The sequence below is a fragment of the Microtus oregoni genome, unplaced genomic scaffold, assembly GCF_018167655.1.
Source record: "Microtus oregoni isolate MIOR12 unplaced genomic scaffold, Mior012 000069F_ref0000032, whole genome shotgun sequence".
NCBI classification, from domain to species: Eukaryota; Metazoa; Chordata; class Mammalia; order Rodentia; family Cricetidae; genus Microtus; species Microtus oregoni.
The window spans coordinates 4,650,369-4,701,555 of NW_024543976.1; the positions used below are offsets into that span (position 1 = coordinate 4,650,369).

A 51,187-nucleotide genomic window follows, 5' to 3' on the forward strand; every position below is an offset into this window, starting at 1 on the left:
CCACAATACTTGAGAAACTTAACTCTTAAGTCTATTCCAGTGAAAAGTGCTACCGAGACACTGAGGTTGTTTTCCCCCGTTGACGACTATTTAGTATATAGCATTGATCTTCAGGATAGTAGGGGAAGCGACTAAAAGCCATCTGGTTTGACCAAACTAAAAGTTCAACAGTTTATGTCAAGAGAGAACTATATTAGACTAGAAGAGTATGACATTCTCTATTGGGTTGTAGAATTTGACAGTGTTTGCTCAAGGACAAGAACATACTACAGAGTTGATAATGATAACTTCAAAGAGTAACACAGGGGGCCAGGATATGTAGCTTACTAATAGAGTACTTGCCTAGCGTGTGTGAGGTCCTGTGGGCTCATTCAGTCTCTACTAATACACATACACAAAAGTAACATAGGGAGAGCAAATTTACTTCTTTAGTTGGATGGCTTGTACAATCTCATGTGATTAATACATAATGTCGTTCTGGGATTATTAAGCTAATAAACGAATATTAATATATATCAAACATACATGATAAATTCCAGCATTGCTCCTGCTTGTGAGTTATATAGCATATGGTAGAAATAACAACAAGCACTTAGTTGTAGGTTTTTTTTTTTTTTTTAATTCTTTTGGCTCTTTGCTCTTTGAAGGGCCCACCACCCAGCTCCCAAATAAATATATACATGTAGACTTATTCTTACTTATGAATTCCTGGCCTTAGCTTGGCTTGTTTCTAGCCAGTTTTTCTTAACTTAAATTATCTCGTTTATCTTTTGCCTCTGAGCTTTTATCTTTCTCTTTTTCTGCATACCTTTCTTTACTTCTTACTCAATGGCTTACTATGTAGCTGGGTGGCTGGCCCCTGGAGTTCTCCTCTCCTTTTCTTGTTCCTTGATCTTTCTCTTCCCAGATTTCTCCTTCTATTTATTTTCTCTGCCTGCCAGCTCTGCCTGTCCTTTCTCATGTCTCTCTATTGGCTTTTCAGCTCTTTATTAGCCCAACCAGGCGTTTTCAACAGGCAAAGTAACACAGCTTCACAGAGTTAAACAAATGCAATATAAAAGAATGCAACACATCTTTGTATTATTAAACAAATGTTCCACAGCATAAATAAATGTAACACATCTTAAATTAATATTCTACAACACTTAGTAATTTATTCATCCAGGAAGAAAGCCCCAAAGATAGCTGGCATATAAAAACACATTCACAATTATGTCTTTCTAAATTCTGCAACTGATCTTGGGCATTGAGGGTTTTTTATTTTTTGTAGTATTTGGATAGAATCCAGGGCAACATGCATGCTAGACACTGAGCAACACCTCTAACCAGGAGCTGATCTTGGGAAAGCAACAAAAATAGTTTTCAGAAGAGAACAGTCACTACTATGAGACAGAAGCATGGATGCCTGGGAACAAAGAATGGCTGCAACTACAGAAACTGTTAATAAGACTAATGACATCCTATTGTTAGGTAAATGTGACTGAAGTGGTAATTATAAGAGCATCAATTATTTCTGAAATGAGGGACCTGGGCTGCTGTTTTCTGTTGTTTGTTTTAAATAATCAAAGGTGTGACAAAGTCAGCAGAAAGAGCACAGACTTACTCCTATTTGATCAGATTATGTGGAATGTAAAGAACAGTTGTTACAGTCTCTTGTTAATAGCAAGGTGAACAGCACAGGGTCACTTTCTCTCTCTTTCTTTATTCCTGTAAGTTTTCATTTTGGGGGGATGAAGTCCCTCTCTGTAGTCCAGACTGCCTGGAACTCAATAGACCAGGCTGGTACCCAGCTCTTGGCACTCCTTCTGCTTCAACCACCTGAGCACTATGGTATAGGACATGCATTACCATATCAAGTTTTGTCATTTATAACAGAGAAAAAAAATCCCACTCTTACATTAATATAGCAATTGACAATAAAGAATTCACTTCCTTTAAAGTTAGTTTTTTTTTTTTTTTTGAGACAGGGTCTTTGTGGTTCTGACTGTGTAGACCAGACTGGCCTTGAACTCACAGAAATCTTCCTAACTCTTGGCATTAAAGGTGTGCACCTCTGGACCCAACTAAAAACCTTAAAAGCTAATTAGTAGAAACAGAATTTTCTTTTTCTCAAGCTTCTACAAGTCACTCATTCAGTTTTTGTCTTTTACTTATCATTCACATTATGACATATTCACAGACAAAATTGCTGATGGTTTAATTGATAAATCAAACTATATGTATCACATATACAAATATAATATCCATGTTTCCATTTTTAGTTTGGTTCACTAATCCATATAAAGCACAAAACCAGTGAGTGTCTCTAGCTCTTGTTTCCTCACAGAGCAAACTCTGGGCAAGCAATGAGTATGGAATATGGAAACATTTAGTTGGCCAGCAAAAGTTAAAAAACAACTGTACAACTGTAATATAACTTCCTATGGTAACGTGTTCCTCCTGCATTTTATAAGGTGCTAAATAGAACAGATACATAGAAAAAAACGTAAAGATTTGTCAAGCATCAAAAACCAGTCTACAAAGGTGTGTGTGTGTGTGTGTGTGTGTATGTGTGTGTGTGTATGTGTGTGTGCGCATGCATGTGCTTTGCTTGTTGAACAATGTTTTTGTATTTTAGTTTCCTAAGAAATAAATGAACGGGATGGTATCAGTTTGTGAAACCACAAAGACCATAAACAAGATGTGACAGCAGCGTTCTGTTGTGGAGATCGCATTTGATCTGTTTCTCAGCAAGATGTGTGTAAAGAGTTCATCTTCTTTATGTCTAGAGTGTTGAGATAGTCAAGTTTTAAGTAAAGAGATACATGAATAGATTCTTTATTCATATCTGTATCAGACAGGATGGGTGAGTAGTTCTTATTTTACTACTTTACAAGTGGAGAAAGCAAGCAAGACATGTTTGATCCTTTAGCTAAAGAGTGACATACTCAGAAATCGAATTTTCTAATTTCCAAACAAATATCCCTTGTTATCCCCACGATGGAGTATTCATGTGTATATGTGAAAGGACGCAGTGTTATTTAGATCAGTTATTTAAGTGTTACTCAAGAGCAGTTCAGATGGGCAAGAGACATGCCATATGCCTCTGCTACAGAATTCAGGACTTTTTCTTTTTTAGCCCCCTGTTTGGGTCTCAGGACAAGTAAATATTAAAGATTCTGATACCCTGCTAAATGGAAAAGATACCACCTGATTGTTGGCTCCAGCCCTGGGTCTTGCATTGTCTCAAAGAGTGAAGCCAACAGTCATGGCAGGACACATTCAGTTACTAGTTGCCCACCTGAAGGATCACCCCATCCTGTTCATTCTATATGACATGCCTCCCTTTAACACTTAGAATTGGACTGCACTCTTAGAATGTCCTCCAGTTATTTTCTGTGCTTATCCCCTTCATCCTCATGGCGCTGGCTCTAAAGCTTCTGGTAATGACTTGTCATTTCTGCTGACCTCATCTCTGAGTGGGAGGAAACAGTGTGTATGTGTGGGGAGATAAAAGGCAAGGCTTACACCAGATCAAATGTCAGCCTGGGCGAGTCAGCATGGCTGCTGTATGCCTTAGAAAAGGGGAGAAACACAACTTTTTAAGGTGCTGGTAGCCTCTGCCTGTGAGCCCCACCCTCCATACGAGTAAGATGGATGGAAATGCTATGCAATTAGACGATGAATGGAAATCCGATGTCTTTAATTCCGGGCAGAGGCAGTCAGATCTGTGAGTTCAAGGCCAGCTGGTATATACGGGAACAGAGGACAGTCAATGTAGAGGAAGCCTGTCTCAAAAACAAATAAATTTAAAAAAAAGATGAGTGGAAGTTCCGGTTCATCCCATTGTAGAGTGGGGCAGGAGACTGCAGAGTTGGCACTGCCCTGGTGGAAAGTGGATCACTAACAAAGAGGGAGTGGCGGCCTCTCAGATCTGAATTCTAATGGGGTGTTGATCACCTTGGACTTTTATGTTATCACAAAATAAACAATACATGGAGGTGTGTTATGGCAGGTCACCAACTAGCTTCACACTGGTCCTTTTAAGTCTGCCTTCACAAAGAGGGTTAGTGCTGCTATCCCAGTTTAACAGAGAGGCAAGCAAAGTCCTACTTAAGATCTTATGTCCAGGACATGGTACGGCCTGAATCCAAACATTGTTGGAAAGGATCTTGGGGACATGCTGTAGGCTCGCCCCTCTGTTTATCGCAGAGGGCGGAAGTCCCCCCCCCCCCCCCCCCTTCCCGGAATGAAGAGACTTGTTTAAGGCTACAGAGGAGTACAGAGTACAGAGTACACAGAGTATTGAGCCAGAGTATTGAGCCGGGGGAGCCACACAGTTCTTGAGTCTGTCCGGGTTCATTTCTTCACAGCAGTCCTGGGGAGGCTGGGAGGAGGAGCAGAGCACGCTTTGCGCTGAGGCTGGGGGCTCAGTCTTTCCGGGGCGGTCCCTAGCGGCTGTGCATTCCAGAGTCATCCGTGTGCGGCGCGCGGAGCTCTCAGAGCTCAGCACGCATCCCTGCCACTCCTGCGCGCTCCTGGACTCGGAGCCGTAGCACGTTCCCGGCTAGCAGGGCTGAGGTTCCAGAGTTGGGGTAGCTTGAAGCTGCTCGGGACCCGGAGAAGCACCGGTAGCTGCTATAAAGCCTAAACGCGGATCGGGATCGGATTGAGGGTGAGTGAGACCGAAAGATGTCTTTTGTTGTGGGGCTCCAGCTGAGCGGGGCTCTCCAGATTGGAGACTACCCTACGTAGCCCTTACCCCTTGCCGTCTCCTGCCTTGCTACATTGGAGTTTCTTTTTCCCCATCCTTGTCCTTTACCTCCGCTGTCAGCCACTTAGGTTCCAGCCACCTTCTGCCCATAGTCTTGGGCCTCTCAGCAGGCCGTGGTGAACCGCCGCTCACTCGCAGATGGACTTCTCTACGATTTCTCTACTTTTGCCTTTCCGTTCTCCCTCAGACTTCGCAGCTCCTGCCCTCCGGGCTGGGTGTCCCAGCTCAGCTCCGGTGTGCCTGAGCACAGCGCAGGGGTTGGGCATCCACAGAAACAACAGGTCATCAGAGTCCGGGATATCTGGAGCCGGCAGTTTGTCCTGAGGACTGCTGGCTTCTAACCTAGGTGCTGCCTCTCGTTACTTCATCATTGTCTCAATGAACTGTTCAGTCACAGTGGAATGGGGCAAATATCCTTTCAGACTAGAAATGAAAACACGGTGAAAGTATCTTGGAAAGGGACCCTTCTTCCACTTCTCCAGGTTATCTGTTGTTAGTTAGAACTTAGTTTCTGCCTTACTAGTTCCTTTGTACCCCTCAGCCCCTCTTCAGTTCTTTGTAGGGACAGCCCATCTGTCCTCGTTTCTGAGGCGTGCTCAGGACCTGGCACAGGGTCTGTTAGATAGTAAGTGCTCCGGGTAGTTCACCTAGTAAAGGATGGAAGGTGTGAACCATCAGAATCTGTGCAAATGTCAGGGAGTTTTCTGATCGAGCAGTCTGGATGGGCTTTTATGCAGCCGGTTTTTTTTTTTTTTCCTTTTTTTTTCTTCCGTGACTAGCAGAATCCTGTGGCTGGCAGTTCTCTGGTCTGTGGGCAGACAGTGAATACCAAATTACTCAAAGCCCAGGGCTGTTAGGGTAGAGCTGCTGTCATTCACCAATGAAAGATCACCAGAGCATCCGCTGTGATCTGCTGTGCCATTCAGGAGAGAAGTCGTCTGGGGGAGAACAAGGCCTCCCACAGTGGAATGGGAAGAGCATTTCTGGGGAGTAGGAGATCTCAGAGTTGCCATGACTGGGGCATTTCCCTTCTCTGTACCCAGTCTTCCTCATATGTAAAATAAGGAAGTAGAGTGGGACAGACGCCTATTTGTCTGTGCTAACCATAGCATGTGTTCTTTGGATTGTGTAAGACACTCACCACTGTCTGAATGCACGTAAGAAAGCCCAGCTGAGTTTTAGGCTATTACAGAATTCTGTGGTGAGAACTGAAAAAGCCACAGTGTTTCTCTGTTGCAGCCACCCTGGGGTTGTGAGTCACCCATAGGGTGACAAGTCAAGCTATCGGGAGTTCCTGAAGCTGACCCCTCAGAACCTCAGAATCGTAGGCTCTGTTGTACAAAAAGTCTGGGGATTCCCCCTCCTTCCTGTGGTGTAGCTAGACAACTCCGTGCAAAGCTGTGGCAAGGTGTCAGAGACACGAACTGAAGTGTAAACTCTGTGGCTGGGTCAGTTGCCGGTCCCCAGTGGGTGACATGACAAGGTGGTGAGGGGCCAAGCCAACTTCAGCTGCTTTCCCAACTGTGCTCTGATCTCGTCTTAAAACATGCTTCTGTTTCTTCCGTATGGATTAAAACATACAAATGAACTGGATGTCTCCAAAGAAACAGGATCTTTGCTTTGCTTGGCCTTACACTGGTTTTACTTCTATCACATTATAAAGATAGACACCAGTAAACTCCCCATTCCCATGGTTTATAGGAGTGTGGTGGTTTGAAGAGAATGACCTTCATAGGCTCATATATTTGAATACTTAGTCACCAGGGAGTTGAACTGTTTGCAAAGGATTAGAAGGATTAAGAGGATTGGAGTAGGTGTGGCCTTGTTGGAGGAAGTAGTGTGTCACTGGGAGTGGGCTTTGAGGTTGCAAACCCCCCCCCCCCAACCTGTGGATTACAATGTAAAGGCCTGCCTGCTTCCCACCATGGTGACTATGGACTAATCCTCTGAAACTGTAAGCCAGCCCCCAATTAAAAGCTTTCTTTCTTTCTTCTTCTGATACCCTAGCCCACCAGCCTGGCCACATATTCTGAATGATAATAGTACTTGATGTTGATTGGTGCCTCCTGTGATACAGGCATAATTCTGAGCGTTTACACGAACTGTTTCATCTAGTCTCTACTATAATCCTATTAGGGAAGGACTGCCATTTCTTCCACTTAATAAATGAGCGAACTAAGCTCTGGAGAAAATAACTCATCCATGGTCACACAGGAAGTCAGTGGCAGGGCACAGTGCGATGCTGATACAGTGGCTTCAGTATATAGCCTTCAAATTTCTCCAAACCCTGCAGAAACAGGGATCAAATCTTGTATAAGCTGCAGGATGACATGGGAGAGATTAAGTGAGAATTCATCAGCCATTATGCTTGTGGATCACCAGGGACCCCTAGATCCCTTAAAGTTCTTTTTAAAGGTAGAAGGTGAACCTCAAGAAGGACCAGGATGTTAAAGGCTAAGTGCAGGGTAGCCAGGAGACTGGGGGGGGGGGGCAGATGATACTTGCCTGCACATTAGATACTGGCAAGCCTGATTCAAACTGTATGCTTACAATTTTTGTTGTATATCGATATAGCTTCATTATCCATTGATTTGGATTCTGATTGCCTGACTGGATATGACTTGCTGGTGACCCGTTATAAATGGACTAGCAGAGGGAGGAGGAGAAAGGAGAAAAGCAAACTCCATACTTCCTGAATTAGTTTGAATCAATAATGACAAGTGCCTGGTAGGTGTTGCTACCTGTGACACCTGCTGCAGGCAGACATTGCTAATCAGCATGTTGTACTTCTCCTTCTCAGGTCCCCAAAACCTTAACTCAGTGGTGGGATTTCCTTTTTGTCCCAGACTTCATTTAATTGCTCTGAGGTGCTGCTAGCGATGTTGGAAGTGACAAAAGCCCTCTCTGTCCATCACCTTTGGAGATAGCCCGGGGCTTCTGAAATGATTACCCTTTGTTTCTCTAATTTTATTTTTTATTTATTTATTTTTATTTTTTATTTTTTATTTTTTTTTGATTTTTTGAGACAGGGTTTCTCTGTGGTTTTGGAGCCTGTCCTGGAACTAGCTCTTGTAGACCAGGCTGGTCTCGAACTCACAGAGATCCGCCTGCCTCTGCCTCCCGAGTGCTGGGATTAAAGGCGTGCGCCACCACCGCCCGGCTTTTAATTTTATTTTTAACATTTAAAAATTGCTGAAAGTTTCACATTGGGTTAAATAAAACTATTTTCATGCAAGTGTGCATTCTTTCCCACACTCACTATCCTGTCCTTACACCCCCCCCCCCCCCCCGTTTCCTTTGCTGTCTTAGGTAGCTTCGCTTCTGCTTTCATAGCCTCTGTGCACGTGTAATGTATAGAGTCTAGTATCCACACATGAGAGAAAACATGCAATTTTGTCTTTAAAATACTTAACTTTTTTATTTATATATGTGTCTTTGTGCGCTTATATGTGGGTACCTTGGAGCTGGAGTTATAGGTGGTTTTGAGCAGCCTGATGTGGGTGCTGGGAACTGAACTCAGGTCCTCTGCAAGAACAGTATAACAACAACAAAACCCCAACAGAACCCAAATCCTCCAAACCCAATTTATCAGACTTCAATTTGGCAGCTTTGAACACTTTTATTTTGGGAGCTCCACAGATTAGCATCTGTCTGGGTGGCATGAGAGTATGTATAATCAGACATCATAGAGTTGCCGTTCTCGAGACCGGAGGGTAGAAATGTTTCCTTCTTGGAGTTGTTGGCAGAATTCATTCCCTTTGGTTGTGGGCCCAAGGTTACCATTTTCTTTTGGGCTGTAAACAGAGGACCACCTTCTGCTCCTGATAGGTGTTGCAGTCTTTGGCTATCGGCTGCCTTCCTCATTCAGATCAGCAATGAATTAATCCTTCCCACAGCCTTTTAACCTGGTAGTTTCCAACCTGTGGGTTGCGAACCCAGGATGACTGACCCTTTCACAGGGGTCATGGAAATAACAAATATTTACATTACAGTTCATAACAGTAGCAAAAATACAGTTATGAAGTAACAATGAAAATAATTTTATGGTTAGGGGTCACCACAGCATGAACTGTATTGAAGGGTCACAGCATTAGGGAGGCTGAGTACCACCCCTTCTCTAACCTTCCACTTGAGTTTTAGAGGTTCCTGTGGTGGGCTGGATCTATCTGGATATTCCAGGGTGCTCTCCCTGTAGAAGCACCCTTAACATGAACCACATCTGAAAACTTTTACCTGTGTTCTCTTGGTCTTACCCTGCAAGTCACGATTCCTTTCCAAAGGGACCAAGACATGGATATCTTTTGGGGCCATTTTTTTCTGCAGGCCACACATGTGAAGCAATCTTTGGGAGAGTGGCTGGTTTACTATTATGGGAAGGCAGAGGCTTAGCACCTTCATTCTGTGCTCTGTGGCTGTGCGAGAGTCTCTGCATCTGTGGGAAGTCTCCTTTGTCAGCTAGCACACAGTATTGAAACCACTGGTGAGCAATGATGGATGGTACTGCCTTAAACAGGATGCTGTGGATTTGGCCTGTGTTTTCTCTTCTGCTGGCTTGCTGCTGGTTTCTGAAACTGTGTGCCTGGCCAGTCAAACGCCGTCTACAGGCAGTCTCAAAGGGCTCTGGCTGCTTTTCTGGTGTCTGAAATAAATAGCCTGTGTTTTTCCATTTTCTAGCCACAGAGGAGCAGAAACTCAAGCAATGAACAAGTCTGTATCCATTAGGAATTTCAGAGAAGTAAAATCAGTCAGGGTGAGATGAGAACAGAGTGTCCCTTCAGTATCTTGGGACATTAGAGAAAGGTTTCTGATTTGATTCATATCCCATTTTTGATATCTTGTCTGCCGTGTTCCTTTCTTCTTTTGGCCCATTTATTTGGAATACATTTCCCTTGTGAAATGATTATGCCAGGCTGGCAAAGGTTTGAGGCTGTTATACAATGGGAAGGGAGCTGCCATTTCCAAGACTTAATGGGTGGCCAGAATGTCCTCATGCTGTACATGGCATCAGGAGCTCCTCTTTGCCCAGCCTCCCTGTTCTTTTCTGAGAGCGGAGAACAGCTCACACTGTGGGTACTCTCCAGCTGCACCTACCCACTGTTATAAATGGAATTAAACTGGAATTTATGCTCATCAGTCCAAGCATATCAACAAGAGGAAATCCTAGAGGACTTGATTCTAAAAGACCAATCCTGTGTTGGGTATAGTGTGAACTAGGAGAGAAAGGAGCCCCCTGTAATCCTTGAATTCACAGAGCCCAGAAAGTGGTGAAATCAGAGGCTGAATTTTATTCTGGAGACAGTTCAACGTTGATGGTTATTGAGACTTCTGCAGGAGTCAGGGTTATTTCTCGACCCCTCTGCTAATTCCACGGATTGAGGCCAAATGTGATATGTCCAGCATTCTCATTCTAGTCTCTCTTCTGTCTTCCATTATTGGTACTGTGATGTGCTGGGTCCTGTGGTGGACACTGAAGATGAGGCAATAGACAAAACACAGGGCTTCCATTCTCACAGGCTTTCATTTGAGGGGATCAAAGGAATTAGGCTATAGAAGCCCTGATTAAGATACCCTTGTAATACATAAACTAGGTTTAGTGGCACTTGCCTGCAATCCTAGCACTAAGTAGGCAGAAGGATGACCTTGAAAAAGGCCAGTGAGTTTAAGACCAGTGAGTTTAAGTCTTAAGACCAGGCTATGTGAGACCCTGTCTCACAAAAACAACACAAGGCTTCTGGGATGGTTCATTGGTTAAATGAGCTTGTTGGGCATGCCTTGCAGTCTGAGTTCAGTGCCTGGAACCAGCATAAGGTGGAAGGAGAGAACAGAGTCCACCAAGTTTTTCTGTGATCTCCATGTGATCACCAAGGCACAATACCCCATATGTGTGCGCACACACAAAACTACCAGCCAACCAAACAGCCTCTCCAGAAGTTGTGTGAAGAAAATAAAACATAACGAGGTACAAGAGTGGCCGGTGGATGTAAGTGGTATTTTAATAAAGTAAGTCTAGAAAAAAACTCCAGGGCATTTCCATAGAAACCAGTATTGAGCATTCTAAGAAGAGAGGAATGAGACCGCAAGTGGGTTAAGTTGGTGGGTCTCAGGCATTTGGTGCTTTAGGCTGAAGGCAGTGGTGGTAAACCTCCTGGTAGCTGGGTTGCTTTCTCCATTTTAGACACTGCATTCTTCCATTACAATCTCAACTTTGATAGAGGATAGAGCCATAGAGGTCTTGTAAGAGGCATGATCTGTTGCCTCAGAATAAATGGTTGGGAAAAAAATTTCCAATCAAATGGACCTAAGAAACAAGCTGGTGTAAGGTATCCTAATATCTAACAAAATAGACTTTAAACTAAAATCAATCAAAAGAGACAAAGAAGGACATTTCATATTAGTCACAGGAAGAATCCATAAAGAGGAAATCTTAATACTGATCATCTATGCCCCAAATACAAGGGCACCCTTATATGTAAAAGAAACATTTCTAAAGCTAAATACATTAAAGCCCACACACTAATAATGGGAGACTTCAACACTCTTACCACTGGACAGGTCAGTCAGACAAAAAAATGAACAGAGAAGTAAGGGAACTAATAGATGTTATGACTCAAATGGACTCAACGGACATCTATAGACTATTCCATCCAAATAGAAAATAATATACCTTCTTCTCAGCACCTCATGGAATCTTCTCAAAAATTGACCACATACTCAGTAACAAAACAAACCTCAGCAGATACAAAAAAAAATTGAAATAACCCCATGTACCTTATCAGATCACTGTGGCTTAAAACTAGAATTCAACAGCAATACAAATCCAGAGACCCCACAAATACATGGAAATTAAACAATGCTCAGCTGAATCATCAATGGGTCAAGGAAAAAATAAAGGGAGAAATTAAAGACTTCCTAAAATTCAATGAAAATGACCACACCACATACCCAAATTTATGGGACACAATAAAAGCTGTATTAAGAGGAAAGTTCAAGCAATAAATGCCTACATAAAGAAGCTGGAAAAATCCCACACTAGTAAATTAACAGAACATTTGAAAACTTTAGAACAAAAAGAAGCAAACTCACCCAAAAGAACTAGATAGCAGGAAATCAACAAAATAGAAACAAAGAAAACAACACAAGAATCAATGAGACAAAGAGTTGGTTCTTCGAGAAAATCAACAAAATAGACAAACCTTTATCCAAACTAACCAAAAGGCAGAGAGAGAATATCCAAATTAACAAAATCAGAAATGAAAAGGGACATAACAACAGACAAGGAGGAAATACAGAGAATCATTAGGTCATATTTCAAAAACCTGTACTCCACAAAATTGGAAAACTTAAAGGAAATGGTCAACTTTCTGGATAAATATCACTTACCATAATTAAATCAAGACCAGATAAGCAAGTTAAACAGACATATAACTGCTGAAGAAATAGAAACAGTCATCAAAAGTCTCCCCAACCAAAAAAAGCCCAGGACCAGATCGTTTCAGCTCAGAATTATACAAGATTTTCAAAGAAAAACTAATATCAATACTCCTCAAATTGTTCCACACAATAGAAACAAGGAACATTGCCAAACTCTTTTTATGAGGCTACAATTATCCTGATACCCAAACCACATAAAGACATTACTAAGAAAGAGAATTACAGACCAATCTCACCCAAGAACATTGATGCAAAAGTACTAAATAAAATACTGGCAAATTGAATCCAAGAATACCTCATAGAAGAGAAAGTGGGAAGTACACTTGAACGCATTGGTACAGGAGACCACTTCCTAAATATAACCCCAGTAGCACAGACTCTGAGAGAAACAATAAATAAATGGGACCTCCTGAAATGAGAAGCTTCTGTAAAGCAAAGGACAGGTCAACAAGACAAAACGACAGCTTACAGGATGGGAATAGATCTTCACTAACGACACACCAGACAGAGGTCTGATCCTCAAAATATACAAAGAACTCAAGAAACTGGTCATCAAAAGAACAAATAATCCAATAAAAATATGGAGTACGGACCTAAACAGAGAAATTACATTGCTGATGGGAATGCAATCTGGTACATCCCCTTTGGATATCAGTGTGGAGCTATTTCAGAAAATTAGAAAACAATCTTCCTCAAGACCCAGCAATACCACTTTTGGGTATATATCCAAAGGATGCTCAATTGTGCCACACGGACATGTACTCATCTATGTTCATAGCAGCATTGTTTGTCATAGCCAGAACCTGGAAACAACCTAAATGCCCTTTGATCAAAGAATGGATAAGGAAAATGTGGTATATTTACACAATGGAGTACTACACAGCAGAAAAGCATAATGGCATCTTGAAATTTGCAGACAAGTGGATGGAGCTAGAAAACAATTTTTAGGGAGGTAACCCAGACCCAGAAAGACAATTATCACATGTACTCACTCATAGTTGGTTTTTAAACATAAAGCAAAGAAAACCAGCCTACAAATCACAATCCCAGAGAACCTAGACAACAATGAGGACACTAAGAGAGACATACATGGATCTAATCTACATGGAAGTAGAAAAAGACAAGATCTCCTGAGTAAATTGGGAGCATGGGGACCTTGGGAGAGGGTTTAAGTGGAGGGGAGAGGCAGGGAGGGGAACAGAGAAAAATGTAGAGCTCAATAAAAATTAATAAGAGGCATGATACTGGCAAATCATTGTAGTGGTTTTCTGGTTCCCTGCCTTTATGGTTTCCTTTCTGTTTTGTTGTGTGTTTTTTTTTTTTTCTTTTGAGACAGGGTCTCTCTATATAGCCCTTTCTGTCCTGGGACTCACTGTTATAGACCACGTTAACCACAGACTCACATAGATCCACCTGCGTCTGCCTTCCAAGTGCTGGGGTTTAAGGCATGTGCTACCATGCCTGGCCGTGATTCACTTTCTGGAAGATATTTGGAGTCACACATCTTCAGACACCCATAGTGCCCATGACTCAGAGCTGCTCCTCTCTGCCCTGTGTCTGGTGTAGAAGCAGCCGCCCCACTATCTGCTCAGACTGCTGGCAGAGCTGGATAAGGGCCACATCTGCAGGATGCCACCTGCCCCTATCTGCCTTTTCTCCTGCTGTGGGGTAATTAGGCTTGCCTGCTAACAGGAAGTCATTTCTTTTATTGCCTCCTTCCTCAGTAGGGCCTTGTGGTAAAACCAGTTGGATGACCACTGGCAACCTCTTAAACCCTAATTCTTCCCTTCAGTTCTGGTATGGAGGGTGAGCTGCTTCAGAGGAAGGTCAAAGCTTGGGATAGACCATGAAAGGCTACCGAAGTTATCACTGTGGTTGCCTCCACTGGATTCAGGTCAGTTTAGACTACCAATGCCTCCTAGTTGTTAGGGCTGCTGACCTCGTTTTAAAGAGTGTCGACCCTCCCCTCATGTTCATTTAATCGATTAAATTCTATGGTACTGTGCACTGCTCTACTAATGACACAGAGACTAATTAATTATGAAACCTTGGCCTTTAGCTTAGGTTTGTTCTCGACTAGTCTTATAACTCAAACCAACCTGTTTCTATAATCTCTATTAATCCAAGTTCTGCCATAATATTAGTATTTTAAAAACCTTTATTTTATTCTGCATGTCCGACTTGCTCTGTGTCTCTCTGGTACTTACATCTTCCTGACTAATTGCTCCTGCCTAACTATTTGACATTCAGCTCTTTATTAAACCGACCAGAAGGTGCCTTTCACACAGTGTGATCAAATATCCCACAACAAACTGCAGTGCTATTTTAGGCCCACTAGTTCATTTGACTCCCACAGGTGTTATGCCTCGCCCCCTTCTGCAAGTGGTACTCATACTGAGAGAGGCTAAGCCTTTGCTGAAGCTGCCAGGACTCCGCGTGTCCCAGCACAGCCTACAGCTCAGCACTTTGGAGCTTTGTAATCTGCTCTGCTCAGCCCACTTCCCTTCTTTCCTTTCTCTTGACTCTCCACCTGTCCTTCCAACCCATATAAAAATCCCTTGCCTGTAGTCCTCTTTTTCTTAGGCCGAGTGGAAGGATGAGGGTCACTGCCTTTTTGTTCTTGGAGTCTCTCTGTGGCTTCCCTGTATTCTCGTGTGAAGATGACATGAAGTAGTGCATCCCAGGCACCATCACCTTGTTATAAGTGTGTGTGTGTGTGTGTGTGTGCATGCGCAATTGTGTGTTTGCTATGGGGTGTGCATGTGCGGAGATCAGAGAACAACTTTGTCATTTCTTTTCTTTCACCTTTATGTGGGTTCCATGGATTGAACTCAGGTTACCAGGTTTGTGTGGCAAATGACTTTACCTGATGAGCCATCTTGCCACCCTCATCTTGTTTTGTTGAGACAGCATCTCTCGATGGCCTGGAACTTGCTCAATAGGCTACGCTGACTGGAACCAGCCCCAGGCATCTTCTTGCCAACATCTCCAAAGCAATGGGAGTGCAAGCAAGTGCCACCATGCTTGGTTTTTTTTCTGAGTACTGGGGATTGAACTTGGGTCTTCATGCTTATGAAACAAGTACTTTACTTATTAAACTATTTCTCAGTCTGCTTTATTTCTTAGTTGCAGTACTAGAATTGAATCCAGGGTCTAATATGCTAAGCAGGTCCTCTACCACTGACCTACACCCCCAGTCTGATAATGAACTTTTTTTTTTGAGATTGGGTCTTACTGTGTTTTCCTGGCTGGCCTGAGACTCACAGAGATTCACCCACCTTTTCCATTTAACTGGGGGTTAAAGGTGTGTCTCAAATATGCCCAACTTGTCGGCTTGCCTCCTTAAGGGCCAAACCTTTTATTTGTTGATATATCTAGCCATACTCCCTTGTCTCTAGTGGTAGTCAGAGTGCCATCTCTATTTATCTAGTCAGATTGAATGACTACCAACTTCATCGTTGGACCAGAGAAGTAGGTCAGCTTATTAACTCTGTCAGTTGATTTAAAAAATTTTTGGTTTGGATAATCATCTGTCTTAGAAGGCTTTATATTGGTAAAATATTCAAGGCTGTATTGGTTGTAAAAGAGGTTTATTGGGATCACTGCCCTAGAGGTTTGAGAGCATGACACTGGCTTCTGATGAGGGCTTTATGGTGACACATGACTCATGGTAAAGGAGAAACAGAGATGTATGTACCAAGAGGCTAATAAAGAAGCATGTGACATGACCTTGCTATGTAATAACCTGGTTTCATGGCAAGAACTCACTCTGTAACACTGGCCTTATCACTCAAAGGTGGTCTCCCGTGACCTTATTTATTATATGCCCCCAGGCAGTACCACCCCTCAGTGCTGTTCCACTGAGAAACCTTGGGAGGCAGACTACATCTGAACCACAGCACCATTTGTGGTCTTTGTTAATAAAGTAGAATTTCTTTCCAAGTCTAGGATGCTAACAGACTTTAGCTGAAGGAGGGGAAGATGTTTGCTTAGGTTAATGTTACAGACAGGAATTTCCAATCATGATAAGAGTTATTATTTGTAGAGTTCTTACTTTGTGAGAGCAGTATTATGTGCTGTGTGTGATTATCTCAGATAATTCTCTTAATCCTGAGGCAGATACTTTCCCCCCATATTTGGTTTTGTTTTCAGCTAAGTAAATAGAAGCATGAGGAAGTTCAATTAGTGTACTTTAAGGTTGCTTAGCCAGAAGGTAGTGGGCCTGCATTTCAAACACAAGCTTCCTGGCCTCAGAGTCTGGGTTTTTAACATTCATCTGTAGTGTAAAAATAAAGAAAAGGGTCTTTCTATATTCCCTTTGGTTGTTAAAGTATTCCCTCACTTGGAAGAGTTCCCATAGCTTCATCTAAATAGAAAATCTTGTGACTTTGTTCAGTTCGAATGTTTATTCAATATCTACTGAGTAGCGGGAATTTTATTTATTTTTTTTGAGAATGTTTTGCTATGTAGCTTTGACTATCCTGGAACTGGAACTTGCTAAATACACAAGACTGACTTGAACTTTCTATAATCTTCCTGCTTTTGCCACTGAGTGCTGAAATTACAAGCATGAATAACCAGGCTGGGCCCATTTAATTTCTTCAGCTATTATTTTGCCCTGTGTGCAATGGATGATAGGTTATATGTTTCATACGGTGTGGTTTCTAAAGTCTATGCACATGTCTAGAACCCAGTCATTTCGTTTCTAGAGAACAATCTGGTGGATGTAGTATTACCATATTGTTTATATGGTATATTGGATATATAACAGATTATTGCAAACTTGGTGTTGATAAGCAGCAAATTTATTATCTTAGCTTCAATAGGTTAGTAATCCAAGCTGTCTTTGGTGACCTTCTGCTGTAGAAATAGTGCTTTGCTTCAGAGAAATCCTGAATCTTCTTACAATCTTTCCACTTGCTCTGTGCTCTTCTTTGACCTTAGGAGTAGGGGTGGCACTGTAGATGTATCAGTGGAGGCTGGGAACTCTATGGTTACTTATTCTCTTCATTTTTACCAATTGTAGCTCTCTGTAATAGTTCCCCCCCCCCCTTTTTCTTTCAAAAAACAGCTTCTTTGATGAGGGTAAGAGTTCAACTTATCTGTGAGTATAAGGATTAATATTTAGAATATAGTTAGAGATTTCATTGGTTAGGAAAATGGCAGAGTTGTTGGTCAGGGGAATCCAGTAGATTCCCCAAACAATATAGGCTATGGCCATTGCCCAGAACTTGAAAATAAGAACCTGTTACTAAATACACCACATGCTTTGGACACAGGATTTTGAGGAATTGAACTGGAACCGACCTGGAAGCCTTTTTCCTGAGGGTTAGTTCTCATAGGATCTGAAAGTGCTATGCAAACTGCCAAGAGAGAAAAACAGTCGATAATTCTACCCAGCTATAAAGTTCATGAACCACAACAGTGACCATCATGACACAATATCCCCAAGGGGAGGTATATGCTAGAGAGATGGCTCAGCAGTTAAAAGTTCTTACTGTTCCTCTAGTGGACCTGATCTTTGTTCCCAGCACTTCCATGGTAGCTTATAATTTCAATTCCAGGAGATATGATGCCCTCTTCTGGTCTCTGTGTGCACCTGGCATGCACTTGGTACTCATACATACACATAAAATTAAATCTATCTATCTATCTATCTATCTATCTATCTATCTACCTATCTATCTCCCCAGTGGTGTAATATGTAATAGTGGCACTTTTATCTTGGGGGTAACCAACAGTATCTAATTAGATTTAAGAATCATTCATTAGGAAGGAATCTGTGCCTTGTAACTTAGCCAACTATCCATGGCTGGAGAGGTCATAGGCTCTAGAGGAGAGCCTCCTCTTGGTGGTTGTCCTAAACCCTCTTTTTAAAGGGCTTCTTATTGACTGTATTAAGCTCACTGTGATAATTTTATTAGCCCCAAGTTCTCTAGAGCCTTACTTAAATGAAAATGAATAACCTTCAAGGTTTACCTATTTATTGTCTTCATTAACTTTATTTGCATCTGGGACTAAAGCCAAAGGACTGAAATAGCAAGGACAGGATTGCATTCATCAGTGATGTGATGGAACCTTAGGTCACATTGCTGCGTCATTGGGATGCTCTTAGGAGATAGAATTTGTGGAGATCAATTTAGAATTCTCTTTGGGATGACTACCTTGTAGCAACATCCTATTTATATATATTGTATTTTCTTGTTTTCTAATGCAATTATTCAGTTATTTTCCCTCTCCTTCCTGCCTTCCCCCTTTTCTTTTTCCTTTTTCCTTCTGATCCTCCTTCCCCTCTTGTTTCTGTGCTAGGGATAGAACCTAGGCTCCATGTAGACCAGCCACTCCACAGCTGAGCAGTGCCCTAGCCTCATTTTCCTCTTTGAAATGATATATTATAGAAAGCTAATAACTTAAGACATCTGTCCCGTAGCTATTTAAAAAATATCTTGGGGAGCTGGAGAGATGGCTCAGAGTTTAAGAGCATTGCCTGCTCTTCCAAAGGTCCTGAGTTCAATTCCCAGCAACCACATGGTGGCTCACAACCATCTGTAATGGGGTCTGGTGCCCTCTTCTGGCGTGCAGGCAGACACACAGACAGAATATTGTATACATAATAAATAAATAAATAAATATTTAAAAAATACCTTGGTTTTATCATTGATTGAGAAAGCTGTGTTATAACCTCCCACTCTATGAATTTGGCTATTTCTCCTTAAAATTCTGAGATTATGTACATAGAAATTAAAAATCATTTTATCTTTATGGATTTGCCATCCTGCTTTTTGCCTGGAAGTCTACTTTGTCTGATAATACATATGAACTTTGATTTTTCTGACACTGTTTGGGGAAGAGAAAAATGAAGTAGTGTCTCCCAATATACTTAAATTTCCTTAATGGCTGCTCCAAGGATGGCATTTATTCTTGAGTAAAGCCAAGTCTACTATTGTTTTTCTTTTTTTCTTTCCCAGACAGTGTCAGAAAATCAAAGTACATTACTTTGGTTTCTTTTGCTGTTCATTATTGCTGTTGAATATTTTATTTCTGTATTTTTGTCTGGAAATATCTTGCTTCACCATAAGTCATGGGAGTCATGTCTTTTCACCTGTTTAAACACCCACTATTTCTAAGTGTTGTTTCTATTACAAAGCTGGCAACCAGTCAACTGTTTCTCATTTGACGGTAACTTCTTATTTTTCTTTATTTTTGAATTTCAGCAGATTCTCTGTAACACACTTTATTTTACTTGTCTTCATAGGGTCTCAGGAGCTTTAGTTCGTGAACTGATGTCTTTCCTCAGCCTTATTGTTTATTCCAGCCTTGTTTCTGTACATCTCCCCCCACCCCCATCTCCAGTTATTTGTGCTTTGTAGTCTTTGTATCTTATCACAGTGACCCGAGTGTGTCCTGAGTCACTTACTGGCTTGGTGTTTGTGGTCCATCCTTTGTTTTTTCTCTGCTCCATTTTAAGTAATTTTCCCTGATGATGAATCTTCAGTCACCTCTTTAACTGTGTGTGTGTTGCTGCCTTTTCGTTCCTAACAGTGTATTAGGTCCAGTATTCCGATATGGAAATCTAGTAAGTTCTTTCTCTTTCATATTCTCCGGCAAACTTACAATCTTGAATTTTTTTAAAGAACATAGTAATGAGTAGTGTTAGTGTGTCTCATGGAGCCCAGGCTGGCCTGAACATACACGATAAAACTACTCTTGAACACTTGCCCCTCCTGCCTTGTCTCTCAAGTGCTGGGTTATAGGCACGCCACCACACCTGACCTGGCTCTCTGTTTTCTCTTGTTTTGATAGTTTTGTGTGTGCTATACTGTCTCTTTTGCATTCCTGGTCATTTTGGTTTTATACTGTACATGGTATGTTAATGACAACCTGAAACTCAGCATGTTTGATGCTCTTGCCTCCAAGAAGACACATTTTCTTGGGTCAGGTACCTGGAGATGCTTGAAATCCAGATTTGCAGGAATTTGATTTTAGGGACTTGGCTAACTCAAAGAGGCCATGGTGTACTGGGAGACCTGGTGTACTTCCAACGCATAAGTAGCACTGAGTGCTCTAGTTCCAATTCCAAGGCCCATTCCCCCTGTCCATCTCGGCAGTCTTGGCTCCCTTACCCTCTTGCATCTGCCAGAAGCACTGCTCGGTCTCCATTTTCCATGAGGGAAAACGCTGCCCCTAATTGCCAAGCTTGCCCTCTTTGCTTTCTGACCTTTCCCAGATGGTCTCCTTGTAATGCTTCATTATTTGTTTGTTTTTGCTCCCCTGCCTTTCTAGTTGTGTCTAGATAAAGGATTGGTTCATTGTTTGCTTTACCATCATCAGAACTGGAACTCTGGATAGTTTGAGGTTGCACGTATCTTCACTCTCTACATCTGAATAGACCTTTGGTCAGAAACAGGAAGAATCTGCCCTGCACTGGGAAGAGAGCGGTGGGGCTGACATGGGCCAGCTTGTAAGCTGGGCAGTGCTGGCTTATACCACTGGGCCATGCCAGCTTGTGTGCTAGGCTGTGTGGATTCTGAAAGGAGCTTTAGTGCAATGGTGACTACAGGAGTGGGGACCAATGTGGGGATTCTGCTGTCTTCTAAGTGTGTTGATCCTAATTGCACATTTTGGAACTACAGAAATAATCCCAGGATGAGTGTGGGGACCTACTGGACCTACTGTGAGTCGGATGTCAGCCAGAACTCCATTAATCACCCGACCTCCATAAGCCAAGCCCCAACTTTCAAAGGAAGGCCATTTGCTTCTTGGGGTCTCCTGGAATCAGTGTTAATTCTGAAACAGTATCCAGCAGACCCCGGAAAGTCTGTTTCCTTCCCCCCTGTGTACAGTTACCCTTGTAAGAGGCTGTAGATCCCTCTGTAGAAGGACTGGAGAAAGGCTAGCTGTAAAACTTCTAGGTATTTTAGCAAAATCCTTCATACTTCAGAGCTTCGAGACCCCTTCTGGTTAACTTCTGCTTTCCACAGCAGGAACCAGATACATCCTGTACAGGATTGTTGGGGAGGTTTTGTGAACATATGGGGCCAGGTTAGATAAAACTCAATATTTGCATTCACTAAGCAAATACAAACACTATATAAACTTGCTACAGTATTTTTTTAAACAAATACAATTTGTTACACAAGTATAAGGTTTATGATTATATGTTTGAGAAGTCTGAAGGGAAACCTCACCTCTATGCTTCTTGGGGGCAAAAGAATCACAGAGTAATTAATTAATTAATTATTTCAAAGGCAGCATTTAAAAATAAATTTTATTTTTTGTGTTTTACCCGTACATATGTCTGTGCCCCACATTAGTACTTGGTGCCTGTGGAGGCCAGAAGAGGGCGTCAGATCCCCTAGAACTGGAGTTACAGATGATTGTAAGATGCCATGCTGGGTGCTGGGAATTGAACCTGAGTCCTCCGCAGGAATAGCCAAAGCTGTTTTTTAAAAAAAATGTTTTTATCTTGTCCATTTTAAACTAAAGGAAAAAAGCCATATGACAGTCAACATCTGAGAAATTTTAATTTATGAAAATTAGGTCACTTAAATATGTTATGTGATGATATTAGTTGAGCACATTGATCTTGTCTTTTGTCAAAGAACTTGGCTGCTTAAGAAAATAGTTCTGCTGGGCTCTTGTAGACCAGGCTGGCCTTGAACTCACAGAGATCCACCTGTCTTTGCCTCCCGAGTGCTGGGATTAAAGGTGTGCGCCATCACCGCCTGGCTAAGAAAATGTTTTTTTCATACAATATACTTTGACCACTATTTCCCTTCTTTCATCTCCTCCCACCCAATCAGCTCCATGCCTTCTTTCTCTCTGTACAAAATAAACAAGAGAAACTACATTTTTTTTTAAAAAGCTGTAAGTTACTCTTGTTAATGAACACAAAATTCAGTAGTTATTTTGAGATTATTGACTTTCAGTAAATTGGCTAAATCAATTCAGTCCTCCTACCATCCCCCACCTAGGAGCTGCAGGCCTGGGGAGGAGTTAGGCCATTTCCTCCTCCTTCTCCTCTTCTTCCTTCCCTCCCCGCTCCTTCTCTCTGTCTGTCAGTTTGTGTTAGTGTGTCTGTGTGATGTTGTATGTATTGCATGCATGTGATGTGCACACATGTGCATGTGAGGCTGGAGAAGGATGCCAAATCATCTGCTCTGTTCCTCTGCACCTTATTCCCTGAGACAGGATCATTAATTGAATTTAGAGCTAGGACGGCAGCTGGCAAGTTCCAGTAATTGCCCTCTGTCTGCTTCCCACAGCGCTGTGATTGTAGTTGTGTGCATTGCCTTGCTTGACTTTTTATTCTTAAATATAACCTGTTGAGTTCATATAATGCTAATGTTACCACACGTGTGTTTTCAGAGCTGACTTTTTGGTACTGGACAACTAATTGGTGTTCTCTTCCCTTCCCAACTTTCCTCAGTTGCCTGTAGTCCTCTGTGTAGTGTTAAGGCTCTGTGGGCCTTCCCTGTCCAGTTTGGCATATCCATTGATTGATGTCATCCTTGTTCAGCTCACTTCTGGGCTGGTATGTTGGTTAGACTCAATGAATATAGCTTCTGATGTTACTAGGAGGCACATCTCACAGCAAACTCTCTGATCTCCTGGCTCTTAGTTTTCCTGCCCCCTTCCACATATTGAGCCTTGGATATGGGAATGTGTTGTAGATGTCTTCATAAATCTTAAATCCATTTCTTTGTTCTACATGTTCTTCCCACAGTGCATTTAATTTTAACTACTTATACATTGGCAAAAGATGGTAAATGGGAAATTCCCTTTAAATATTCTCTTAGAGGACACAGTTTACTTTATTGCACATGCACCCAAATCAGTTCAGGCTGGATCACCCCTCCTGCTTTCTTACCTAGATGTATTGGGAATACGTTTGACTGCATATTGTCCAAGGGGGAAACTTATCCCATTGTCCAGTGTGTGTATAGCTCGATGCAGGTAGAGTCCTAGGCTGAAAACAGGTTGTCAGGTGCATTTTTGCAGAAGGGTGCACATAGTAAGTGCAGGCAAGGGTCTCAGACTACCAAATACGTTATTAGAAGAGCGCTATGTGCAGTCAGCTCCAGTCTCTGTGCTTGTCCATTTCACCCCCTTCTGAGTTTCTGAGACAGGCTTTCGTGTTTCCTAGGCTGACTTTGAACTTCTAATCCTCCAGCCTCTGCCTTCAGTGCAGGCATTGTAGTTGTGTGCCACTGTGCCTGGCTGGTAATACAGCTCTGGAATGCATGTTGAAGTTTATTGTTCAATCATGAGGTAAATCAAGTGTGCTAGTTCAAAATGACAGAGGTTCAGACTGACTGCTGTTTACTGCCTGTAGTCATAGAAACTTCATATTTTTATCAATGGTAGGATTAAAATTATGACGTAAATGGTTGGGGCCAAATTCCAACATGAACAGTTAATCAGAAATTACAAGCAGTTTGTCTGTGAAGTCAGTGATAAGGAGGTTGATTTATTACTATTCATTAGATGTGCCAAGATACACGTTTTTATGTAGTGATAAGGGACCGATGCACCCGGTTGTTAAAATGAGGCCAAACAGAAGCCAGCCGCAGAGGCTGAGGGCCCTGCTTTTCTTCAAGTTTTTAAACCATGAAATCAAAGATGCTGATGTTTAGTTCCTATTCAGGGGACAAATTTTTCCTTGCATTGTATTTGGAGCTTGTTACCTGGGAAGAAACAGCCTGCTGAAGGACAGAGAAGAGTGAAATGTAGACAGAGCTGACCCTGAGGTTCAGGGAGAACATGGCAGAGTTTTTATTAGAAGGAGAAAAGCCTTTAATTTTAGAACATGTAAATTTTGTGTTTTTTTTTAGTATCGCTTTTTTTGTTTTTTATTTATTTATTTTGTTGTTGTTTTTTTTGAGAGAGGTTTTTTTTTTTTTTCTTCTGTGTAGCCCTGGCTATCCTGGAACTTGCTCTGTAGATCAGGCTGGCCTCGAACTCACAGAGATCTGTCTGCCTCTACCTTCCGAGTGCTGGAGTTAAAGTCCTGTGCCAATACTGCTTGGCTAGAATCCCCTTTAATTTATATTGTGTTTATGTGCTTAGGGTCTCAAGGATATTTATTCAACCTTTCAGAGTGGACAGAAACTCAAGTTGCTCATCCTCTGTCTTCTATTGAAGCGTTTTCTCTGTTCTGTTTCCACCCTTCAGTTTTCTTTTTGTTTGTTTTGAGACAGTGTTTCATGTGACCCAGGCTTCTAATTCACTTGCCTGGTAAGACAAGGGACTTCTGACCCTCCTGTCTTCCCCTCCGAGACTGCAGGTATCTCCTCGGTACCCAGTTTATGCTGGGGTCAAACAGGGCTTTACTCTCACAAGGCAGGGACTCCCGCAGAGCCACATCTCCCACCCACACTCTGAGTTTTAAAAATACTTTCATTTGTGTTGGGGAGAAGGTTCATTGGCTAAATAAAGTGCTTGCCATAGAAGTGTGAGGATCTGAGTTCAGATCCCTAGCGCCTAGGCAAAATTGTTGGTGTGGTATTACATGTGTGTAATCCCAGAGCCAAGAGGTGGAGCCAGGAGGATCTGGGAGCCTATTGGCCAGACCGTCTAGTCAAAATTGTGAGCTCCAATTTTAGTGAGAGACCTTGTTTTAAAAAATAAGATGGAGATGGAGAGAAGATGTATGACATGGACCTCTCGCCTCCCCACCGCCTCCCCACATACATGTGTGCTTTTACTCGGATGTACACAAATCCCATAACCCATTCATTTGCACCAGAACAGTGCCTGGATAGTCTTGGATGCGGGTTATAACAAGTGTTTATTTACACTTCTTGCTTGCTTAGTTTTGTAGGAGCAGGGGTATGATGAGAATATGTGTTTAACTGAGGGTATAATATCAGGCATGGTTTCTCCGCTGTGGAGTGGGATTCAATGCTTACTTCAGAAGGGTAGGAGCGAAAGTGCCGAAGGCCTCCTACTTCACACGTTCTGTGAAACTGGACTGACTCAAGCTTTCATGTCCATGATTTCTTAGTGTGGATGAGCCCCAAAGCCTGTTTTACTGTAAATGACAGGTTTTGCTTATGAAAGATCTGTCAGGGAAGTTGTGTTCCCGGCATCTGAAGTTCCAGAGACTGTTTGATGTTAATGGACTTCCTGGAAGACTTTTGTGGGGTTCCTCAGGCCTGAGGCAGGCTAGCTGTTGATGCAATCAGGAGACCACAGAGAGATTTCTCCCGCCCCCTTGGTCCTGAACAGTTTGTGTCTGCTGTGAGTCAAGCTTCTGTGTCTTTGACTTTGGAGAAAGTGGCAACATCGCTAGGGCTGAGTCAAGCAGCTTATGCCTCTCCCTTCTCTGCAGGCCCTGGCCTGGTGCTGGGCCCCCTGCCAGAGGCTCCCATCATCAAGTCTGAGCAGCCTGGCTGCAGGGCACACAGGCACCGATTATTAAGCCTTAGTGCTAGAAAGGCCTAAGGCTCCTGAGACTGTTGAGTCCAGGGCCTCCCAAACCTGGCTGTGTATTCACATCACCTGGGGAACAGGACAAGCTGTCTCCATCGTTCTTGAATCTTTCTGTAAGTCAAGGTCGAGGCTCAGGAAGCAGTGTTCTTGTTGTTGTTTTATCTGAAAGTGATTCTTACTTCTTATAGTGTATAAAATTTGATGACTCTTGATCATCTCAAATCTTAATTTTATTTAAAAATTATAGATATAGTTATCCTTTTCAATACAGAAAACCTTAAAGAACTTCCCCTCCAATTCTATTTTCCCCTCTACTCAGTCAAGATAAAGAGATTATAATAATGCTCATGTTTAGAAAATTCAAGTGGCCTATTAGCACAAAAAATGAGAAGCAAAAGCATCTTGAATTGTTGGTGAACTCTACCGGAAGGTGATGACTATTAACCCTTTCTTTGGATGGATTACTCTTGCAGATATTTTCCACGGTTGTGTCCTTACTTTCCTATCTACTCAATCCACAAAATCCGAACTGAAGGAATCATCTTATACACACTATCTTGTACTTCATTTGTCCTTTTTTCCCCACTTAAATTACTTTGGTGGGGACTGAGGATGTAGCTCAGTAGGCCAAGTGTTTGCCTAGCAAGTCTGAAACCCCGGGTTTGTTCTCTAGCACGGCATAAATTGAGCATCGTGCACACCTGTGAGCCCAGCACTTGGGAGGTGGAGGCAAGAGGATCAGAAGTTCATGGTCATCTTTGGCTACATAGTAGGTTCAAGGCAGCCTAGGTCACTGAGAGACCTCATTTTAAGAAAATATTGGCAACAGGTCAGGGTGGGTGGAGCTGGATAGATGACTCAGCAGTTAAGAGCACTTGTTGCTCTTATAGAGGACCTGGGTTTGATTTCCCCAGCATCCACGTGGTGGCTCACAAATGCCTATAACTCCAGTTCAGGGGATCCTGCTCTGTCTTCTGACCTCCGTGGGCACAGCACACAGGTGGTACACAGACATACATGTAACCAGAACAGTCATACATATAAAATTAAAAATCTTAAAAAAAATATTTTGGAGTTCACCAATGTCAGATTATTACACCCCTCCTTCCTTATCTCTTTCTTTTTCCTTCTTTTCCAACCCCTCTCTCAAATAATTTTTCTATGTTGCTTAGGCTGGCTTCACACTTGGGTTCCTCTTGTGTCTCTCTCCAAAACACTGAGTTACAGGCCTGTGCTTACATGCCCAGCTGTCAAGGGCTCCACTTCAAAGCACCACCGTTGAATTAACTTCTTCCTGCTGAATATCTTGAAATGGAGATTAGATTAAACAGGGATGCATGGAGGACACACCCAATCTATATCTAAACCACAGCATATGGATATTTCTTGTTTATCTTATTATTAGTGAACAGTTTAATTGTTTCCATCGCTACAGCAGAGAATGCAGAAACGTGCTTGTATGTATATGTTGGGTACTCTACTGGTCCTGGGCGTGATGGCTACTAACTCAGAGTGCTAACAGAGGCACTGAATCAAAGGCATTAGGAAAGAAAAGCTGGTGGTTAGGGAAAGGAAATAAGAATTGGGAATTTTATTGGAACCTAGGGTCATAGATGTTAGATTAGATGGGCTATAGGAGTTATGCCAGCCTCATGTTGCCTGAACACAGAATGTACTACATTGTGGGTCTTGAGCTGTGCAGTGAGGTGACCTGAGGAGTCATAGTCAACTCACTGGAGGAAAAACGGGGGTGCTGTAGGTTCCTTAATATATTTCTGTGCACATGCTAGACTTTATTTTGTTTTTATTGCGATATATAATCATACATAATAATAGGTTTAATTATTGTATTCTCATATATATGTATAATCTGTTTTGATCACATTTCTTATTCTCTTGTTTCCCTCTTGCTTTCTTTGATCCTCTTCCTAACTAACCCCTATTTTCTACATTCATGTCTTTAAGAAAAAATAAAAACATGCTTATTTTGTCTGTGTGTGTGTGCACTTGAGGACACCATTTATGTGGGTCAGATGACAACTTAGGTGACTCATTTCTCTCCTTCCATTGTGTGAATCCCAAGGACTGAACTCAGATGGTCAGGGGTGAGGGGAAGTTTCTTTACCTGCTGAGCCACCCCACCACGCCCCTCTATTTTCAGTGACCCATCGAGCTTCATTGCAGCTGTTTTGGGGACATGGGTGGAAATTAATGGCCACACCACTGGAGAAAGTGTTTTTCCTGCAGCCATTGGCTGCCCAGTGATTCTCTAGGAAGGGGGGGACTCCATGAACTCCCACTCAAACATGGCAGGGTGTTGATGGGCCCAGTGTTGTGCATATAATGACATTATGAGTGAGAGGGCCGCTGGGTGGTGGTGGCTCACGCCTTTAATCCCAGCACTCGAGAGGCAGAGGCAGGCGGATCTCTGTGAGTTTGAGGCCAGCCTAGTCTAGAAGAGCTAGACCCCGACTCGGAAACCAGGTTGCGCACTGGTAGCTGGAACTGAGTGGTTGCGGTGATTATGGATACGCACTTTGCCATCTGCACCACAGAGCTTGGTGTGCCACCTTTCTTGCTTGTGTTTCTCCGTCACCATGTTGCTGTCAATAATTTTAAGAAGCAGGAATGGAAGTGGTCTTTTTCCTGCCCCAGGGTTCCAGAACATAGTACACTAGCTTCTGTCAAGATAGAGGCTGTGCGGGGCCACAGTATGCAAATCCAGGGGTCACCTAGATCTTTCCTTAAGGAATATCTTGCTTTCCTTAACCCTGTAGAACCCAAAGATGCCTTGAATAAGGCCCAGTATAGGGTCTTTCTTTTCTACTTCCCACCCAATTAAAAAATATGGCTATGTATTTAAAAAAAAAACCCACCCTAATGCAAGATGGATAACACCTGAGGAATGACATCATACATGTTCATGTGCATTTGTACACTCATGTTCCCTCACACCCCCAAAAGAATAAGCAATGGGACACAGAGCAAAAATAGTGAATTATCATTTTATGGACGAGGGAAACAGAGTGGTAGTTTAAACAATAAGCATAAAAAAATCCTTATCTATCTGAGTTTATTTTGTAGGCCTACTTTATGACATCTACATGGTTTGATTTCCATTTTAAATCAATGGAATATGGGAATCCTGGTAATAACTGAAGATAAACACTAAGAAACATTAAATGAACAGTTATTGGACTCCCTCTTCATTGGATTGGTGGTTAATGGGATATAGTGAGTTAATAGATACAAAGTGACCTGCTTAATGGGCAGGAAAGATAACTGTGGTTAAGAGCACTTGCTGCTCTTGCAGAGGACACAGAATACCGGTCAGGCAGCTCATAACCACTTATAGCTCCAGCTGCAGGGAACCTGACATCATCTTTTGGTATCTGCAGGCAACCGTATGATTGTAGAAGTGTGCACTTATATGCACACTCACATGTAATAAAATATTAAGAAGAGTTCTTGATAATAGGACGCCCCAGCAAATGATGCCATTATCACCACTAATGATTGATCACAGTAACTCTGACTCCTGGAGATCTCCTTCCTAGGAGGAAGGCAGGGAGAGGGTGCACACAACTGACTCTCCTTTCCTGTCCATTCCAGGGCCAACATGGATGCGATCAGCCAGTCACCTGTGGATGTCCTGCTTCCCAAGCACATCCTGGATATCTGGGCCATTGTCCTCATCATCCTGGCTACCGTTGTCATCATGACCTCCTTGTTTCTGTGCCCGGCCACTGCAGTCATCATCTATCGAATGCGGACTCATCCGGTTCTCAATGGGGCTGTCTGAGACCCTTGAGAGTGGGATGGCACGTGATAAGGACACAAGTCTCCTCCAGACTGTTCTCAGAAAGACTCAGGAGTTGGACTTGCATTTTAGTTTTGATTCTGCAGTTGGCCAACAGTGTGGATTTGATCAAGGGACCTAACTCTGTGGGTACCAGGCTCCTTAGCTTTCAACTAGGGGTCATGATCCTTCCGTCCTACTTCACAGGGTTGAGAACCATGTGACTTAGCGGAGGTGACAGCTGTTTGTAAGCAGTGAAGCCACACAGATGTTGTACCGTGCGATAAGATGCTTTGAAGAACCAAAGACCCTTGGAGCTGCTGACGGTGCAGGAGGGGAGGGAGACTGGGAAAGAGCAGCTTTGGCCAGTCCGTGCCTCTACACGCCAAACGATGCAAAGTGTACCCCATCCTCAGCAAACCAAACTTTTTTCATTTTGTGACACTTCTTCCATTTTTCTCAGTTGGGGAGAGGGAGCTAGTATGGCGGGGGAAAGAGATGAGCACAAGTTTCAAAAACCTCTCTGCCAGTTTCTGCCCTGTGTAACAGGAAGGAGAGCTTTGCCTTAATTTAACAATGCCAAAAGAGGTGACGTGATGACCTGCTTTCTGCATCGAGCCTCACGTCTGTTAGCTTTGCCACTCAAGCAGTGTTGGAAGTGCAGGGTGGCTGAGTTTTCTGCCCAGCATTCCAGCCCCTTTATGTATCACACAGTAGAGAATTTTCCTCTGTCTGAACTTTGTTATCGTTAGCTTCATGTTTTTGTTAATTTCTTATGTCAATGGAGAACATAGGGCCATGCTCTGCCACTGAGCTACGTCCCCAGGCCTTGTAGCTCCAGCAGCCGTCTAAAGTACTTATTATTTTACGAGATTTCCCAGGACTCTTGAACCTGACTCAAAACAGCGATGGTTATTTTAGATGCTATGGTTTATATTTATATGGAGATATTTCTAGACCATTAAAACTTGCCCTTTGATACCCAAGTCAGGGGCATCTTGGGATTTGTTGTTATGTAAGAAGATAGCATAGATATTAGGATGTTATTGTGTCAAATGATGCTTACTTTGATTTTACTTCATTGGTGTATTCATCCATTTTCCAATAAAGTGCCTCACTGAGCATGTCTGAGTTTTTCTTTGAAGAACATCTACCTGAACTTAGAGCTAGATGAAAGAATTCAACTCAGCTGTGTTTTACTTTCTCAGTTCTGGTATCAGTTCAGGGTTTTGTTCATGTTAGGCAGCAGCTTTCCCGCAGAGCTCTGGGCCCTTCCTTCAGGATGCAGTTTCTTGGATTTTTGCAGTTGTAGTTATGGTTTGGAAGATATGAAATGTGATCCTGTCCTCCTCATCCTGGCTACCGTTGTCATCATGACCTCCCTGTTTCTGCGCCCGGCCACTGCAGTCAGCATCTCTCGAATGCAGGCTCATCGGGTTCTCAGTGTGGTGGCCAGGACCACTCTACAGTGTGGAGTGAGGTCTAGAGGCTGAAGGTTGCTAAGTAGGAGTGTAAGGGGCGGTGAAGAAAAGGACAGAATCAAGGAGATGGAAAGGCCCATGCAATATGAAGGAAGGGTCCAGTCACACGGGCTGAGGACTGAGCAGGCAACCAGGAAGCCAAAGAGAGAGAGAACAAAGCTTCCCAGGGAGAGCACTGTAGTAAAGAGGCAAACGCCGAAGGGGAGTGGGGAGACTGGCAGGGGAATGTATGTGTCTTGTTCACTTGGGCTGGGTGTTGGGTACTGTTACACCCCTGTCACCAAAGCACCTGTCCCAGCGGGAAGGAGGAAAGGTTTCTTTTGGCTCAGTTTCAGCTCATCATCAGGGAAAGTATGGGAGAGTTGGTTTCAAATGTTGTAGGGGGACTATCAGGGACAGCTGTTCCGATGGCTTTGATGAGGAAGCAGGGAACAGAGTAGTTCTGCTACCCTAAGATACTGTGTGCTCTTTCTGACTGTAGAATCGCCTATCTTCCTGATTCAGAGCTACCACCTATCTATTCTTGGACAGTGTAGTTTGGCCTTTTCTGGAATGCTAGGTCAGTATTGGAGTGTGCATGCCTTTGAGGCTTGTTTCTTTGAAAGCGTATGCGTTCAGATGTACTTTATTCTGTGTATCCACTGGTTTCTGTTCTGTTACAGGCTTGTGCCACATCCTGCTTACCTAACAGATGCGTATTTGGATTGCTTTCAAATTCTTCTGAATTTAGGAACGTATGACCATTATATACGCAGAGGTTTTTTAAATTGTGTGTGTGTGTGTGTGTGTGTGTGTTGTACTTGTGTATGGTGCATGCATGTGAGTATGTGTGAATATTCAGGGGGCAGAGAAAGCTTGGTGTGTTTGAACTCTGTCATTCTCTAACTCATTGCCCTGACACAGCGTCTCTCAATGATCTGCTTTCCATTTTAGACAGGCTGGCTGTCCAGCAAGTTTCTGGGCTCTGCCTATTCCTTCCCCGCAACCCTCAATCAGGGGTTACCAGCATACACTTGAGATTTGAATGCAGGTCCTTATGCCCCACTGAACCATCTCTCCAGCCCTCTGTATAATGTTTTATATGAATGCAACGTTTCATCTCTCCTTAATTAATTAATTTATGTGAGTGCATATTATGCACATAGGTGGAGGTGAGAGGACAGCCTGCTGACATTAGTTCTCTCCTATCATGTGGTTCCCAGAGATTGAACTGAGGTGTCTACGTTTGACCGCAAATATCTTTACCAGCTGAACCATCTCACCGGCCTCGTTTTATTTTTCTTTGGTAAGTACCTAGCATCAGGAATGCTGGGTAATGTGGAATTTATGTTATCAAAGACTGGCACACTACTTCCCAGCAGCGTGAGGCAAGGTTATACTTGCTAAGTGTCTTAAATCACATTTGGAATCCTTATGAATTTTTAATTTGAATTTTCCCAATGGTGACTGTATCGCCAAGTGCTTAGTTGACATTGGTGTTTCTTTTTGCTAATGTGACTATTTAAGTTTTAGCTCTCTGTTTAGAAAATCGAATTGCTTGTTTTCTTACTATTGAGTTTTAGGAGATCTTTATATGTTGTGCATAAGGTCTGATTCTTTTTTTTTGATGTAAGAATTTTTTTAATACAATCTTTTCTCATTTTATATAGTTATTCCTGTTCTCACCTTCTCCTCTCCTCCTGCCCAACCTCTCCTCTGCCCTCCCATCCACTCCTCCCATGGGGAATCAACAAATTCTGACACATCACTTTGAGACAGGACCAAGGCCCTCCCCCCTATATCTAGGTTGAGCAAGGTATCCCTCCAAAGAGAATGTGCTCCAAGATGCCAATTCAAGCACTAGGGATAAATCCTGGTCCCACTGCCAGTGACCACACAGACTGTCCAAGCCTCAGTGGGTCTAGTTTGGTCCTATGCAGGTTCCCCCAGCTTTCAGTTCAGAGTCAGTGAGCTCTCACTAGCTCAGGTTAGCTGTTTCTGTGGGTATCACCATCACTGTCTTGCCCCCTTTGCCCTCTCTTGGTCTGGTCTCCAGAAGCTTGACTCAGTCCTTTGCTTGGAAGTCTCTATCTGCTTCCATCAGTTGCTGGATGAAGGTTCTAGCTTCTCTGGGATCGTGGACTATAGGCCGATTATCCTTTGCTTTATGTCTTATATCCACTTATGAGTGAGTACATACTGTGTTCGTCTGTCTGGATCTGGGTTACCTCACTCAGAATGTTTTTTTCTAGTTCCATCCATTTGCATTCAATTTCAAGGGTCATTGTTTTTAATCACTGAGTAGTACTCCATTGTGTAAATGTACCACATTTTCTTTATCCATTCTTCGGTTGAGGGGCGCCTAGGTTGTTTCCAGGTTCTGGCTATTACAAATGCTGCTATGAGCATAGTTGAGCAAAAGTCCCTGTTAGGGTCCAAGAGAAGCCTCCAAAGAAGACCAGCAGTCACTTATACAATAATAAGAGCATTTATTAATTCCAGTGTTGGGGTGGCAACTTGGCAACCCCCAAAGAAGATCAGAAGTCCCTTTTAAGTGGCATTAGGGGAATTCCACAGGGAAGGGATTAATCTGGGGCTGATTGGTGGAGGAAAGATTAGTATGGGGACTGATTGATGGATGGTCCTAGTGGTTAGGGACCTTCCAGCTAGGCTAGGGAAAACTGTCTTTAGGTATTAGGAGACTGGGGGGGGGGCGCCTGCTGAGCCAGCAGAGGGAACCCTGGGGGTCTGCTGAGCCAGCAGAAGGCTGTGGTTTCTCGGAGGGCTGTCACTTAGCTCTGTCCCGTTTAGTCAACCGAAACTAAGGCTTAGATTTCTGTCAGGCTACTAGGAGAGCCTGGTCTGCTCCCCTCCCACCCCCGACTGAGTTCTCTCAGTAGCATAAGGTCTGAGTCTTTAATTTGTAAATATTTTCTCCAAGTCAGTAACATGTCTTTTTCATTTTACCAACTTTATTTTTAAAGCAAAATTTGACAGGTCTATTAACTTACTGTTTCTCTGAGAGATGTTCTGATTGCCCTTGCTATGTCTTCATGAGAATGGCAGTTTTGAATGGTCTTCTGGAAGTTTTGATTATTATGCCTCTATGGAAAACACTAATTTCTTTTTGACCTGATGAGGTCAGCCATATTTTTTGTTTTGTTTTGTTTTTTTCTTTTCCTTTTCTGCCTGATGTGTGCTATTTGGTGCCGGCAGATTCACTATTTCCCAAGCCTTGCCCATGCTAGTGAAAGCTGGTTCAAGCTTGCTCCATCTAGTGGACAGCTTTATACCAGCGCGGCCAGCCTATTCCACACTTTTCAAAGCTCTTGGTATGTACATCCTGTTTATGGAAAGAGCGGGAGCATCTAGCTTGGGCTGAGCCCCGCTGGCCTTGGACAACCTTCTGGAATTTTTTTCCTTCAACCCCCTTTTCATGACTGGTTCCCAAACACCTTCTTTTGCCCGGTACCCCTTTCCTGATTCTAGAAATAGAAACAAAAGCTTAAGCATCTGGACTTAATAGAGACTTGGGACACGGAGAGGAAAAAAACGGAGCTTCCTGCTGTTTGTACTCAGTTCTGTGGCCAGACATAAATGCTGCTTGCTCCCTCAGCTTAGGTGCCTGGCGCTGCTTTTTGGAACAAAATAAAGGGCTTCTGTTGGAACAATGCCAGCTCCAAAAAAGCAGAAAGTGCCTCTGTGTTAAACAGAGCAAGAAACTTTTATTCTTTCTCTTCCCCTTGTGACAAAGGAAAGGGGTAAGGAAATAGAAAAAATTTGAGAAACAAAGTTAAATAAATCAAGGAACAAAAGAGAGAGTGGAAAAGTCATGGAGGGGAAGAGAGAAGAGCAAGAGATTAGAAAAAACTAAAAAAAATTTCCTAACCATGAAAAAACTCATAACCAAATCAGATAAATATTAATAGAATAAAATAATGACACTTAAAATATAAAATGGAAAAAGAAAACATATTCAACAAACGGTGCTGGCATAACTGGATGTCAACATGTAGAAGAATGAAAATAGATCCACATCTATCCCCATGCACAAAACTCAAGTTCAAATGGATTAAAGACTTTAAAATAAAACCAACCACACTGATCCTTATAGAAGAGAAAGTAGGAAGTATACTTGAACACATTGAACACATTGGCACAGGAGACCACTTCCTAAATATAACCCCAGTGGCACAGACACTGTAAGAAGCAATTAATAAATGTGACCTCCTGAAACTGAGAAGCTTCTGTAAAGCAAAGGACACAGTCAACAAGACAAAACAGAAAAAAATATCTTCACATTGGACAGAGGGCTGATCTTCAAAATATAGAAAGAACTCAAAAAATTGGTCATCAAAAGAACAAATAGTCCAACAAAAAATGGAATACAGACCTAAACAGAGAGCTCTCAACAGAGGAATCTTAAATGGCTAAAAGACACTTAAGGAAATGCTCAATATCCTTAGCCATCAGAGAAATGCAAATCAAAACAACTCTGAGATTCTGTCTTATACTTGTAAGAATGGTTAATATCAAGAGCACTGATGACAACTTATGCTGGAGAGGATGTGGGGTAAAGGGAACACTTTTGCATTGCTGGTGGGAGTGCAAACTGGTATAACTGCTTTGGATTTCATTATGATTATTTCTCAGAAAATTAGGAAGCAACCTTCCTCAAGACCCAGCAATAGCACTTTTGGATATTTACCCAAAGGATGCTCAACCACACCACAAGGACATGTGCTCAACTATGTTCATAGCAGCATTGTTTGTCATAGCCAGAATGTGGAAACAACCTAATGCCCCTCGACCAAAGAATGGATAAGGAAAATGTGGTACATTTACACAATGGAGTTCTACACAGCAGAAAGAAACAATGACGCCTTGAAATTTGCAGGCAATGGATGGAGCTTGAAAATACAATTTTGAGTGAGGTAACCCAGACTCAGAAAGACAATCATCATATGTACTCTCTTATAAGTAGCTTTTAGATATAAAGCAAAGAAAAACCAGCCTACAAATCACAATCCCAGGGAACCTAGACAACAATGAGGACCCTAAGAGAGACGTACATGAAACTAATCTACATGGGAAGTAGAAAAAGACAAGATCTCCTGAGTAAATTGGGAGCATGGTGACCATGGGATAAGGTAGAAGGGGAGGTGAGTGGAAGGGTGGGGAATGGAGAAAAATATATAGCTCACTAAAAACAATAAATCAAATTATATAGAGTCAGTGTTCTTCTAACAAGCAATGTGAGATATGAGTACTCACACTGTCTCTCCCACTGAGTACAAACAAAACCCTGAATAGATGCACAGGGCAGCTGACAGAGGCTCTGACAGAAAGTAACAGTGGCGTGTCCAGCCTTAAATAGGGCATCTGTACCATACAGCTTTCACCCACAAAGCCTAAAGAGCACAACAAAGTAGAGGAAGAAAAAACATCAAAGCCAGAGATCAGATAAGCTGTGCACTAGTGTCTTCCTTGCGTGGCAGAGCAGTTGTGGTCATGAGCTCCCAGAAGCAGTGGTTGCTGGGTACCAACCCACACACATTCAAGCCAGCATTGAAGAGAAAGAGAAATGGAACCCCCCTTTTATCGGAGGAGCCATAGGCAGTTGATGGATGCTGAGGGAGGAGAGTCAGTTTTTTTTTAAGAGGATGGCCCATGGTAGTCACCCATGTTCCCATGAATTCTACCTTCACCCACGGGCATGTGGGCAGCACCAGTTCGACTTAGTGGGCTATTGTTTCACTGCCTAGATGTGATCTGAGAAAGGATGACTGATGAACATGTCAAACTTGACAAAGAAAAGTCTGTGAGGACTCAACCCTTCATGAAAAATTATAGCCGTAAATGAAAACAGAGCCCATCTTCCCAGACAGAGCACACCTATTGGTTGTCCAGTCCAAATGGTCAGTCATGAGAGCATACGTACAACTAAGATTACACAGGCTGAACAGGCTACATTTAGGGAATATATGCATTCATATGATGTGATTAAACCTAACCAAATGGAACCTAGGGAGGAAATGATTTCATTGACTGGCAGGTTACAGTCCACCATCAAGGGAAGTCGAGGCAGGAATTGAAGTAGACTGGGAAGGAACACTGCTTACTGACTTGCTCTCCAGGGCTCGCTCACCCTGCTTTCTTACCCAGGACCACATTCCTAGGAATGGGACTCACCACAGTGGGCTGGCTCCTCCTATATCAATTAATCAATTAAGAGAATGCCCCCATAGACATATGAACAACCAGATCTGATGGAGGCAATTCCAAATTGAGAGTTCCACCTTCCAAGTGAGTCAATGTGGATCATGCCTCTAATCCCATTACTCTAGTGATTCCCCATTACTAGGTATGACTGTGTTCATGTCAAAGCCTCCCTGGCCTAAGTCACCACCACATGTCCTAGGTTATTCCAGTTCCCCATATATTCATTACATTCTGTCACTCAGTCATTCTTCTAGTATTCAAAGTCCCAGTACAACTGGGATGGAAACTCCAGCTAGGCAGATGTGTTTGGAGCTGCAGAAGTGAGTGTCCTTGACTCAGGGTCCATGTCACATAGGACCCGGGCTCATATTTATTCTTGTGGCACAGGAGAGTGCAGATCTCATATACATTTACACACACACACACACACACACACACACACACACACACACAATCTTGGATTCTAAAAATGACTCAGTAGCTCATTTCCAGGAGAAGGGATGTGGCAATAACTTTATTCCCATGGAACAGAGCACAGCACTAGCATGGCTCTAATAGGAAAGGGATGCTCCATAGACTCACACTTGGTAGAACAGGACTCTAGTCCAACATGAGTCATCATTGCTAACAAGACAGCATTTCAGACCCCACAGTGGCAGGCATGCTGCGGCTGTGACTGAACGCTGAGATTAAAGGACAAGGCAGTCACTCATCCCTGTAAAGCCAAGTATAAGGTAGGGGAAGTAAGCTGGAAATGGCAGAGCTGGGCCTTGGGTCTTGAGGACATGGGACAGTAGTCAATTTAGATGCCAAGATTTCTGCAGGAGAGGAATCTAATTGTTCTTCCCACGGGGACTGGACTTGGAAAAAAGTCAGGGGTCACTCAGGTAAGAATATTGATGACCGTTCTCCCTCAGCAGCCTGCACAGGACTCTCCAACACTGAGTGCTCGTTAGAAGGCAGGAAGCTTTCTGGTCAGTACCAAAAATTCTCTATATCCTATCACTAACATGTATGGTGTCTTCAGCAATAGAATCTTACCACTGGGTTCTGGTGAATCAAGAGAAATAGTAGTAGCCTGTATTGTTTAGGATCTCTGGGACCTCCCTGATCACCATGTCAGGGGTGTTTAGGATCTCTGGGACCTCCCTGATCACCACGTCAGGAGTATTTAGGATCTCTGGGACCTCCCTGATCACCACATCAGGGGCGTTTAGGATCTCTGGGACCTCTGATCAACACACGATGGGTATTCCACATCTTGCACTCAGCTTCCATTTGATAACCTGTGTCTTCCTGAATGAACATCACCCACTCACTCCTACACAGTAACTCCAGTTGAGCTCCTTAAGCACACATAAAGTAGTAGGATTCAGTACAGTGTTTTCAGACATGCTCAGTTAGTGATTCCTTCCCCCACTCCCTCCTCCTCTGCCCTTCCACCCTCCTCCCCACTTAAACTCATCTCCATTGTTCACCTCCACTCTTCATATCGCTCTTGCTCTTCCAACCCCCTTGGTATTATATTAGTCAGGGTTCTCTGAAGGATGAGATTCAGTGGAGTGAATACGAGTATAATATGTACTTAATATACAACAATGTATTAGACAGCTTACATTGAAATGGTATCAACAGCTGGAACCAGCTAAGAGGCTGAGAACTTACTAATTGCTCCATACTTGAGGGGGCGTGCCTCAGCAGTCAGGGGAACCCCACCATGACTGTCTCTCACTAGGCAGAGCAGCAATCACATGATTGCTCAGGCACAAGGCAGAGCACCTCCACATTTCCAATCTGGCACAGAAATCTGAAAGCTTTCTGCAGACTCCAGAGTCCAGAGGGATTCCTGGAAGTGTTAGTTCTGATACCAATGACGGAACCAGCAGCAGAGACAGAGTTAATCAACCTGCAGTTAGAGGAAAGGCCAAGCCAGCCCAAGGCAAGGGATTGATCCCCTGCTGTATCCTTGTCATCTGGGTGGGTCTTCCATCACCAACCAAGAGAATCAGAAAACTTCTTCAGCTGAGGTTTCCTATGAAGTGGTTCTAATCTGTGGTCAGTTGACATTAAGATCGACCACAATACCCTCCATTAAGATGTTTCTTCTCTTCGTGTGGGACTGCTAACAGTGGGAGTCGGGGCGTCTCTGACTCTTTTGCTTGCACTTGGAACCCTTTTACTCTTGCTGGGAAGCCTCATATATCATTGATATGAGGGATTGTATTTAGTCTTATTGTAATCTGCTATTTACATTTGGTTTAATATCCCTAAAAGGCCTGTTATTTTGTTTTGTTTTGTTTTACTTTTCGGCATTTGGAGAAGGGGAGGGAAAGGTGAAGATCAACAGTTAGCCCACCTGCTTCCCTGGCCAGAGTCTTGTGTGTTTTCTTTTTTCCCTACACAAATTCAACAAATCATTTAGTATATTTAATATATATTTAACAATATATATATATATTAATTAAGAATTTTTAAATATAATCTTTTCTTGTTTTACATAGCTATCCCCGTGCCTGCTCCCTCTCCTCCTCATACTCCACCCTTCCCTCCACTCCCCCATCTACACCTCAGAAATGATAAGGCTTCCCGTGGGGAGTCAACAAAGTCTGACAGTTCGAGGCAAGACCAAGGCCCTCTCCCCTATATCTAGGCTGAGCACATTCTCTTTGGAGGGAGGTTTTGTATTACTATGTGGCCATGGGGTGGGACCAGCAAGAGAGGAGAAGTAATAGGCACTGGTAGAAAGGTTTAAAAGAAAATTATGTTTTTAAGAAAGGTTAAAATGGGGAGTGAGGGGGTAGAGATAAAGTAGAGGAAGGAAAGTGGGAGGGATAAAGAACACTGAAGGATTTCCCACAAGTCATGAAAATCTCCCACTGCAGACATTTCCTAAAATAGTCTATGCACATGTATGAAAGAGTTAAGATGGAGCTGCCCTCCACTAGGACAACAATGTCCCTGCTAGACACCACAGGGTAGCAAATAAAAAGCCCTGTCCCAGGATGTAGTTTGATTTTTTTTTAGGTGTTTTCCAGTGAGTTCCCTGGGCACTACAGGCCATTGTCAGTGCTAATCCCACATTCCACTCCTTGACGCTTTTAAGACTGTCCAATATTTGCTGCCAAAACCAAAGAGAGAACACAATGAAAAACAACTGATAGTTTCATTTTCTCTTTCTTCTTCTTGGAAATGCAGGAGATTCTGAAAAACGGCAAGATCCATACGCTTTGATGATTGGCCAAAACACACTGGGAAGGAAGGGGCAGAAGTCAGAAGAGTGATAAGTCCCGCCCTGCAGCCTTGAACCAGATGCTTTCCACAAAGGACGCAGAGAGGGGCTGCAAGTGGAGAGACTGGAGCACAGTGGACAGTGGTTCCTGCAGCTGTACTACAGTGAGTGCATCCTTCGGACACAGGACAGTTTGGTAAGTGGGCAGGAACCTTCAGATCTATCTTTGAACCCTCACCATTTCTTTTCTGATTAGAGCTGATAGGTAACACAGCATTCAGGAACATACCCTTTGAGTAAGGGGCCTCAGTTGGAAGTTAAGGAGCTTTGGTGGGAGGCAGGCAGCACAGGCTTGTGGATGGTCTTAGTCAATTACGAAAGTTGAATTAGACCTAAAGCTAATGATCTTGATACTGGTTTTAGCAAAAACATACACAGTTGTTTTAGATGGTCTTGTATTTCCTCTCCCTAAAATGGTTGTAAAAAGATAGTTTTCAGGTAATGGAATGTCTCTGCTGTGTGCATGAGGTTGTCCTATCTCACACTCATCTTGCTTTCTAGTTCATGGTCAGTGTTTAATCCCTTACATCCAGGGGCCTCTGGCATGTGGAGAAGGGTTCTCTCCACATGCTGCTTCTGTTGTAGCTGACTGTGGAAACTGAGCCTGAAGAATCTTCTTCGTGGTGATTTTCTTTATTGTCAAGCAGGACTGTTAATGATCTTCTCTCCATCTGTGAGGAATATGAACTGTGTCAGAATGTGGTGACATTAAATCAGGCATCAGCTTATAATGCCTGCTGTGTCACAGCCTTCTTGTTCCCTGTGTTCATATTCCGTGGAAAGACCTTGCAGACAACAATCACTGGAGTCTGCATGACAGATCCAGGAGCTAGAGCTGAAAAAAAAAATGAGAAGGGAAAACTGAAAAGATAGAACACCTTGTGTGCTTTAGGGACATTCTGTCTGTGTCCTGTGGGTGACTGTCCCCCTCAACAGTAAATCTGGCTACAGTGTTTATTCAACCATATTCTAGCTTCTCTTTCCGGACGTTCCCCCCCCCCCTTTTTTTTTTGTCCTGTGCCTGCAGTCAGGCTGAACAATTTTCTGCAGCTCTGGTTTTCTGCACAGCTGCCCCTGTTTGTCCTGTAGATTGGACAGTTGCTTGCTCTGAAGTGAGTCTGTATGTGCTTATGCAGGCCCGTATGCTCAGAATGATCCTATGGAGATCCCTGATTTGCATGAGACTGTTTTTGGTTTGGCCAGTTTGGTTATCTATGTTGTTACAACAGCAATCACAGGAAATATAGCAATGTTGCTGACATAATTGAAGCGGCAATTGAGGAGGTCTGGAGGAAGATAGTGTAGAAGGGATGATCAGTTGTGTGTGGATTTGGAAATAGAGATTAAGTCTGAGAACTGATTCGATATTGGTGAGACAGACAGAGGAGGCTCCAGGGAGACAGTGGGGATTTGCTGCCTCCTTAACTGTTGGTGAGGCCCATTGTGCTGCCATGGGAGATCTTGTAGGCAGGTTTGTGGAGAACAAAAGTCAGAAATATGAGACTGAAGTAGTTAAATACTCAACAATCTAGCTCAGGTGTTTAGGCCTCACAGCAAGTCTATTTACATGCTGAGACATCTTGCTGGACTTTCTATTCATTTTTTTTTGAGAAAGGGTCTTAAGCAGCCGAGGCTAGCCTTTAACTCACTATGTACCAAGGATAACCTGGAAGTACTGACCTTCTTACCTCTACTTCCTGAACACCAGAATTACAGAGATCTGCAAACGCCTGTATTTGATGAGGTGTTGGGGACTGAACCCAAAGCCTTATCCATGGTGAGAAAGCTCTCTACCAGTTGACCAGTGTCTACAGTACACAGTTATATTGTTTTCATAAAATACAATGTTAAGAGAAAATAGTGAATTGAAATAATTACTTGAGAACACTGAAATGTTTTATTGAAGAAATGGGTTTGAACATGGACTTTAAGTGTAAAGAATTTTATATTATCGCAAGTTTATATTCTTCATGCGGATGAGTTCTAAGTCATGAAAAAGACATAAGGAAAGTAAATCTAGGCAAATAAAGAATTATTTCAACAAAATCCAATAGTTGACGTTACTGAAATCTTTTGAAAACAAAAATGAAACAGAGAAATTAGATTTATGTGATCATTAGAAAGGTTTGTCATTGATTAAATACTGATGTCAAGTATCATTCATTGTTACTTATTTTTCAGTGTGTAAAACCAGGCATAGGCTGATTAAATTTCCATTCATTTTGAAGGCACACACTGAAGGAAGTGTGCGCAGATGGAGAAAACATATGATTTCACATATAGAATTTTGCAGTTAGTTTAGACACTACAAAGATGTTCATGTTTTTATACTTGTTGAAGCTGGCTAAATGACTTGTGTATCTTTTTATATTATTTTCCCTTGCTTTACTTAAGTTTTCATTTTTCCATATTTGAGGGTTTAACTGAGAGCTAGTAGAATTTTTTCTACTCTCCTTTCTATTTCTTTTATAAACACCGTGACCAAAAGCATTTTGAAAAGAAAACAGTTTTGGGGGCTTACACATTCTGAACACAGTCCATTGTTGAAAAAAGTCAGGGCAGAAACCCTGAGGAATACAGGCAGGAACAATGGGAGAATGTTGTTTACTGGCTTGCTCTGCATAGTTCAAAGTTGTGGAATAATCTTTTTGTACACTGTAAAGATGTATCTTTGCAAGACGCCTTCTGATTGGTTTAATAAAAAGCTATATGGCCATTAATTAGCAGGAGAGATAGCTAGGACAGTGAGAGAGAGAGAGAGAGAGAGAGAGAGAGAGAGAGAGAGAGAACTCTGGGAGGTAGAAAGGAAAAGCCACGAGCAGTTAAAAGGAAGCGGCATGACAGTAAAAAGTAAAGGTAACTGAGCCACATAAAAGGATGTAGGTAGAAGATATGGGGTTAATTTAAGGTACAAGAGCTAGTTACAAATGAGCCTAAGCTATTGGATGAACTTTTATAATTAACAATAAGTCCCCATGTCATAATTGGGGAGGTGGTAGTCTCCATGAAAAAGTCCAACTACAGTTAAATAATGCTTTCTTAAATTACCCAGGACCACCTGTCCAGGGGTGTGCCACCCACCGTGGACTGGGAAATCCCATATCAATCCTCAGTATAGAAAATGCCTCATAGGTGTGCCCCCAGTTCAGTCGGATGGAGGCAATTCCTCAGATAAGGATTTCTCCTCCAGAAGGACTATAGTTTGTATCTTGTTGACAAAAAAGAAAGCACAAATACACGGGAACTGGTTAGCATTAGAACATCACTGAAGCTGCAGCACTGAGAACACAGAGCTAAGCTCAAAGGCATCTTCAGTCTCTTGCAACTTACTCTCCCCTCTTTCTTTCAGGGCCCCTTTTCACCACAGCCATGGGTAAGTCCTCCTCTAAGGAAGAACACCATGGAGATTTGGAGTCCAGCTTCACTTTATATTTCAAGAAATTTAAGACAGAAAGCAAAATCATTCCCCAGGAAACCATCGAATCAATTGAGTTACACCTGACAAAAGGAAACATTCAGGGGGCAAACTCTGTAATCAGTGCTGCTTTAAAAAATATTGATAACATCCCAATAAACGTTGCTGTCACTGGAGAGTCTGGAGCAGGGAAGTCCAGTTTGATCAATGCCTTGAGGGGGGTAGGACCTCAAGACGAAGATGCAGCTGACATTGGGGTGGTAGAGACAACTATGAGGAGAACTGCATACAAACACCCCAAAATTCAAACTTTGACTTTATGGGACCTGCCTGGTGTTGGAACTATGAACTTTCCGCCGAAAGATTATCTGGAGAAAGTGAATTTCCAAGAGTATGATTTTTTCATTATTGTTTCTGCCACACGTTTTACAAAACTTGAACTAGACCTCGCCAAAGCAATCAAATTCATGAAAAAGAATTACTACTTTGTAAGAACCAAGGTGGACAATGATTTACAAAATGAGAAGAAATCCAAAGCACGTACCTTTGACAGGAAAAATATCCTGTTGCAGATTCGAAACTCCTATATAGATACCTTAAAGGAAAATGGCTTGGACGCACCAGAAATTTTCTTGATTTCTAACAGCAATTTATCTGACTATGATTTTCCAGTCCTGATGGACACACTGGTAAAGGCTCTTCCTGCTCAAAAGCGCCACAATTTTATGCTTTCCTTGCCTAATATCACAGAAGCAACGATTGACAAAAAGCACAAGTCTCTGCAGCAGACTATCTGGTTAGAAGCCTTCAAGACTGGACTCTTAGCTACTGTTCCTGTAGTGGGCATCCTTAGGGATGATGTGGAGAAGGTGAAGGAGAAGTTAAACCACTATCGAGTCCTCTTTGGAGTGGACGATGCATCCCTGGAAGTCATTGCTAAGGATTCGCAAGTGCCTGCTGAACAGCTGAAAAAAATCATTAAATCTCCTTATTTGTTGGACACTAAGAAAAGGGAAACATTAGAAGAAAAACTTTTGAAATATTTGGAGAGATTTGCCTCACTTAATGGTGGGCTCTTGGCTACAGGTCTCTACTTTAGGAAAACCTTTTACTTACAACTTCTTCTCCTTGACACAGTGGCTGAAGATGCCAAAGTTGTCCTTAGAGAGACATACTCAAAAATTAGTTCAAACTCATGTCACCCAGAGCTACTGACCGTGGATAAGTGTTACTCTTTCCTCACGTTCTTGACAGGATTTGTGGTCGTTTTTTTTGTTTTGTCTTATCTTAGGCTTTGGGCATGGGATGAGGTATAGTCTCCAAATAATTTTTTTTTTAACATTCAGATTATTTTAATCTTATTTTATAAGAATACAAACACATACTGTTTAAACAAATGAGTTAATTATACAATAGCCTGTTTATTCAATTACTCATAAGGCTAGGGCTCCAACCCAGGCCTTGTAGATGCTAGGCAAGCATTTTATCACTAAACTATGCACCTCACCTTGTGATAGCTTTTAGATTTAAGTAAGACAATAGTCTGACTATTCTGAAATTCTGAACTTATATAGTTTAATTGCCATATCTGCCTGTCTAACAAAAAATGATAGGATGTAGATTACATATTGTCATAATTCTGACAGGTAATGTAAATGAAATAGGTTCTTCAATGTTCAACATAATTGTATGTAGCAAACCAATAATCACATATTTTTTAAGTCATTAATAGTACGTCAGAATTAATTTGAATTCCTTAAGGACATTTGAAATTCTTTATTTAAAGCACTTATTTTATTTAACTTACAGGTTCATGTGAAGGCCAGAGGAGAACTTGCTTAGTCAGTTTTATCCTTCCACCATGAGGATTCAGAGCATCTAACTCAGTAATGCAGGCTTGTCGGTCAGGATCTTTACCTGCTTCGGCATCTCACAGCACTAGCCTAAGTGACAGTAGAGAGGCTCTGGTTTCTCAGAGGATGTCGAGCTGACTGTGGACTGCACAGGACAAACAAGACTGGGATACTTTTCTCTCAAGTGCATACAAGATAGGAGGGATAGAAAACAGCCCTCCCCACAATGGGAGACAGACATTAGGTCTGTAGCCCCTTAGTAGTTCTAATTTGCATATCTCTGAGGCCAGTGATGTTACATACTTTTTCAAATGCTAATTAGCCATTTTTTAATTTTTTGAGAATTCTCTGTTCCATTTCATGGCCCATTTTTTATTGGGTTGTTTGTTTTCCTAGTGTTTACTTTAAAAATCTTTATACATTGTAGCTAATTCTCTATCAGATTTCTAACTGGCAAAGTTTTCTCCCATTCTTTAATGTGTTTCTTCTTTGTCTGACAACTTTTTTATTGAATTTTATTGAACTCTACATTTTTCTCTGTTCTGCTCCCTGCCTCTCCCCTTTCCTTCAACCCTCTACCAAGGTCCCTATGCTCCCAATTTCTGACAATTTTTTATACAAAATATTTTTGTTTTTTGAGTTTCCAATTATTCATTATTGCCCTTATTTGCTGAGCTACAAGAATATGATCCAGAAAGTCCTTGCCTATGCCTCTGTCTTAAGTGGACTCTATGTTTTCTCCTATAAATTTGCAGTGTCTGGTCTTACGCCGAGGTCCTTGGTCTATTTGGGGTAAATTTTTGTGCAGGGTGAGAGACAAGAATCTAATTTTGGTGTCCTACATGTAACTGTCCAGTTTCCCAGCACTGCTTGTTGAAGATATCCTTTTCTTCAATTGATTTTTCTTTTGTGATTTTGTTGAAAATCAGATGGTTGTAGTTTATGGCCTTGTAGCTGGGTCCTTTACTCTCTAGCATAGATCTGAGTCTGTTTTTGTGTCAGTATCATGCTGTCTTTATTTCTATGGCTCTGTAGGGTAACTTGAAAACAGGCATGGCATAACCTCCAACAATACACTTTTTACTCGGGATTTCTTTGACTGTCAGGGGTCTCTTTACTTCCATATAAATTTTACAATGTTTTTCTATTTCTGTGAAGAAAGGCATGAGAGTTTTCATTGGAATTTCATTGACTCTGTAGGTTTCTTACAATAAAACAGCCATTTTCACAATATTGCTTCTTCTAATCCACGAGCGTGGGGAAGCTTTCCATCTCTCTGTGTCTCTTTAGTGTATTTCTTAGATGCTTCAGTTTCATTGTAAAGTCTTCCATAGCTTGGTTAGCTCTATTCCAAGGCTTTTCTTTTTCTTTTCTTTTTTGGTAAAGCTATTTTGAATGGGATTGCTTCCCCAATTTCTATTACAGATTGTTTGTCATATGTATATAGTAAGGCTACTCGTTTTTGTATATTAACCTTGTATCCTGCTTCATCCAACCTTAATACAATTGCCCTTAGGATAGACTTTTCCTGAAAAAGAAAAAGATGCTTATTCTTCACTCTCTGCTGGGTATAAGGGTTTATGTGGGATGAAATGTGTTACCCCTATTTTATTCAAGAAATCTTTAGAATCGGTTAATAGAATCACAAGAACTCTTCCTGAAAATTGCAGTGATTCCTTACATTTATTAGATCCCACTATAGTTTTTGCCACTGTGGCCTTTTTTTTTTTTCAAAAAAAAAAAAAACCCAACCCTAGGAGACAGGAAGAGGTTTCCAAAATAGCCTGTCTAATTTCAAAAGCTGCTAATATTGCAGCAGTAATATTTGCCAACATTAATCAAGAAATGAGAAGATTGAGGACAACTGTTCTACAAAATAGAGCTACTATAGACTTCCTGTTACTTAAACATAATCTTGGTTGTCAATAATTTACTGGAGTGTGCTATTTAATATCTCTGATTTTTTTCATACTATTGACAACCAAATTGATCATCACAAAAAGAAATAGACAAAATCTCCCAAACAAATTTTCACTGGCCAATTTGACTAAGATGGTCCCCCTACTTCATCAACCCTCTAATGCTACATCTACTGGTCATCGTAATCAGGACCTGTGCTCTGCAATGTGTGACTCGTTCAGTCACCTGTCAGACAAACAACTCAAGCATCATTGCTACTTAATGACCTTATTTAAGACAGTCCTCTCTCAAGGAGTTGACCAATACACATAAGTTAAGGGCTGAATCAGGAACCTGCCTGACTGCATTTGGAAGGCAGAAGCCATTATGCTGTATTGTTAATATGTGATTGGGAAGCTCAGCCAATCACATCTGGCTAGTGTGTGGCCACCTAGAGCCCAGGTAGAAAAATAGGGTAGATAGGTGCGTGTGCTCTCTATGCGGTGTTTGCTGGACCCATTTGGACTTCGGACCTTCCACTCTGGTAGCGTGAGTTTCCCTGTTTTTTAATTATTAAATTATATATGTTGTTTTGTGTGGCGAACCTCTCGACTGGCAAGAAAGAACAACCACCACACCAGGATTCCACTCAGACCACGCTTTACTGGAGTACCCTTGATTGATGGGGAGCAGGAAACGAGAGGGGCAGGAAACGAGGGTCAGGAAGGGAAGGGCAGGAAGCGAAGGGGCGAAGGGCACTGAGGCAGCTGCTTAAATAGGGAATTGGCACACCAGACCGCATCAGGATAGGCTCAAGGATCCTCATCCACCACGCATGCGGGAAGCGGGGGACATGCAGTTCTCAAAGGCATAGCCAAATATGGAGTTGTTTATTTCCAACAAGACAGGATGTTGGCGCCATCTTGTAATGGCGATCCTGTCTGGCTCACTACAGTTCCCCCTTATTGTTTGTAAGCAATGAGCGCAGGACTAACGTCATCCAATCTGACCCCCACCTCATGATGTGTTGGTTGATCGAGGATGGAAGATATTTTCCATGGACACACCTTCCCCTGTGCAATGGGTACTCGAGGAACCCCGGGGGTGCAAAGGCTGTGTCGCAGGAACCTACATCCGCACACCTACCCAAGTGCAATGGATCAACAGATCTCATGGGGTGCATAGGCTGTGCATGAAGGAAGCCCTAAGCATCTCTTAGTGCTGACAACCATATCTGGGGGAAGGAGCCACACTCCAGGGTAGCTAATGCCTGAGAGATTATAACCTTATCCCAATATAGCCTTATCCCTATTGGTCTGGGCTCGAAGGCAGCAAACCAACCACAGGCACAACACACAGCCACCCAGGCAGCTTGCCAAAAAACATACCCATGCAACTGAAAGCACAGGGACCCTTTCTCTGTAATGTTACGTGCTTCTCCTAAAAGGACCACTTCAGACTTATACATTAAAAATGGTAAATCAAGGTTTCTATTGGTGGTAAAAATCTGGGGAAAACTGTGGCATCATGCCAAACAGGCATCGCCTTTGGGAAGGCTGACAGGATTCCCCTTCTGTGCTCCGCCTTCCCCTGGATCCACGTCATCAGGGATGTCAGCAGGAACTTCCTCCAGAGACTCAGCCTCATCCTTAGGAACTTCCTTGATCATGCGTGTCAGCCGGCTCGGAACCCAAAGCGGAGCCTCTTGGCCCTGTGGAAAAACACATACAGCTCCCCTGGATCTTGCCACCACAAGATCCGGTCCATACCATTTGTTATCCAATACATCTTCCCACATCACATATTCCTTTTGTTCCATAGGGCCTGCTGCATGCTTTTCAGCTGCTGCAGTACCCGACTCATTCAAGTTTAAAAAATTAAGTGTGAAGAGAGCAAGGGAGATTCTTTCCCTGGGGGAAGTGGATTCAGCTATTCCCCCTTTTTGTTTTTGTAGAATTTCTTTAATATTTCTGTTGGCTCTCTCCACAATACCTTGTCCTTGTGGATTGTATGGAAGACCCGTAATGTGGGTCACTTGGAGCTGTGCACAAAAGGCACGAAATCCATGGGAGGTATATGCTGGGCCATTGTCTGTCTTAAGGCGTAGGGGTTTTCCCCAGGCAGCCCAGGCCTCAAGGCTATGTGTTTTTACATGAGTTACCTTTTCTCCCGCTAGGGGCGTGGCATGAATAATGCCAGAAAAGGTATCCATTGATACATGTAAATATTTTAATTTGCCAAATTCAGGCACATGGGTAACACTCATTTGCCACAACGTGTTAGGTTGCAGCCCTCTAGGATTGACCCCAACATTAGAGGGGTGTAAAAAGGTCACACATGAAGAACAGGCTTTAACTATTTCTCTGGCTATCTGTCTGGAAATATGAAATTTTTTTCTAAGGGTATTGGCAGGCACATGCCAAAGCTTATGAAAATCTCGTGCTAATTCTACAGGGTCCGAGACGACCAAAGCCATGGACCGGGTAAGGCAGTCAGCCAAATCATTGGCCTCAGACATGGGTCCTGGAAGCAAAGTATGAGCCCGAATATGTCCAATGAAAAAGGGATTATCCCTTTGTAAAATGCATGCTTGAATTTGACATAAAATATTGGAAACCGTACTTGAATTTTTAACAAAGGCAGCCACCTCCAATGAGGCAACAGCATTCACCACATATTTAGAATCTGAAAATAAATTGAAGGGTGCTGAAAATCTTTTAAAAACTTCCAGCACGGTCATACATTCCGTGACTTGTGGGGAATCAGGTCGAAAATCAAGCAAAATGGGATCCTTACCTTGAATTACTATGGCACCTTTGCCAGTTTTGGAGCCATCAGTAAAAACAGTCAAGGCCATATTAATGGGCTTTTTAAAGGTAACCTTAGGAAAATACACTAAGTTCCTTTCCATAAAATTTAATAGGGGATGTCTTGGATAATGATTATCAATAAGGTTAGGAAAAGCGCAAACCAAAACAGCCCATTCATTTACTGTAGCTGCCAATGTCTCCACCTGTCCCTTGGTATAGGGAATAATCAATTTATCTGGCATGGTTGCAAAAGATGTTAAGCAATGTTTTATTCCCAATACCGCTTGAGAAGCAATCAACTCAGGATAATATTGAATAGCTTTGGTACCTGAAGAATTACCATGGATCCACCATAAAGGGCCATTTTGCCATAGCACCCCAGTAGGGTAATGTGCAGTTTTTAAGATGCATAAGAATATGGGCAAAGCAGGGTCGACTCGGCATAATTGTGCCTCAGTCATTGCTTTCTCCACCTGTTTTAAAGCCTTTTCAGCCAAGGGGGTCAAAGTTCTGTTAGAATTAACATTTGGATCACCTTCCAAAATAGAAAACGAGGGCAACAACTTTGCCCGGGGGATGTTTAAATACCCCCTAATCCAATTAATATCCCCCAATAATTGTTGAAAATCATTAAGTGTCCTCAAATGATGGGTGCGAATGGAAATCTTTTGAGGGGTCACCGTCAAAGGGGATATAATTGCCCCCAGAAATTTTATAGCAGTAGTCTGTTGGATCTTATCAGGTGCCAAGACCAGGCCCCAATGGTGTAGGGCAGAGGCCGTTTCCTGGAATGCAGCCAGGAGCATTTCCTGCGAAGAGGCA

At 42.4% G+C, this 51,187-nt stretch overlaps 2 protein-coding genes across 2 annotated transcripts; both read left to right on the forward strand.

Moving 5' to 3' along the window:
• The first annotated feature begins 4,291 nt into the window (after nucleotides 1-4,291).
• Nucleotides 4,292-30,541, forward strand: LOC121440653 (small integral membrane protein 3). Its single transcript, XM_041641445.1, has 2 exons — nucleotides 4,292-4,654; nucleotides 29,231-30,541. The coding sequence occupies exon 2, from the start codon at nucleotides 29,238-29,240 to the stop codon at nucleotides 29,418-29,420; it is 183 nt and encodes a 60-aa protein (XP_041497379.1). The 5' UTR covers nucleotides 4,292-4,654; nucleotides 29,231-29,237; the 3' UTR covers nucleotides 29,421-30,541.
• Nucleotides 30,542-40,368: 9,827 nt separating this feature from the next.
• LOC121440647 (interferon-inducible GTPase 1-like) lies at nucleotides 40,369-45,415 on the forward strand. The gene is made up of 2 exons (XM_041641437.1): nucleotides 40,369-40,524; nucleotides 43,738-45,415. Exon 2 carries the CDS (start codon nucleotides 43,758-43,760, stop codon nucleotides 45,117-45,119), a length of 1,362 nt encoding a protein of 453 aa, XP_041497371.1. The 5' UTR covers nucleotides 40,369-40,524; nucleotides 43,738-43,757; the 3' UTR covers nucleotides 45,120-45,415.
• The last annotated feature ends 5,772 nt before the right edge of the window (nucleotides 45,416-51,187 follow it).

Bases quoted from the DNA above. Each gene is read 5' to 3' on its own strand.
- LOC121440653 (XM_041641445.1), top strand. From the start codon at position 29,238: ATGGATGCGATCAGCCAGTCACCTGTGGATGTCCTGCTTCCCAAGCAC.
- LOC121440647 (XM_041641437.1), top strand. From the start codon at position 43,758: ATGGGTAAGTCCTCCTCTAAGGAAGAACACCATGGAGATTTGGAGTCC.